General features: G+C 45.1%; 3 protein-coding genes across 8 annotated transcripts in view; 1 reads left to right on the plus strand and 2 right to left on the minus strand.

Moving 5' to 3' along the window:
- Positions 1–5,487: 5,487 nt before the first annotated feature.
- Positions 5,488–40,416, minus strand: fam49bb (family with sequence similarity 49 member Bb). 2 transcript variants are annotated; one of them, XM_072378437.1, is made up of 12 exons: positions 40,307–40,416; positions 29,777–29,868; positions 20,678–20,760; positions 19,796–19,917; positions 18,957–19,062; positions 14,894–15,033; positions 13,702–13,779; positions 10,665–10,781; positions 9,134–9,213; positions 8,934–9,060; positions 8,794–8,864; positions 5,488–6,232 (listed from the first exon to the last, which is right to left on the minus strand). In XM_072378437.1, exons 3-12 carry the CDS (start codon positions 20,748–20,750, stop codon positions 6,169–6,171), a joined length of 978 nt encoding a protein of 325 aa, XP_072234538.1. In that variant the 5' UTR covers positions 20,751–20,760; positions 29,777–29,868; positions 40,307–40,416; the 3' UTR covers positions 5,488–6,168. The 2 variants fall into 2 exon arrangements, with proteins under 2 accessions (XP_072234538.1, XP_072234539.1); XM_072378438.1 differs by lacking the exon at positions 29,777–29,868 and having other exon boundaries at positions 40,307–40,379.
- A 1,738-nt stretch (positions 40,417–42,154) lies between these two features.
- eef1a1l3 (eukaryotic translation elongation factor 1 alpha 1, like 3) lies at positions 42,155–45,242 on the plus strand. 2 transcript variants are annotated; one of them, XM_072378444.1, is made up of 7 exons: positions 42,155–42,650; positions 42,722–42,901; positions 42,970–43,266; positions 43,339–43,489; positions 44,337–44,593; positions 44,665–44,899; positions 44,969–45,242. In XM_072378444.1, exons 1-7 carry the CDS (start codon positions 42,507–42,509, stop codon positions 45,076–45,078), a joined length of 1,374 nt encoding a protein of 457 aa, XP_072234545.1. In that variant the 5' UTR covers positions 42,155–42,506; the 3' UTR covers positions 45,079–45,242. The 2 variants fall into 2 exon arrangements, with proteins under 2 accessions (XP_072234545.1, XP_072234544.1); XM_072378443.1 differs by having other exon boundaries at positions 42,970–43,489.
- A 4,393-nt stretch (positions 45,243–49,635) lies between these two features.
- asap1b (ArfGAP with SH3 domain, ankyrin repeat and PH domain 1b) overlaps positions 49,636–69,908 on the minus strand; it is a 71,427-nt gene continuing 51,154 nt past the window's right edge. Inside the window, exons 15-29 of one of the 4 annotated variants that reach the window (XM_072378439.1) lie at positions 66,503–66,636; positions 66,267–66,358; positions 65,998–66,184; positions 63,919–64,004; positions 63,346–63,461; positions 63,198–63,265; positions 62,669–62,776; positions 60,213–60,441; positions 57,411–57,479; positions 56,754–56,915; positions 53,833–53,911; positions 53,682–53,746; positions 52,832–53,382; positions 51,042–51,164; positions 49,636–50,932 (exon numbers count right to left, since the gene is read on the minus strand). In XM_072378439.1, coding sequence (XP_072234540.1) covers positions 50,858–50,932; positions 51,042–51,164; positions 52,832–53,382; positions 53,682–53,746; positions 53,833–53,911; positions 56,754–56,915; positions 57,411–57,479; positions 60,213–60,441; positions 62,669–62,776; positions 63,198–63,265; positions 63,346–63,461; positions 63,919–64,004; positions 65,998–66,184; positions 66,267–66,358; positions 66,503–66,636 — 2,144 coding nt within the window. In that variant the 3' untranslated portion in view covers positions 49,636–50,857. The remainder of the gene's footprint in view (positions 50,933–51,041; positions 51,165–52,831; positions 53,383–53,681; positions 53,747–53,832; positions 53,912–56,753; positions 56,916–57,410; positions 57,480–60,212; positions 60,442–62,668; positions 62,777–63,197; positions 63,266–63,345; positions 63,462–63,918; positions 64,005–65,997; positions 66,185–66,266; positions 66,359–66,502; positions 66,637–69,908) is intronic. The other 3 variants (XM_072378440.1, XM_072378441.1, XM_072378442.1) reach the window with 3 other exon arrangements.

Here is a 69,908-nt window from a genome sequence, read left to right on the forward strand (position 1 = left end):
ATTAGCATTTAATGTTTATTAATGGACCATTTTAAGTTAGAGCATTAGAGCATGTGGACTACTGAGTCATGGTGATTACAGGCATGTGTACAGTTGCACCGCTACAATAGAGAAAACCTAAAGAAGAAGCCTTAAAGGAGACAAATAAGTAAAGTCAGGGTCAGTCTGCTGATTCTGAAGGATTCTGGACAGCAGAAAATCATACATTTTATTTTTAAACACTCTAACCAGTCTCCGTAATGATGCTTCCACCCCAGATTCGTGCTGTTTTGTTTTCTCAGTGGCTGTTTCTTTTGGTAGCATTTCTCCTTTAAGCTGCTGAAGTTAGCTTATGTTGGAGTAATATCATGAGATTGATTTTGTTGGGCCTCTGACACCTGATGGGCTTTTTGTGAGAAATGAGGAGCAGTAGTTTGGCAAAGGGAAGGTGTGCAACAGACTAAATATGGAGCTGAATGAGTTGCATTGTAAAAGGCAGGGACCCCTTTGACCATCTGTGGCTAAATCATCATGCTTCTGCTCACAAGAACCACGAGAAGAGGCTGTAAAATCACTTTATGCTGCACTTTTCTTTCTGATGATGTCAAGACTAAAGGAAACAAGAAGAAATTAATGTTTCTATAAGAGCCACAAGACATAAAAGTATATTCTTTGGAAGACTGGTCTTCTCATATAGCACAGTTTCACAGATTTGAAGCGGTTCTCATGATCTATGATTAATCTATCAGCCAACAGAGTCTAGACAGACAGACATAACTGCCTCAGTAACAACCAGCAGGAGGAAAAACTAACTCAAATTAAAATCCAGACAGATCCACACGGGGACAGTGGAAGAATCCCAACTGGGTCAGTGCAGAAAGGTAAAAAAACAGGTGACAGGGAGAAAAGAAAGAAACACCTACTGAGATCTGAGGTGCAACATATTTCATTCCTGGCACTGACTCCGCCTCTTGGTGTCTGTATCTGAGCATCTTAAAATGATGAATTATAACTCAGCTCATCCACTGAGCATCACAACCCAGTCAAATTACAGGCAAAGTACCTTTAAAGAAGGATAAACAAGACCCAGTAAGTCACATTAAAAAAGATAATTAGCCAAAACATTCACGTTAAAGCTCTGTGAGGAAATAATATCTGCCTGGAAGAGTTCCCTCAGTATGTTTTAAACAGCTTTTATCAGAAAACCTTCAGCTTTATCCCTCCTTTTCTGCTTTGATTCCTCTTTCTTGCCTGGGACCAGATGTACAAACTGCTCACGTTTCACAGCAGCATCACATGTCCAATTCAATTCAATTCAGTTTTATTTATAAAGCGCCAAATTACAACAAATATCATCTCAAGGCACTTAAATATTCAAGCCAATTGGAATTCAATTCATTGTAATCATAATCCAATTAAATCCAATTAATTAATTTCAAAATAATCCAATTCATTCATATGGAGCCAATTCAAAAATAATATCCGAGCTAAGGAAACCAACAGATTGGACCGAAACTTGTCTTCAGTCCAATCTCCCGTCCTGAGCCTGAGGGACTGTGGAAAGGAACGACTCCCTTTAACAGGAAGAAACCTCTGGCAGAACCAGAACCAGGAAGAAACCTCTGGTAGAACCAGGAAGAAACCTCTGGCAGAACCAGGAAGAAACCGCTGGCAGAACCAGACCCAGGAAGAAACCTCTGGCAGAACCAGAACCAGGAAGAAACCTCTGGCAGAAACAGAACCAGGAAGAAACCTCTGGCAGAACCAGACCCAGGAAGAAACCTCTGGCAGAACCAGAACCAGGAAGAAACCTCTGGCAGAAACAGAACCAGGAAGAAACCTCTGGCAGAACCAGACCCAGGAAGAAACCTCTGGCAGAACCAGAACCAGGAAGAAACCTCTGGCAGAACCAGGAAGAAACCTCTGGCAGAACCAGAACCAGGAAGAAACCTCTGGCAGAACCAGGACCAGGAAGAAACCTCTGGCAGAACCAGAACCAGGAAGAAACCGCTGGCAGAACCAGACTCAGGAAGAAACCTCTGGCAGAACCAGAACCAGGAAGAAACCGCTGGCAGAACCAGACTCAGGAAGAAACCTCTGGCAGAACCAGAACCAGGAAGGGTCCATCCGCCTCGACCAGCTGGGGTTTGAGAAGACAGAAAAGAGGGAAAAGAGGGGGAAAAACACCATAACACCATTCAAAGGATACCTGCTGGAACAGGGAAACACAAGTTAATAACCACAATAATGTCACAGGGACATAATATCATTTGATCATATCAAAGCTGAGCAAATATGCACGCATGCAGTAACGTAAACGAAAACTGGGAATATCTTCACAGCTTCATGTCCAAAAAGCTGGGATAGTTTCCTTACAGTTAGAGGTCAAACCTGCAGTGATGCGCTGTGATCGTGTCTGTTCATGGCAGCCGTCAGTCAGGTTATAAAAAATGAGTGGTGAACCTCTCCCTGTCTTCTGAAAGAACCAATCGTGTTATTGGACTGTTGCCAGTTAGCCTAAAACGCTGTGAGATGTTCCACTGGGTGATTATTTCTCTTTATCTTTTAGCATTACACATTTTTAAGGCTGCTCTTGCCTTTCAACACGAGCACATTTGCCAGTTTTAACCTTTAAGACGCCATCTTTGTTCTGTTTTCAGTGAATAAAGTTTAAAAAACACAAACTTACAGTCACATGTGCAAAAAATGACGAGGGGCAAATTAAGATCACCACAAAGAAACAAACAGTTACAATAAAGAGGTAAAGAACAGTAAATGATCAGCAGAAGGAGCTCTAAAAGGAGGGAGACCAAAGAACAGATTCATTCATTTCTTCCACAAAGATCCAATTACAAAAATGCTGATGAGTTCAAGTCGGCGGGGGCAACAGAGAGTGGAGCAGCTGGTGTAAAGTGCAACAAGAAGGCTGTGAAAATCCTGCAGAACGCATCAGGGAAAGTGAAAAGAAGGAGACGAATCCAGTCTAGAAAGGATCTTTCAGTGATTAGCTCCTCTCTGATGGAGATAGTTTCCTCTGGAGCTGTGAGTTAAAGCTCCATCTTCGATCATTAACTGTTTTCTGCCTTAGAATAACCACAGAGCCTCTGACTCTGCACTTATCAGGGTTAACACCCTTATTTTAACTTGATCGGTTTGGTTTTCAGGGTTCGGTCACGCCTCAACATTTCCCTGGTACTATTGTTTAAAAGCAGGAGACGTCTAAAGACCTCTTAGAGGAAAGGTTGGTGCTGGATTAACTACAGCAGCCACCCCACCTCCGTCCTCCTTCCACAGAGAGGATTCATTCATGCCGGGAGCAGAGCTGCCGCCCCCTCCTGCGGCGGCTGCTGATGATGCAGAGCTTTCTGCAGCGAGGGTCACGCTGGGACACGAGTCGGTGCAGAATGAGGTCGCCGATGCAAGTCAAGTCCCAGAGAGGGACGGGCGGCTCTACTGCGAGCGCCGCAACAACCTCCCAGCTGCATTAATTCATTTAAACACTCACTTCTTTTCTCCTTCAACAACTAAGAACCCCACCCAAGATCAATCCACTCCACTTCCTCCATTTCCTCCCTGACTCCCCCTGGTCTCCATCCTCTCCCATGTCTGCATGTGCAGTGATGCTGCAGAGGACACACCCTTCCACGCTCTGCTGTCTCTCTTTGACCCTGATGCTGCAGTGGCAACGCAGGAGTGGCCTCCTTCTCTTTCTGAAGGACGACCGAAGCGAGGAGGAGGACAAGAGAAAAAGTTCTAGAAGCTAAAGGGATAATGGATCCTGAAAGGCTCCTTTTTTAAAATCATGCAGTTGTGAATCTTAATGAGCTGTTAGCTGTAGTTAGACTCTGAATGGACACAAAGGCAAGAAGAGGCTGGCTCTTTGTACAACATGGGGCTCAGATGCACAAATTAACAAAAGCACAGATTAAATATTCATTTTGAGTGCCTCATCAACAACCCTCTGCAGTCAACGACTGTCTGAAGTCTTCATCCCATGAACACAGGATGGATTTCTTTGCCAGGACATTACTGCAGTCGCCTTTAGCCATTTGTTTCTGGGTGTCCGGCTTCGCTTCAGTAGGTGAAAAGCAGCTTTATCGGGTTGTGATCAGTTAGTTACGAAGCCCTGAAGGTTCGATCGTAGCTCGTTTTAAATCAAACTGTGACCGAACACCATTAAATCAACCGTTTCACGGTCAGAAATGTGTAATGGTTCATGGTTAGTGACATCAGAGGGTTTTCGGGAAGAATCCGGTTGTCTTATGCGAGCACCCAGCTCACCGCTGTGCTAATTAGCTGCCAAACGTTCGATCTGACCATCTAATTTGTGCTCTTTTTTGCATTGAGCGCTTCTTTGGCCACTCATGCTGCCCTCCAGACCTTTTATACCTGCCACCCCACACCCACCAACCCATGAAACCACTTTGGAGTTTCACAACTAAATTCGGTCCCTCAAAAATGGGTCTCTATATATGAAACAGCTCCATCAAATTAAAGCAAGAGTCTGCTTTTAAAGGACATTATCTATATAACTTGATGGATTTTGGGCAACACTTGTAAAAAATTGTTGATCTTGAGCAAAAAAATAAGGTTTTATCTTGAAGTTGTGTAAAAAAAAAGGAATCTTGTTTGCATTGTAACGTGTTTTTCAGTTAAATTCATTAGGGCTGCCATAATTAACGCGTTAATCGCGTGCGATTAATTACAAATTAGTGCATTATTTTGATCGCGATTAATCGCAGAATTGGCTTGGCTCAATAAATAGGAGAAAAGTCACTAAGAATTCAGAGTTCTGAATCTGATGTGTCTATTGACTGCAGTTTTTCATTAATTTAACTGTTATTAGGCCCTGTTCTGTTTGTTTACTACTATCTCTTCAGTTTTAAGACCAAATTGTTGTGGCATTTTATGTGCTGCGTATTTTAAATATACACGTCAAGTGGGTCTACAATGTACTTTTTTATTTGAAAGATAAAATATAAGACACTTTTCTTTGTGTTTATTTGATTCTAAGTCTATATTTTTAATATAGAGATTAATCTTGAGTTAACTATGGAATAAAAAGCGATTAATCGCGATTAAAAAGTAATCGTTTGACAGCCCTGTAAAGAATATAAAGTCATAACAAAACAGTATTTGTGAAGTCAAGACTGTAAAATGCAGTTTATCTACAAGTTAAATATTTGCAAAGATGGACTTTAGATCCTCTGATCTTTACAAAGCTGAACAAATATGATCTTTAGAGATCTGTGATCAGTTTCTCATCATTTCCAGCCTTTGGCTGGATGCTTTACATCCAACAGACTCACTGCGAGGAGCCCTGATCCTCATGGAGGTCTCCGTAAAAACAAAAACATCATTCCAGCTAAGCCTAAGTAACTGCCAGAGTCGACTTTATCAGGGGAACGGATCTGAAATGTAGGTCAAACGCGAGCGTCTTGAGACTTTTCACACGTGTAAAAACTCCAGAGGTGAGGATCCGACTTACGTGATCAAACATGACAAGTGCATGTAGAAAACAAGAGTTCTCCTTTTAATGTCTCCAGCCACAACATTACTGTACATTTACAGCACAGACTCCAGATTTTAATTTGATTCTGCACACATCACAGTTTAAAGCTTTCCAAAAGAAAAGTAAAACACAACCATGACAAAAAGATCCACAAATTAAAACCTATAAAAAAATATAAAAACAGTACTCTTAAATCTCATGTAGACAAGTACCATTTTCCAATGACATCTGATAACAGCGCAGACAAATTAAATCAGCTTTTTTCTTTTAAATAGAAGGAAAATACATTTTCATCATGCAGAGGATGTAATTAAATAACCAATCAAACAAAAATAATATATACTTCTCTAAATATCTCTCTTAAATTTTCAAGTCAAAGCACTCCCGTCCCTTAAAAAGGGAAAAACAAGTCCGCAAAGCTTTCATTAGCTGCCATCGTCGCATGGCCTCCTACTGAAAACATCACATCTGGGCAACATCTGTTTGGCACAGAGAAAGACGCAATGGCAGTAGCATTGTTGCGCTAGAAAAGTGGGCGGAGCTGAGCTCTAGTTTCATTGAAAAAAAGAAGGAAAAGAACAACGAAAACTAAAGAAAAACAAACATTCTGTGCAGCGACATCAGTCAGGACGGCGAGCGGAGCGGTCCCCCCCCCCCGCAGTGGTAGCAGCTCAGTCCTACTGCAGCATGCTCTTGATGGTCTTGTTGGTTGAGTCGTCATTCAGATGCTTGGTTGTGTACCTGCAGGCAAGAAAGGAAACGATAAACTCCAGAAACCTCTGCAGCACGACAGTCTAAAGCTAAAAAAAAGCTCCTGAAACTGATCTATTATTTAAGTTCCATTAGTGGAGCTTCAGCGTTTTTCTTTTTTTTAAATCATAGAACAATGATTTGGCCTCAGACTGTTAGTTAAATCAAACCAACTGATGGAAAATCCTCAGGAACCTTTCCACCTTGAGTGGGAGCATCACCACACGAATTAACGCGTTAATCGCAGTGCGATTAATTATTGCGCTATTTTGATCGCGATTAATCGCGGGATTGGCTTGGCTCAATAAATAGGAGAAAAGTCACTAAGAGTTCAGAGTTCTGAATCTGATGTGTCTATTGACTGCAGTTTTTCATTAATTTAACTGTCATTAGGCCCTGTTCTGTTAGTATTTTAAATACACACTAAGTTCCATTAGTGGAGCTTCAGCGTTTTTCTTTTTTTAAATCATAGAACAATGATTTGGCCTCAGACTGTTAGTTAAATCAAACCAACTGATGGAAAATCCTCAGGAACCTTTCCACCTTGAGTGGGAGCATCACCACACGGACCGGCAGCTGCAGAAAACAGGACCTCTCGGCCCTCAGGAAAGCCAGAACCACCCGACCCGAGCTGCAGGACATTTACAAACGATGCAGGTCGAGAGCTGAGGAGCTCCTCGGGCACCCACTCCTGTCCCTGCTGCCTTCAGGCCGTCGGCTAAAGCACCGAGAGGATGAGGAAAAGCTGCTTCCCCCAGACCTTTTATACCTGCTACCCTAACCCACCAACCCATGAAACCACTTTGGAGTTTCACAACTAAATTCGGTCCCTCAAAAATGGGTCTCTATATATGAAACAGCTCCATCAAATTAAAGCAAGAGTCTGCTTTTAAAGGACATTATCTATATAACTTGAAGGATTTTGGGCCACGCTTGTAAAAGTAGTTGATCTTGAGCAAAAAAATAAGGTTTTATCTTGAAGTTGAGTTAAAAAAAAAAGGAATCTTGTTTGCATTGTAACGTGTTTTTCAGTTAAATTCATTAGGGCTGCCATAATTAACGCGTTAATCGCAGTGCGATTAATTATTGCGCTATTTTGATCGCGATTAATCGCGGAATTGGCTTGGCTCAATAAATAGGAGAAAAGTCACTAAGAGTTCAGAGTTCTGAATCTGATGTGTCTATTGACTGCAGTTTTTCATTCATTTAACTGTCATTAGGCCCTGTTCTGTTTGTTGACGACTATCTCTTCAGTTTTAAGACCAAATTGTTGTGGCATTTTATGTGCTGCGTATTTTAAATATACACGTCAAGTGGGTCTACAATGTACTTTTTAATTTGAAAGAAATATAAGACACTTTTCTTTGTGTTTATTTGATTCTAAGTCTATATTTTTAATATAGAGATTAATCGTGAGTTAACTATGGAATAAAAAGCGATTAATCTGTTTTTATTCCATAGTTAACTCATAGTTAACTCCCCCAGACCATAAGTCTGCTCAACAGAGCAGCAACTGAGCCTTAAACTATGTCACTTTCTGTCTTTAAATCATTCATATTTCATTTTAATTCTCACTTTTATCGGCAGCCGGACGAGGAAACATTTCACCGCACAGCTGTTTGATTGTGTGTGTGACAAATAAAACTAATAATCTGCTGCTCGGTCGTCAGGGGCAACCTGCAGCATCTAATCATCATTTCGATGTATTTCCTGGACTGGTGCAGAAACTGTGTCTGATGGAGGCTCATCTGACTCGTGTCAGAGTCTTGCAACTTTCAGAGTGTAAAAACAGCTTTTCCAGGTTCTGCTTTTCAAACTGGGTGCAGGAATTTGGGTGAACTGGTCCTTTAAAACGGCCCAGAAGTAGATTTACTAAGAAGTCATCACCCAATATCCCAAATCAGTGTTGAAAAGAAAGTGCTGCCCACCAAACTGTTAGATCAGTTCATCAGTAATTAGATTACTTTGTAAACAGTATCATTTTATTCTGAACGGGACTAAGAAACAGAGCATTTCTTCCCAGGGTTTATTATCAATAAAATAATCTTTAGGTGAATAAAAAATAACATTTCGGCCTCGATGGATCTGCTTATTAACATCTAAAATGTGACAAACGGTCTGAATTAAACACATTTCTTGGTGTTTTCTGTTTTAAGTACACGGTTCCTTTTCACCACCGTGTGGATCCACTATATTCAGCGATCCTCTGTCAGCTTAGAGTTAGATTACAGACCTAAAGTCTGCCGGCTTCTGAGTGAAAATGACACAATGCGGCCAGGAAGTGGCGGCCAGGAAGTGGCGGCCTGCCTCTGGCACAGAGACAGATGTGAGATCTGCTCCGAAACAGACCCGTCAGCTGCGAGACTGCGAGGGACGAGGTGTCGAACGTAATCTGCCTCCACTGGAGAGGCTTGGACATCCAAGCAGAACCAGGCTGGCCGGCTGGAAGGTGAGTCAACAGGACGCCGTCCAATGAGCAGCGAGAGCAGGGAAGCCCTCTTTGGCAGACAATGTGGCAAAAAAAAGAGGCTTTTCTTTGACCGTGAGCTGACCTGAGAGCGTTGAGAAGGCCGTCCACGCTGTTCGGAGGCTGATCTTTGAGGACTTTAATGCAGCCTTTCATCTGTGACCAGAAACAAACGGTTAGCTAAAGAAGAGGCTGCTGGGTTCGATTAATGACGGCGGCACTCACGTCGATTTTCGATGACTTGGCAAATGCTCCTACGGGATGAACGTAGTCGTACAAGATGATCACCCCGACCATCACCCTGAGGCAGAAGGACACCGTCTCCTCGCTGGTGAAGCGGCTGCGATACTCCCTGAGAAGACAAGACGGAGGGATTAGACACGGCAAAGTGTGGCGAGGCGCAGCAGCTGCAGGGAGTCACTTACGGTGTTTCCAGCATGACTTTACACACAGTCGCCATGGTGCTTAAACAGTCTGTCGTGTTGGCGATGGGCAGGTTCTTGTTCTGCAACCGTAGGACAGGAGTGAGGTGATGCGTTCAGGTAAAACGGGACAGAATTACGTCACTTTACAAAGTAAACCCCACAAAGCTTTTAAGGAAGCCGATCGTGAATCGGAGTGTTCCTGAGCCTCCTTGTGCAGCTTCTTTTGTTTAGTTTTCAGCATGTTTCCTCCTGATATCATCATCCACGCCTCCCTCCACATGTAACGTGCTCTGGTGGCAGCAACACGAGTCCGGAGCATCATCGGTCCACACCCGAGCTCGTCTGCTCAGGAGGTGTTGATGAAATTCATCACCCTTTTTTTTCCCCCTCACATATAATTCTGCTCGTTGGGATCATAAAGGAATATGTGGTGAGCACAAAGAAATGGTTTTCTTCGGATGACTTAGCAAAGAGGGAAGTATTTGTGCAGGTGTGGCTGTGCATGAGAACTGCAGAGCCACTCAAAGGCTCCTCGAGTCTTTCTGAGTGTTTGGCAGCCAAACAGGAGCTTCAATTGGCCTTTCTAACAGTCTTTAAAGGGGAACTCCGGTGTTTTTAAACCTTATTTCTGGCATGAAATACGTTCATCTACTCACTGAGAACAGTTTGGTGAAAGTCGGCGTCCTTCAGAAGATATTTAGATAACTGGAGCTCCATATAACGGAGTGAACGGGGCTTAGAGGATGCAGCCTCTAAATAAGGCATTATCTGTCTTTATTTCACCAATACTTTAAGAAGAATGAATGAATGAACGTGTGCTATAGCTCTGTTAGCTCATAGCTGCTGTTATGTGGCTACTTGCAGCTATAGGAGAGCTAACGGAGGGATTTCTACACAGGCACTCTACTGGGACCACTTCATCCACACGCCCCCTGCAGCACAGTTTATTCACTCCGGTAAGAACGTCCATCTTACTCAAAGTCGTCGTTCACATTGTCAAAATCTGATAAATATCCTGCCATGTTGCACAAAACTATCAGCAGCAAACTCTGTGTGAAGTTAGCCGACTGTCACAGAGCACGGAGTGAATAAACTGTGCTGCAGGGGGGCGTGTGGATGAAGTGGTCCCAGTAGAGTGCCTGTGTAGAAATCCCTCCGTTAGCTCTCCTATAGCTGCAAGTAGCCACATAACAGCAGCTATGAGCTAACAGAGCTATAGCACACGTTCATTCATTCATTCTTCTTAAAGTATTGGTGAAATAAAGACAGATAATGCCTTATTTAGAGGCTGCATCCTCTAAGCCCCGTTCACTCCGTTATATGGATCTCCAGTTATCTAAATATCTTCCGAAGGACGCCGACTTTCACCAAACCAAACGAACATCATGAGCTGAAGACACAGCAGCAGAGAGGCTGAGAAGCTTTGAGGAGTCAGTATTCCAGTTACTTACTCATCTGCACTTCACCGTTTACCTTAAAAAGATTCTTATTTGTGCCACTTTAGTCATAAAAAGCCCTCCATGCAGCTCACCTCTGACACAAACTTCGTTGTGCCGTCACTTAGCGCCTTCAGCATGGGAGTGGCGTCGGCGTAGAACAGCGATATCCGATTGGCCAGCTCGTTGTTGACCTCGTTCTCGCCTTCTGCCTGGAAATAAGTGAAAAATAGGTTTTCTGTGAGATTTCCTGTCGCCTTACAGCTCACTTTGACATTAACCTCAAGAGCTTCAGCTGACCCGGACACGCTTTACCAGAACCGCAGCCACAGGAAGTTACACTTTATTTTCGCTCCCAAACTGCAGGTTTCCTTGTGGTTCCCAGAGTTTCTAAAAGCAGAATGGGAGGCAGAGCCTTCAGTTATCAGGCCCCTAAAAGCAGAATGGGAGGCAGAGCCTTCAGTTATCAGGCCCCTAAAAGCAGAATGGGAGGCAGAGCCTTCAGTTATCAGGCCCCTAAAAGCAGAATGGGAGGCAGAGCCTTCAGTTATCAGGCCCCTAAAAGCAGAATGGGAGGCAGAGCCTTCAGTTATCAGGCCCCTAAAAGCAGAATGGGAGGCAGAGCCTTCAGTTATCAGGCCCCTAAAAGCAGAATGGGAGGCAGAGCCTTCAGTTATCAGGCCCCTAAAAGCAGAATGGGAGGCAGAGCCTTCAGTTATCAGGCCCCTAAAAGCAGAATGGGAGGCAGAGCCTTCAGTTATCAGGCCCCTCTCTGTGGAACCAGCTGCCAGTTTGGCTTCAGGAAGCAGACACCCTCTCTACCTTTAAGATCAGGCTGAAACTTTCCTTTCTGATAAAGCTTACAGTTAGGGATGGCTCAGGTGACCCTGAAACATCCCATAGTTCAGCTGCTATAGGCTTAGACTGCTGGGGGACCTCATCTGTCACACCTTTCCTCACTTTGCTCTCTTTTTCCCCCCCGTTTAATTTCTCCAATGATTTTATGTCCATGTGACATTATTGTGGTTATTAACTTGTGTTTCCCTGTTCCAGCAGGTATCCTTTGAATGGTGTTATGGTGTTTTTCCCCCCTCTTTTCCCTCTTTTCTGTCTTCTCAAACCCCAGCTGGTCGAGGCGGATGGACACCCTTCCTGGTTCTGGTTCTGCCAGAGGTTTCTTCCTGGTTCTGCCAGAGGTTTCTTCCAGGTTCTGGTTCTGCCAGAGGTTTCTTCCTGTAAAAGGGAGTCGTTCCTTTCCACAGTCCCTCAGGCTCAGGACGGGAGATTGGACTGAAGACAAGTTTCGGTCCAATCTGTTGGTTTCCTTAGCTCGGATATTATTTTTGAATTGGCTCCATATGAATTAATTGGATTATGATTACAATGAATTGAATTCCAATTGGCTTGAATTGGACTTTATTACTTAAGTACCTTGAGATGATAATTGTTGTAATCTGGCGCTTTATAAATAAAATTTAATTGAATTTATCAGCTGACCCTGGACAGAAAACCTGAAAGATGCTCCTGAATCCTAATGTGAAGACTGGCAGGAGGCAGAAAACAGGAGATCGTCCCAGGATACAAGTCGACTGTTTGATTTGTTTCATCAAATAAAAGCAGGAGAGGAAAGTACTGATATGAACCGAGTCACTGAGCCCCCCCCCCCCGCCTCCCAGCTGACGAACGCATCCCGCTGTTTTCCACTTTCAGACACTAAAAACACCTGCCGCACAACAAAGAACAAGGCGTCTTTTGAACAGCCTGTTCTAAATTTGTCTGCTTATTTAAAACAAGAAACACATCCGGTCGTCATGACAATCCTGACAGAATCCGGATAAAACCTTCAAACCGATTCAGGTCCCAACACGTGATGACAGCCGAGCTCTGAAGCTGTGAGAGCAGAACAGCTGCGTTTCATCTCAGATGTCTGAACGCTTCAGCGTCTGGAGCGGTTAGCATCGCTCCGCAGTGACGGGTCCTGCGCGTTATTCCTGCTGGAATATTCTGCCTGTCAGTCGGGTCCCGGCAGCAGCGTCAGTACAAGGGATCCAAGTCCGTCAATCAGCTGGATAAAGATGCAGCAAGAGTGCAGCAAGGGCCACCGCTGCCAATCAGGAGAAACGCCGTATGACACCGAAACATCTGCTTTTTATCATGTTAAAGAGGAGTTTTAGGACACTTTCTCACCTTTGGTTCGTTTATTCTGATCCGAACTAAGAAGGAAAGCTGCAGCCTCCAGAGACAGAAACTAAAAGCATTAGAGCAGGACTGACTGATGATGAAATGAGGAGCAAAACGACAGCAAAGTCAGACGAGCATCGACAGAATGAGGCACCTGATCTCAGTGAAAGTCCATCAGTGGCGGCTCAGCTCCATTAAAAAAGTTAAACATGACAGAAACATGCACAACGTTAACTCTCATGCAACATGTTAGTTAAGGTGGATCACATGCAGGAAGTATTCTGTTGGAGCTTTAAAAACATCCAAACTGGCGTTTTAACCTTTTTAACCCATTCAGACCGGGTTCTTTATCCCCCTTTTAGATCTGGACCGATGCTTTTCTACAGAAGGAAGCTGGTCCACACTTAAATTAACCTCATTTAGCTTCTCCAAAGCGCTTTATGGTGCATTCGCAGTCACAGACGTTCATATTTGGGCTCTTTTTGGGTGAGTCACAAGACCAAGATCAAATCCAAGATCTTACACCAGGAAAATGAGGAGCTATAATGATTTATTATCATTAGAATTCTACATTAAAACACGTTTGAGTCTTTAATATTCAATAAAAGATTGTCATTTCATTTCTACAGTTTAAACAGAGGCTGACAAATAAAGGCTTTTTCCGGATTAAAGAAGCTGATCTGAGGTTTTAGAACCAGAACCTCAGGTCTGAATAAGCTAAGTTGATATAAAACTTGATTATTTGCATAAATACGCTTTCTTTGGACTCCAGGTTCTCATCACCGGAATAACCGGAGCCCAAAGTGAGCCCAGACTTCTCAAAGGTTTGGGATATATCGAGTTTTAGGCTGGAAAGTGCGTCTCTATGTGTCTGTGTGTGGCTCATGGTGCAAACCCAGAACAAAATAAGTCCCGCCTCCTCATTAGCAAAGCGAGGACGGTTCCACTCACCGGGATGTTGTTGATCCGCATTCGGCTCAGGGTTCTCCTGTAGTAGCTGAAGTCATTCTGAATGGCAGGATTTGTCATCTGCAAATCAAAAAAAGAGGAGAAACCCGTGAAACGACGAGGCAGGCTGGTCTGTAAGTGGCACAGCCAGCAGCAGGACATGCAGCTCAGGATCAAACGCTCCATCGTCATGACAGAACGTTTGAGCCGACAAAGCAGAAATGTAGCCTTGGGTGGAAAATGACATGAAAAGAAACTGCGGTTTTATTCAAATCCCTTCACATTCATTTGCTCCCTTACGTGCACATCCTCGCTCCTCCTGTCAGGAAATATTTGGATACTTTCCGGTTTCGAGTTGACAATTCAAGGGTCTCATTAAAGAGGACCAACGGGGCCGTGCCCTCTGACATTTGGTGCTCCCACAGCTACGTAACAGACAGCTTCCTGTCTTCCTTCAAAGTATAAATCATCTGGTTTTGACTTAACTTAGCGAAGAAGAACCTGACCAATCGCATAGCTTCCTTCCAAACGGCACCACCAGTAAGGGCTCATTATGTGGCTAATTATCCTCATTCCTGTATGCGCCTGTCACAGTCAAAGCTGTACTGGCAGCATGCTAATCCTGCTACAATGGACTGGTACTCAGTCTGTGTCCACTGTGTCCACCAGGAGAGACAGGCTGCTCTGCCAGGGAGGGGCTGCACGCCGCTCAGACTCTCTAACTAGGTCAGAAGCCCGTGCACGGGTGTGAAAGATTGATGAATAGGCCTGGCATGCCACCTTACACCCCCTACCTTCGTGTTTTATCTTGCCAGAATGAATAGCGGGTACTAATTGGGGCGTCACAACAAATCGCCTCAGGGAGTCAGGGAGCAGGGTTTTTTCAAGCGTTTGTTTCTAAGACTGAAGGAGGAACCAGTTCATCCACATTCTGAGTGCTAAAAGCTGCAGGACTCAACAGTTTGCAGACCCCTTTCCCTGCTGTAATCCTCATCAGCCATTCCACTAACATCCAGAGGACTACACACAGCTGATCAGGACTCTAATTAAATGCTAATCGTGCGCTCACTGGTGGCAGTTTGAAACCCAATCAGTTCAGGAGTCACCCAACACTAAAAGCTTCGTTTTATCACAGCAGAAAAGAGCGGAGCTACAAGGTGAGCGTGGGCACATGCTAGCGAACAGACGGCCCCACCTTTAGCTCGTCGAAGCGCAGCGTGAAGTGCAGGATCTCGGCGAACTGCTTGGCCAGCGCCTGCTCCCGCTCCAGGTGTTGAGTCGGGTCGTTGTACGTCTCGCTGGTCAGAGCCCCCAGGAGGCTGTGCAACGCCGCCTCTGTTAGGAAAAGGCAGATTTGAAGAGGAGCACTGTCAGAATATACACATCTTCAGGGTTTTTACAACAAAAGAAGCTTGTAAAAGACACTCGGGCTGATGGGAGTCTTTCCTGGTCGTCAGTCAGCGCTTTTTGTCATTCAAGCAACTCCAGCAGCACGATATGCAACTCATGCAAAGGTCAGACTCAGGCAGAACTGCTGCTTATAGCATGGCAGAGTGATGAATATTCAGGTACAAACTGCAGAGTGCTGCAGAAAAACTACTAATACAATTCCATGCCTGCAGTGACCAATTATTTTCACTTATTAAGATTTTTTTTGGTCAAAGAAAATGCAAAGGATGCATCCTCAAGCTGTTCCACCTTTACTTAACTAACAGCTGACCAGAGAGCCCCGATTTCACCGCCACGGCCACATCAGCCAGGGAAACTGTTTGGATGCCACCTTCTTAAGTCTAATCTACTCAGATATAAGGCTGCAGATCTGCTCCAACTCCTCCTGATCTTAGCTTCAACATCATGCACAAACTTAGCAAACCCTGGTCTGGAACAACGATTTCTTTTTCATGTAGAGCAGCTTCGGTGTGGGACAGCGTGCACAAGGCTTCAGAGAACTGGATCTCCTCACTGTGAAAGTCAAAGATCGGGTTCTTCTTGATCCTCCAGAGAAAAGCAGCAGATCCTCACGGGTTCGGGAGCTAAAACCCAGACATGTCTGACACGCTTTGGTCTGGTTTACTGTTCGAGAAATCAGCTTAAAGTGAGCAAAAAACAGTGTTTACCTGCTTTAAAAGACAAGCCACCTAAAGGAGCTAATTAGGCTTTTTTAAAATCACTAATATGTGTTTCTTTTAACCCAGTGAGGGTCATTTCTGAGCTTTTTTACACCCAAGAATAAAAAGATAATGAAAATGAAAGAGTTTAAACAGCTGAAATGATTGCAGCTTACCACAGAGCAGACCTCCTAAAGGCTTTAACTGTAACAGCGGCTCCAATGCGTAATCACGTGCATGTCAACTCAAAATGGTTTCAATGCCACAGAATCTGCCTCAAAGGGCATTGAAATCTGCACGGCACTTAAGATCAGTGGAGGAAAAGGAGGGGGGTGAAACTAACGACTCCCTCTTCTCATGGACTCCGCGTGAGGTCAAGAACGACTGTCGAAGCGGATCACAGCCACAGCGAGACATGTGAACAGTGCAGTGTGTCGGCCAGCTGAAGCATCCTGATTAGCTCAGAGACAGATAATGGGGCAGCGGTGGTGCCCAAAGTGCCCAGGGCCCAATGCCAGTCTCAGGAGGGCTGGGAGAGGGGTGGAGGGGCCTCAGAGGCTTTCCTGTTCAGATGCAGATGAGACATGGGACTAATTATCTTATTGGCATGAAAATTAAATGTGAGGGGGGGTGGCATCATTTCATTCCAGCAGGATTACGCTCATTGTTTTGACAGAAAGTAAACACAAAGCCTGTGACATAGCATACCCATGGACTGATAATTAAGCTGAGAAATGACAAACACGTTCAGCAGAATGTAGCCGAGAACACGAGCGCCAAGTACTACTAAACAAACACGTCTTCCTCAAACACCTTTCTTCAAAAAAAGGAACTAGAAAACCTTTAAAGCCCGGAGGGATTCTTATTTATAGACGCAGACGGGGCTTTGAGTTCAGACCGTTCGCAGCAGGAGAGAAGCTTCAGCGGCGAACAAACCGAGCTTCGTGGTAGCAAATTACATTCAAATAGATTTATTCCAAGTGGCTTTTGCAGTTCTTTCTGATTGCAGACGACGATGCACATGTCAACAGAACCCAGAAACTTCAGATGATGGTAAGAGGACTTCGTAGGAGGCGGACAGAGAGCTGGCAGAGCAGTGCGGTAAATTGAGCACGTCTGCCATTCGCTAATGACTCCCATCTGCTTGGGCCAGCATTTGCAGCAAAGCAGCTGATTAAAAATGGCCTTCGCCGTGCACTTTTTCCCCCTCCTGTCTGCATCCCAGTCAAAACAGAGGTTAAGACGGAGCTGCTTTTAGGCGGTCAGAAATTAGCCACTCTAGTATGTCGGGAAGTCGGGGAGGGGGGGGTGCGGGGAGATGTCTGATCTCATCAGGTCACGGCAGAGCAGACGAGCAGAATTTGGGCATGTTGGCGCTTTACATGGGCGGGTCAGAGGATGGCGGGACTTCAGAGGGGTTTTACGGGTTCGACCTCTGACCGACTCCAGCTGAAAAGTTTTTCCTTGAACAAAAGAAGCAGGTCTGAAATCAAATCAAGAGTCTGGCTAATTAAGCAACTATTTACACAAATGGTCACTTTAAGTCATTTTTCCATGTCAAAATGTCAAAAATAGGCCTTTTCCATCTTTTTCCTTGCAAACTTTAGACTTTAGGGTAAAGACGTCACGTAAAAACATCCCTAAAGTGCTGTTTTATGGGCATTCATGGACAAATCCAACGTTTTTCACTTGTATCTGGGTGGAAAATCCCACAAACGGGACTCATACCGAGCCTGTATTTTCTGTAACAGCCAAACAGTTTCACAAGCTGGGTTTCAGTTCACTTGCAAAGCAAATCTAAAGCAATATGTTTAAAAAAGGAAGTGCAAATTGTCACCGGGGGAGGGGGGGGGGGCTGGGTAGGTTATTCACATGCTCTAATGTGAGGTATTGTGCAAATTAAACGTGGCAAAGGTAAAATGCAACTTTCAGGGAAGGTTGAGATGCTAAGTCATGCTAAGTCATGCTAATTCTAATCAGACCTGTTGATTCGTTAGAGATGGCCGAGGAAACGAGGGAACAGCAAGCATTCCTTCATTTCCACGTGCCGGGGTCGAATATTCAGCAGATTTCTACTGAAACGTGTGAAACTGATGACCAAAACTACTCATTTGTGCTAAACAAAAGAAGCGAGAGCTACAACCAGCCTGTAAACTCATCTCATTCAGCTTTTCAATAAGTGTCTTTGCGCTTGAGAAAGGTTTAATGGCGTAAAATCAGTCCATTATTCGCTCTGCAAGGCGCCGTGTAGCAACAGGAGCGCTTACATCACAAACTGATGGAGCTTCGAAGTGCAGCTTCGTGAAAGTCTTCGCTGGACACCGGCTGAGAGGAACCTGAGCAGTCAGGTGACTCTCTTATATATGACTTTCTTTCCCGTCTGTACCTCGTAAAAAGATTTATTTTGCTGGAGAAACATGTCACTTGATGTCAAATGCAGGCCCAAACATTGCATAAGCCGCTCTCCTCGGTAGCCCTGCTCTGCACAAGCCCCGCCCCCCCGTGGCAGTCAGGACGGCGGCTGCCGAGGCCAACATGGCCCCCGAAGCCAAAAGTCAAGGCAGTGAATTAGAGCAGCAGCCGAAGCTGAGCGATGACCTACTTTGTTACATAACAGCCACCGTCAGGCTGCCGCCGCCCACTGCTCCCATTGACTGCCTCCTCCGCCGCCACGGAGACCACGAGGGTTCAACCCCCCCCCCCCCCCCCCCCCCCCCCCCCCCCCCCCCCCAGCTTCAGGGTCATAAGAAGATCAGGGAGCGGTAAGCCTGCGTCCCCCACCGCCCATCGTCTCCAGGCCAGCCGAGCAAGCTTCAGCACCATCCCACACGGGGGCCAGCGTGTTCAAAGCCTGCTTATTAGATGCCAGGCTGCATGACACGCGTGTGCATTGCATGTCTTCTCCAGCTCAGAGATGCATAATTAAGGTCATGTGTGGAGGTGAAGCCACTTTAAAAGACCTTTTATATTCAGGGGACCAACTTTGGAGCTCTGATAGTGTTTAAAATGGCACATGGCATCAGGGAGGCCTGAGCTAAGGCACATTTCTGAGCTGCAGCGTCACTTTGAGTCTGAGGAAAATCTCACGGGACACCTGAGCTCGTTCCACTCCAAACAGTGACCCCCCCAGTCTGAGATGTCGTTTTATACCTAATCTCTGGGAGAACTCGTAGAACTTCTTCAGCTTCCCCACCAAAGGAACCACAGCCGCCCAGGCCTGCTCCTGCAGCGCCTCATCGTTCGGGTTCTGGATCGCCTGCGAATGACAAAAACACAGCAACCATCAGTCTAGATATCAGTTTTTTAGAAGATTAAAGAGTCTAAGACAACTCCAACCCCGTGTAGTGATGCATGGGGACAGATTTCACACATTAAAAGTGTATTTGCAGGTTTTTCTGCACAATGAGCTCTGCCTGAACAGGACTTTTATGGCTCCTGTTCAATCATTAAAAACCAAGAGCTTCACTCCAAGTGAACTGGAACCCAGACATGACTTTCCTCTCCGGATAAGAGTAACTCCACCAGGTTCTCCATCTATTCCGTGGCACCACAATGCAAAACATCGAACCTCAGCCCATATTCCAGGAGGTATTTCTGACATGTAAAGGCTCGGCTTTAATGATGAGCAGAGCACAAACACAGGGAGAAGCCAGAGCCATGCTAGAATAATTCATCTGAGCCACAGTTTACGCTTCTGCTCATGTCTTACAGCAATTTAATTGTTTAATTTGTAGATCAGAGCTTTAAAAACAGGCAAGATGCCGGAGCTGATTTGATAACCACTTTGTTTTATCCAAAAACGGCCGTTTTATTTGAAGGATGGACTGGAGAAGAGGCTGTTAAAAAACGTTGTGTAACACAGCAGATCCAGTTACATGCAAGCTCCAACACGCCTCAGGTGCTTGTAAACTCGGCATCATTAGTGTTCTGCATTTCTGCTGCAGGATGAGGCAGCTGCCCTGCAGCCGCCGTGTCAGGATCAGTTGTACCTCTCTGATCTCCTGCCCTGCTCCCTTGTAGGCCTGCAGCTCGTCCAGGATGGCCTTTGCATCCTTCAGCACCACGTCCACTTGGTCCCACACCTCTCGCTCTGCTTCTGTGGGCTGTGCATCTGCAGGGGAACAACAGGGAGGCTGTGAAGCTGGGACTGGACCGGTGTCTCCATCCATATTCACACGGATTTTTACATACAGCTGTGGGAAATCCAACAAATGGTTTTATACGATGGAAAGTGTAAATTAAAGCTTCTGATTTCCCAACCTGAAAGACGAGGAATAGGGCAAAATAAGCCAAACAATCCTTTTTTTTTTAAATGGCAGAATATTTATTTAGGCTTGAGAGAATTTCTTTAATCATTAATGTGTTTTTATCTGTATATGAAGTCATTTTTAGTACTTTTAATTTGGAATAAGCACTTTCTCAGAGGCTTCCCTAACAAAGCTGCATTAAGCCATCTGCTGCATGTAGGAATGTGATGTTCTTTTAATATAAAAAAAATCCCCTAAAACAGTCTGAGACACACAAGAAACTGTTTTCTCTCAAGGTATCACAGAGTCTCTGGGTTTGCCAAGGCTGAGAATAGTGTGGTGCAGGTTCAAGCTGTGTTGAGGGGCCTGAGGCTATGCAACAGCTGAACTTGGGTGCTTTCTATCCGAGGAGGGGAGGCTCCGGTGCAACTCTGCTCCCATTGTTATTCTGCACACATTCTGCTGTGGAAAAGGCAGGTTGATGGAAATCTGGAGCACCACATTTGATTTTTTTTTTTGCTGCCGAGAGAAACTAGCGTGGAGATGAATTGTGAAGCTGACACGGAGAGATATTCATGTGATCAATACCACGGGAGGGAGCAATTACGTGCAGAAGGAACTTACTTTCAAAATCGAGGAAAAAATTGGGCTCCTGTTCTAGATCTGTGCATGTCAAAACTTTCAGTAGGTTCCCCATGTTACGATACCTGTTGAGAACAAGAGAGAGAAATCAATGAGTGAGGAAGAATGTGGCAGCTGTCGATACTCTGCTGCATCCAAGGCACCTCACTCCCGCTCTGCCTCACTGCTCTGATGCACGTATGAACTCAGCGGCGCCCCACATGTTCCCCTTGGACCCTTTACTTTGTGTTTCCTGCCCTCAGCCTCTTACCAGCCAGATGTCGAACCAAACTGCCCCAAAAATAAAAACACTAGTTTGAGTTTTCTGCTTTGGTGACCTTCTTCCCAGCACTCGAAACGGGTAGTTATATGCAAAGTCTCCATCCTCCACAGGGATCTGTCTTCTAAAGTGTGCTCAAACATGAAGGAAGGAGTCCTTTGCTCCACTATAACACGTTCAAATGAGCTTTCAGAGAGAAAACCGCCATTTAGACTCAGACCTGCTTTAAAATGCACTTGTTCTTCTCTGCAGAGTTCAGGTGTCGTGTCCTGGTCATGATACCAGAAACATGCATCAATATTCAACATATCTTAGTAGTGCAAGAACTCAGAGCCGTGATGCAGCCACAGAACTTCGTGTTTTCTGTATGTAAGGCAGCAGCAACCCAATACAGACGGCTTCAGTGTGCCGAAAGTCATCATTTTAAATCATATCCTGGCTTTTTTAACCAAAATAAACTGATATTTCTCAGAAATAGAAGCATGTAAGTGTCACTGATGGTTTTTCACTTTGAATGACGTCACAATTAAACCATTTAAAGAGGTCTTACATGTTCCTCGTGTTACATTGGAGGCTCCAAGCAGCAGGTTCACGTGTTCCAGTGTAATTTAGAGACGATTTCTCTCATAACTGGATAGTGTAATGGTATGATTTCCATCTTTCATGTGGGAGACCTGGGTTCAAATCCCCTGCATTAAAGGTACTTCCTCCAGTCGGGGTCCTCAGGCAAGACCCCCCTACCCTATCTGCCTATTTGTAAGTCGCTTTTAATAAAAGCGTCTGCTAAATGCATAAAGATACTGTTGCTTTAAGTTTGCACCTCTAAAAACTCCTTTAAACGGTTTCCTACAGTAGGATTCAGCTCTTTTAATAAAAGCGTCTGCTAAATGCATAAAGATACTGTTGCTTTAAGTTTGCACCTCTAAAAACTCCTTTAAACGGTTTCCTACAGTAGGATTCAGCTCTTTTAATAAAAGCGTCTGCTAAATGCATAAAGATACTGTTGCTTTAAGTTTGCACCTCTAAAAACTCCTTTAATCGGTTTCCTACAGTAGGATTCAGCTCTTTTATGCTTCGTTTTGCCCTGAATGTGGGCGGATCAGCGGTTTATCACAGTGTGTGCATCGTTCAGAAGGGTTTGAGCATCAAAACCACAGACTCGGCTCAGCAAAACTCCATCTGTAAATCCACATTCATGGCTAACAAACACGGCCGTGCATTCGTGCACAGCGAGATGTGACTGATGCAAACAGTTGTTCCCGCCCACAGGTGATGGTTCTGACCTACGATGGATCAGCTGAGCTGGCATCGGTGCTTACATTTGGCTTGATGTCTCCTGCATGTTTGATGGGGGGCTGCAGGGCGGGTTGGTGTTTACCGGCTGAGCAGAAGATAAGACGAAGGGATGGAGCAGGATCTGTGTCACCAAGTCCTTGTTTATTGGCTTGGAAACGAGTCTAAAGTTTTCTCGGCTGCATCAAATGTAACGATGGGGACACCAGAAAACTAAGGAATGTCTTACTGCTGTGGAAATTACTTAAAAGTGGCAGTAATCCACCAGATCTCCAGCTCCCCACATGCTAGCGGAGCAACAAGACTCAGAACAGAACATCTGGATGTTTTTCTGATAAATTAGAGTTGGCAAAAGAGCCAAAATTAAGCAAACTGCTACACTGTGACACTGGCAATTCATAGAAGAGCCTTTCTGTGATCAAACAGAAAAGGAAACTTTCTTTTTAATGCTTTCATCTCCATGTGTTATATTCAGGAGCAGATTTATCTTTATAATATCACAGTATCACCCCCCCGTACTGAGCTTTCTGCTCCATTAAGAGCCTTCAGCCATCAATATCCTTTTCATAATTCATGAACCACTGAATAGGTTTGCAGGGAGAAGATCTAATCCTGACCCAAAGAATTTGATTATGAACCATGAGGAGAAGCAGCTTACTGCTGTCAGACTCAAAGCTTTAACAAAAGGCCACGTCGCTGCCCTAAAAACTTTGTTTTAGCTATGAATTAACTCGCAGATTAATTATGACAGAAGCTAAACTTTCCCAGCTTTAGCGGTAAGCTACGCTGCATTCGTAGCCCGGCTGGATGCCGCAAACATGCTGCAACTTTAACGTATATCTCAGCTGCAAGCTGCTCTCTGCTCTGAATCCTGCGACTCCTCGAGAGCGCAGAGCAGCTCGTTAAATCTGCTGCAGTTGGTACTAAGAAGCGGCTTCAAGGCTCATCCGGCGGAGACAGATTTAACCTCCGGTGGCAGAGTGGAGATGGACGGGATGCACAGGGCGGGAGGACGCTCACCTGAGATGGGTGACGGCGGGGAAGCTGAACTGACTGAGAGGGGGCCGGTGGTGACACGGTGAATCATGGCACCGCAGGTGATGCTGGGAGGTGCTGCGACAGAGTAAAGCACAGTCAGCAGCAGAGGCTTTAAAATGCAGGAGCTGCAGCGTGTGCAGAGAACAGGGAAATGTGGAGCCCTTTCTTTACTTTCTCAGAGAAATGTTTGTGATGATTGGACCATTTTAAGATGTGAGGGTTGAAAAAGACATTTTTCTGAATCATTTGTCACTTTAAGCTCTAAATAACTGTTAGCTGGAGGACCGTCTGACGTGTGCTAGAAAGCCAGAGACCACCTGCAAATACCCACCTGCCCTGTCCAGCCTCGTCTTCGTACAACTCACTAATGTGACCTGAACGTCTGACTGTGCCCACGCCGGCGCCGCGCCGGCTGTCAGGAAGCAGCACCTGATGCAGCCTCAGAGGGGATGTCACTGGCCCTGCCCTGCTGGATGATGTGGGCCCTGCCCGTCACCGCCAGGCCTTCTCTGGTCCTCTGCTGCCACCTCTCAGCCGCTCTTTGACTGGAGCTGGCAGGCAGAGAAGCCTGAGCTCGCAGCGCTCAGCCTCTCAGGCCCCGGCGCTGCTCCCTTATGCCGTTTGAAACGAGGTCATTTTAAGGACGGGGATTTGAGAGCTTCAAAGTCCAGCAGAGGAGCTCAAAATGGAGCAAAAAATGAGCCGATTGAGTCGGGACATTTTGCAGCTCCCTGAAAACTGTTAATAACTTACATAAACAACACGGACTTTGCAGCTTAACCAAACTTCAAGGAGAACTGTGCGCTAACTGAGCCAAACTCAGTGTAACTGGTTGCTTAGTGACGGTGGAGTAGATGGAGGGCAGTGCTGGCCGGGGACATATCAGAGAGAGACCCTCAGAAGCTGCCCAGCAGTCCTGGCATGTCCCGGGCGCCAAAGCGAGCCCAACGACACCCTTGTTGTTGTTTTGAACCCCCCCACTGAGCCATTGCGTGCTCGTAGTGAGGGAGGGAGGGCTGCTTCCAGGCCAGGGGCAGAATCTGGCAAGCCGGAGCCCGCGCAGCCCTCCCATTGGCCGAGCCGATCTACCAACAGCTCGCTGTATCCATGGAGTCCAAAAAAATTTGGAGCCATTGAAAAACATTGCAGCAGCCAATCAGGAGCAGGCACCGGGTGAAGAGCGAGTACAGTAGTAGTAGGAATACATTAATAAAGATGAGGTAATGTGCCAAAAACAGCGGATTAAAGGGGGGCAAAGTCAACTGCAGACGGTGGAGGAATATTTAATTCCAGCAGCGAGCACTTAGTGATCTGAAGTCATTTGATTTTTCTGTGCAGCTCAGCAAATTTACACATTTTATGATCACTTTCAAAATGAAATGATAAAATTATATACCATTAAATAAGCAAGTAATCTTCTTCTGAGCAGATGCATGTTGTCACCATCAGGAAATACTGATAAAGTGTTAAAAGAGTGGGTTTAAAGTAGAGTGCGGGTGGTGCAGAGCTTCAGATCTACGTGGTGAGGACACCCAAACAGCACCACGCCCATGCAGCAGCCTGACCTCTGCGTGGCACTGGCTTTTAACGTCTCCAAGCGCCGTCCTTCCCCTCCAGCGAGCGCACGGCTGAAACCGAGCACTGCGGCAACAGACACGGCTCGGGGGCTGGCGGCTCGCTAATGTGAGGCAGGGATAGTGCTGACATTCCACTACTGGGCTGCAGCATGAGGATCCACGTGCCCCGCCGCCTTACTATGGAGGAGGAACAACGCCCTCCCTTCCCCAGCAGAGCGTCACGTGGCCCCGCCGTGGACAGGCTGAGAGCCTGAGGTGTGGAGGGGGTGGGGGGATGGGCCAAGGCGCTCGTCTGTGTGTGATTTAATGTCTGAAGTCATGTGGGGCTGAGAGGGGAATCGTGTAGCTCGCTTTTGCCTGAATTAAATATTTAGATTGAGTGGCGCAGGTATGGATGTGTGGCGAATATTACGGCGCGTCTGGCGTTGGGGTGGGGGGGGGGATTTGGGGCGTCACACTGCGGCAGAGGCGGGTAGAGCTCGCCAGCTTTAAATTTGACCTAGATTCCCCGGGTGACACGCCACATCGCATTAGCCCACTCGGCCAGACCTGGACCCGCCGGAGCTCACCGACACTGTCCTGATTCGACAGGCAGAAAATGGGGGAGCATCTCCTCCCCCACCCCCCCCTGTCAGTGCTACCCAGCTGACCAAAAAGGGCTCAGAGGGCACATGGTGGGGAGCCATGGAAGAGGGGGAGGCAGCCGCCTGTTTGTTTGTTTATGGGAGTGAAGTGAACTCGATTTCCTCGTGGCCACGCCTCCCTGCTCTCACACCCTGGTAAACATCAACTAATACCCCCCTCACCCAGATTCAGGCAAATCAAAACAAACCTAGAGGAGGACTGACTCATTACAACTGACGGCAATATCTCATCTTACTCCTGCAACGACACAAGCAGCTAAATATATACCCCCCCCCCACCCAAATGAAAACAATCCCCTGCGCCACATCACAGGAGCCTGATGAACCCAATCACCGCCGAAGCTGACGGTTTGTCCATGGAGGCACATCAGAGAGGAGGATGAAAGCGGGAGCTAAGCTCCTCTTTTTGGACGGCACCTGATGAAAGTTGGAAACCATGGCAACAGGCGCATACACAAGTCTCCTGAAACGCTGGTTTCATTGAAACTGAGCCGTATGAAGGGGCTCTTAGCGCCTCTTACCAGTCACACCAATCCCAACACTTTATCCCATCAAAACACACACGGCCTGGATGGTTTTAATCCCAAATCGATGGGTTTAACGGATAAAAAGCCTACAAGAAGACTTCTTAGAACGCGACATGGGCCTGGATGATCATATCGAGTCGTAGAATAGGTGAAAACACGAAGTGATGGATGCAAAGGACGAGCTGTAACAGGCACTATGTGGGATTTGTGTGAACTTTCCTGCAAATTTACCAGTTTTGTTCAAACGTCCGCTGCTAAGCAAACCCCCCCCCGCCCTGCCCTTGAAAGTCCTCCAACTCCTTCCCGGGTAGAGTTAGTAAATCATCAAGAAGGGCACATTGACTCACTGTCGCTGGTCTAAGCAGAACCCCCCCTGGGGCAGTTGCCTCTTGAATCCATTCCCACAGATCTCCCATTCTTCTGCAGAAGCAGCCCTCAGCCATCATTACTGGACTGACCTTCTGACTGAATGTGACTCGCCAACATCGGGGCGTCTGCAGACCTCGCCTGTGCATATCAGAACATGTGAGTGTGACGGGGAATGAGGGTTCTTGGGCTGTTCGGACAAAGTAAGCCGGATTTAGACTGAAGAAACGTGGAGGAACAGCACCTTGGATTTTTGACTTTCCTGCACAGCGGTAGCCTGACGGGATTTTTGGGTGGGGCACAGATGAGGTTTTGGAGAGATGATGAGTGTCAGATTGAGGAGTGCCTGCAGTTTCCTTCTGTAGGAGATGAGTGCCACCTGGAGGATGAACACGGCTGTGCACTCAAGGCAAAGCTGGAGAGGAAGACCACTCCCAAACCTTATAGCAGCACATTGGACCGTTTCTGGTCAAATTACAGGTAAAGTACAACAAACCAACTCTGAACTGCTTAAAGAATACACATTTCTAACAGAAGCAGCATGGGATTTTAAAAAGGAAGGGGAAGCATCCATGCTGCACGTGCAGCCAGTTCAGGACAGGTGCTCGCATGCTAACACGAATGATTAAAAACCGAATTTTACTTCCATGTTTCAAGCTTAAAGTTTTTCCAACATATACAGGAATGGCTGGAGGTCTGAGACAGGAAGTTACACAGTGTCCAACCACCAGCAGCGTAAATAATAGATAACCGAAGAGAAGCTGGGAGCTTTTAGCTGACATAACAAGCCACTCAACGTATTACATCCACTCAGATGTATCATCTCAAATTACAGATGCTGCGAGAGGGAGGCGAGAGCATCTTCCTGCTGAGTCAGGACTGGAGTCGAGAGTTGAGATTATTCTACAAGTCTTTCAATTCTTTTAAAATAAGAAAATATTTTCACTTATAATGTTTGACTCAAAACCGACAAAAACTGGATTTTTTTTCTGCACAATCGACCAACTCCTCAGATGTCGCAGTACAAAGCTTCGCCAGCAGGGGGCGGTAGTGGCCCAGTTATGAGAGCCAAGAAAAGCTTCACCTCAGGACACCGTACCACACCTCCCCGAGCTTAGCAAAGCTAATCCACCCCGTATCTATTCACACAGAGCTCCGGCTGCTGCATTAGCCGAGCTCCACTCTCCATCTATAATGCAGCACATATACTGTTCCCATGCACCGCCGCGGGCCCGTGCTCCGTGGGCCAAATAAAACAGCTTGTCATTCATTCAGGCCTTTTCAGGCGCTATGGCGGCACGGTATTAGCCTATAAACACATGCACACGCATCAGAGGTCTCTCATGGGGATACTGCTCCATACATGCACCACCTGAGGCTTAGCTGTCAAAACGCCGCAGCATTCCAGCACCAGAGCTCAGCCAATCCAGTGCGAGCTGTGTGTCATGGTAACAGTCTCCAAGGAGACACGGAGGAAACTACAACAAGGCCTGGCACACATGCGAGTAGGGAGAAACGGTGGGATGCTGAATAGGATGAGGAGAGGAAAGACAACCTGAGGGGAACTGCTGAAATATCAGGGTCTGAAATGGGGAGAGTGGACTTTATTCAAGTAGAAATCCTGCAAAAAGACGTGAAACAGCTTTAATCTTTCCTTTTAAAAGGTAACTGCACAACGTGCCTGAAGCCGGTGTTGGCGCTGACCTCCTGCCCTCCGGTTACATAAACACACCGGCCATGGGGGGGAACAGGAAGCTGGAAGCACCAACATTACTCAACTCCCTTTTATGGCCCACAATGCACTTCATTTCCTGAGCCAGCATTACGCATACACCCACAGCGCAGCACATTAGAATAATAATAATAGGCCAGGGTGCAACAAAAGGCAGTCTTATGTAAGGACACAGCTGTATCTGGGCTCTCCAGCCACTGATTGACTTCTAAAACGGGGGTTTGGTCATGTTTAAACCCCAGAAAGGTAAGAGGATGGCGGCTGGAACTTTCTACTTCCACATTAACACATTCAGGCAATAACAAAGTCAGCCTACTATCACCTTAAGAATATATCAAGGCTAAAAGATCTGATGTCTCAGCAGGACCTGGAAGAACTGGTCCCTGCATTCATCTTTAGTCGGTTTTATTATAGTAAAAGCATCTTTAAAAAGTCAGTCAGACACCTGCAGCTCATCCAGAACTCAGCTGCTGGAGTCCTCACTGAGACCAAAGAAGTGGAGCACATCAGTCCAGCTGTGAGGTCTTTCCACCGGCTGCCGGTCCATCAGAGGATAGACTTTAAAGTTCTGATGCTGGTCTATAAAGCTCTGAATGGTCCAAAATACATCAGTGACCTCCTGACCCACTGTGAACCTCCCAGACCCCTCAGGTCATCTGGATCCGGTTTTTTATCAGTTCCCAGAGTCAGAACCAGACCTGGAGAAGCTGCATTCAGCTTCTATGCTCCACATGTCTGGAACAAACTCCCAGAAAGCCTCAGATCAGCTGAAACTCTCAGTATTTAAGTCCAGGTTGAAGAAACATCTATTTTCAGCTGCTTTTGAATAAGCTTGAGTTTCAAAACGGAATCAGATTTTAACTCCTGATTTTATCTATTGTTCTTATTTCTTTCTTTTGTTTAAACTTTAAATCCTGCTTTTTATTTCTTCTGTTTTAATGTCTCTGTAAAGCACTTTGAATCACCTTACAATACAAATAAACTCGCCTTCCACCAGACAAGGAGTCAGAGACTCAGCTGAACAGCAAGTAGAGAAACAGTCCAGACTCAGAACCATGTAAATCAAACATAACTCCCTCCTAAAAATGTATTTTTTCACGTCACATTCTCCAAATTCTGAACATGAAATGAGAAAGTCAAGAATGCAACACGTGAAGCAAATATTGGAATGAAAACAAAATGTTTGAGACTCAATTTTCCGGAAAAGCCTTGAATAAACAGCCATCAGTGTGCACCATGACCGGTTCAATAACTGGGGAAAGCAGACGCAAACATGACAAAGTATCAGCCAGTTAAAATTAGGAGCAACTTTGAATAGATATAAATAGACGTGTAACCAAATAAAAGCAGATATCACGTGGTAAAAGCAGGGGAAAACACTGCCGTGTTAAAAATAGCTTCTCAGTCAAACTTTGCATTGATGGAATTACTGAAGACATGCAGTTTGTGAACTACTTTAAATGGAGCCATGTTTGCACGTGCTGCATAAACTGAATTTATCCTCCCTTATAATACAAGGAAACTGCAGGAAGTGGGGATGCTTTTCACAACCAAGAGTTACAGAAACAAACAACTTGTTCATATTTAAGTCAAAACTGTGGCTTAATTAACCAATAAGGTGTGAGATAAAACAGCGAGGGCTTACCAGAGGTGCAGCTGTGTGACTGGCAGTCAGGAGCAGGGAAGCCCGGCCTGGCAGGTGGCCCCGGGTCACAGTCCTCCAGCAGAGGTCAGCCTCTGAAGCACAGGTCAAAGGTGAGAAAACATCAGTTAACTCGTCAAAGTCAAGGCTCTGAGAGGAATAGGATGTGCAGGACTGGGAAAAAACGACAAATAAATGCTTTAAATGTTGTTTTAAGGTAAAACAAGGTGAATATTTAAGGTTTAGCTCCACGAGCACGCTTCGTGCACACTGGCTGCAGCAGACTGCAGAGTCATAAAAGGGAAAAACATTAGCAGAGAAGCTAAAAATACCACAATAAGTGTGAAACAACCCGTCTTCCTTCATCTGCCTCAGACATGTGCGCCAACAGCAGGATTTTAAATGATACTGAACAAAAAGCACAGCACTTCCTATTGTGCAATACTTCCTATGACTCACTCTGGTTTTTCTCCTTACTTCCTCCTTTAAAGCTCAGTTCAGTCCCCCAGCTGGTTGTGTAGCTGGATGTTTGGGGGGCTCTCGGTTTTAAGATTCAACGCACTTCTCTGCGAACCACAGCCTCGTTTCACAACTTGTGCAGCCCTGATTGAGAGTTTAAGCTCAGTGGACTGTTACGGCCGAGGCTCCCTTCTCCAGCCTGCATACAAATGCACGGCACCAGCAGCGGTGTTGCTCATGCATGAATGTGATCAGACTTCAAAACCTGAAACTTCAAAACCACATCGGCGGTGAGAGCTGGGCTGGGAGTCGGCTGGAGATGAGATAGAATGAGACGCCGCGAAAGGGGCTGGAAACTAACGAAAAGCTAGAGGGTGGCGCTGAAATAAAGAAAGAAACATCCTTCTGAAGCTGAAAGAATGAAAAGGGACAGCCTGGCTCCTAATCCAACAGACCTGACATCTGCAGCAGGGCATCATGGGAGGCAGCTATGCATCCTGCCTACAGCTGGGGAGCGCAACATATGGCCAGTTCCTGACTAAGCACACGAGGTTACATGGGATAAGCCCACAATATGTGGAGCTGCATTGTTAGCATTTCAAGCTAGCTTCTCTGGGATTTTGCTTTAGTTTAGAACGGAGCTCCAGGTGCTCAAACGGCTCAAACTTCACGATGAAGAAGGTTGTGTGGCGAGAGGCAGCTGTTCTGCACCAGATGCAGCCAGTTATTCAGAGGAAAGCCAGTTAAAAGAGGGCAAACTTCTTCAAAAACTCGCTGTTACACATGAACTTTGCACAGAGAAAAAAGCAGAGTAATATCACATATTTACATGCATTCGGTGCGTTAATATGTGGACTGAGTATAAAAGATTCATGTGGTCACTCACACTGAAATGTGGAGCCAATACTTAAGTGCCTTAAAGTGCAGCAGGAATGATGGCCTCCATTAAGAGAAGAAAAACTTCTGGCAACAAACACCAACTAACAAGTTACTAATTCTCAGTAATTCCTCAATTAAACACCAACACAAATATTTCCCTCCAATCAGGTTCCAGGTATCTTCTGGCTCCAAAAAGACCAAATGGCAAATGTTAAGGCTTCAAACTGGCAGCTTGCAACGCAGTGGTTGACATTATGTTGCATAATTAAAGCAGCCAGTGAGGTTTGTCCAGTGATGCAACAGATCCACTGGCTCAAACTGGAATTACCCTGTTTTTATTTGAGTTTGTAGTCATGGAGGAGCAGCAGGAACTGACATATATCGTGGAGTTTAAGACTGAATTATCCCACCAAGTCAAAGACAAAGGAGTCTGAATAGCTCATATGGAGGTAGATGAGCCGTGAGGCTGCAGTCTGCACAGCTGAGCTTTGAGCTAACATCACCAAGCTAATCATGGCAGGCTGACCATCTTCAGCTTTAAACACCAAATCCAGGGAGAAATTCATGTTGATCCGTCCGACATTTCCCTGCAGAGGCTGAGAAAATGCTGCATATATGCAAAATGTCCCCACAATCCGCTCAACAGCTAAAATATTACAGTGTGAAACTAAATGCTGTAGCTTTGGTTCTTTCCCAGCCAATGTTCCCAGGCTCTCGAGCTCGTCTGAAACCCCTCACCGGTACCTACTGTCGGCATCACTTCTTAAAAGCATCGTTTGTGGCTCATACCGTTAAGCTAAGGCTGCTGTCATTCACCTCAGAGCTGCAGGCAGAGAGCCACATGATGAGCTCAATCAAGTGTGTGATTCAGCTGTGGTCATTCCTCCGAGCTACAATTAAATCCGGTCCATCACAAAAACAGCCCGGCACAGTTAAGCAGAGTCAGTGCTGGCTGTGGGGGTGCAGAGGTTTGGTATTTCAGTCACCTTGGAGTCCAACTATGAGTCACGTGAGGAGTCGTTTCTCCTCACAAAGGCTTGAAAGGAGTCATTAAAGACCAGCTCAGAGGGCCAGATGAGTACATGCAACAACAACCAAGTCTGTACTTTTCTATTAACATGTCTCACTTCCTGCCGTTTCTTTCATTTCTCTGCCTCAGGTTGTTACTTCCTAAAAAGTGCGCCACGATGACCCAATTAAAGCTCGACTGTAGTCTAAGAACAATACAAACAAATGTATGCAACGACTCAAACAAATGTTGCTAATTGAAGCTATGAGGGTGCTATTCATCCATTTTCAGCCACTTATCGGTCCAGGAGAGAAACCCAGACATCCCTCTCCAGCTCCTCCGGGGGGATCCTGAGGCGTTCCCAGGCCAGATGGGAAATAAAATCCCTCCAACAAGTCCTGGGTCTGCCCGGGACCGGAAAACCCCCCGGAGGCATCCTAACCAGATGCCCAAACTACCTCAGCTGACTCCTTTCGATGTGGAGGAGCAGTGGCTCCACCCCAAGCTCCTCCCCCTATCTGAGCCCAGCCCCCTCCGAAGGAAACCCATATCAGCCGCTTGTATCCAGGATCTCGTTCTTTCGGTCACGATCCAGATCTCGTGGCCACAGGTGAGGGTTGGAAGAAAGATGGAGCAGTAAATCAAGCTCCTTCTTCACCACGACGGACCGGAGCAGCGCCCTGACGAAGCCCCGCCCATCTGTCCAAAGGCAAACCTACAGTCAGAACCTTCCACGCTGCGACTTGCAGCCATAGGGAGGCGACCATCTTGTTCACAAGGAAGAACTCCAACACAGAGGCGCTCAGCCCGGGGCTTATGAAGATCTTCAGAGTCCAGCCCTTCTCCAGGAGTTTGGTTCCAGAGCCAACGCTGTGCGTGGAGATGAGCCCAACATCTGGTTGGTACCGCTCCACCTCACACTCCAGCTCAGGCTCTTTCCCCGCCAGCGAGAGTCCGTCTGCATCACCCAGGTCCCGCCTTCGCCTACCGCCCCACATCAGATTACGTCCCTGCGAGTGGTGAAGGTGGCTTCCTGGTTCTTCTTCAGGCTAAGCCCGACCCGACCGGCGGGGAACCCCTCCAACCCGTTAAGGCGGTTCTGCAACTGAATAAAAGCTCTCAGATCCTTGAACTGCAGCAGGCTGCATATCATGAACATTTGGTTTTCATTTACTCCACCACATGATGGGTTAAATCCGGTTGCCATGGAAACTAAGACGCATACATTCTCACATTTGATCCGTTTCAGTTTATTTTTTCCTCCATCTTGGCGCAAAGTCTGAAAATGACGGAGCAGTTTAGTTTAAGGAGCTTTAACCACGAAAGTGAAGTGACCCCTTTCCACGGCAGCTGCAGACAATCAGAACTCCATCTATTTGGGTCTTTTCCAGCCTCTACCTCAGGGATGTCCACATCCCGTCCTCGAGGGCCGCTGTCCTGCAGGTTTTAGACATTTTTCCCTGCTTCAACACACCTAAAAGAACACGTCCCCCCTCTGTTCATTGAGCTCCTCTGGCTGCCCTTAGCATCAGATCCAAGTCCCTGATGTTAGCTACAAAGTGCTTAATGGAACGGCTCCATCTACTTGAAGGCTCTTGCAAAGGCTTCTGTCCCAACTGGGTCCCTCCGTTGGTCCCAGGATTGTCGTCTAGCAGCTCCTACACCACGCCTAAGACAATCCAAACTCTGTTCATGTGTCGTTCCACGATGGTGGAATGAGCTACCGAGCGCTACCAGAACAGGGGCGTCCCTGTCTATCTTCAAGAAGCTCCTGAAAACCCAGCTCTTCAGAGAGCATCTCCTATCCCAGCACTTACCTTGTCCTTCCCTACCCCCTCTATCTCTGCACTTTATCTTTCTGCTCTTCCTTCTATGCCTGCACCCTATCTCTACTCTGTCCCCTCTGACAGAGTCGGACTCCTGGGTTCCTTCTATGTAGCTTATTGTTAGCTTTTTATAAAGCTGTTATATCTTCATTTGTAAGTCACTTTGGATAAAAGCTAAATACAGAAACATAAACACCTAATTCAGATTGAATGGATCTCTTCAAAAGATTGTTAAGTTCTGCACAAGACTGCTGATGATGCACTGATCTGACTGGATAGTTTAGTGGTATGATTGCCACCTTTCTGGGAGATCTGGGTTCATATCCCCTGCATGAAAGGTACTATCTCCAGTAGGGGTCCTTAGGCAAGACCCCCTTACCCCATCTGCCTATTTGTAAGTCGCTTTGGATAAAAGCGTCTGATAAATGCATAAACATCTGAGTCAGGTGTGTTGAAGCAGCGGAACGTCTAAAACCTGCAGGATGTGGACATCATGTAGCATGTAGCAGCTACTCTCCCAGCGAGGAACCTGCTGTGATGTAACTGAGGCTTGACCCCACAAAAGAAGTGGCATTAATTTAAAAAAAAAGGTCTATTTGTGACGCAGGAATGGAATTGGTTGGTTTCAACACCACTGAATAAAACCTCCAACTTGGGTTGCCGTGACAACCCCTACTTCCCTTTTCCTTCGCCCGTTGAGAGGCGGTTTGAGGAGGGACGTCGACTGCGTCACCGAAGCCCACAGAGCGCAGCACGGCCGCTGTGGACAATCATTTCCCTGAGAAAACTCCCCCAGATCGGTCCCAACGGACTGAAATGGCACCAAAGATAAACCTGTCGAGGGCTGCCTTCATCTGCAAAAACAGGACTCGCACCACCCAGGCAGCTGCAGGCAGTCATGCAGCCAGAGCCTGAAATGCAGCTCTGCAAATACGTCATCACGGTATTCAGATGAGGCTCAAACACAGAAGGCTGAAACATGACATCCACCGTAGAGTTACTGATGCTTTGGAGGTTCAAAAGATTAGAACAAAATGAATAAATGGAGGCAAAGAAAACCATTTAAATTCATTTAAAACGGGCAATAAGAATAAAACATGTTTCATAATCCAGAGCTGATATGGTTTCATTAACTTATTATTAGTTAACTGGAAAACTAGATCAGAGAACATGTGGCAGTTTTAGCTAAAGACTAAGATTCAGGCTGAAAAATAAAGATATTGAATGAAGAAGCTCGAAAATAAAGAGTTTGGCCAAAATAATGCAACATAATTACCCGAATTAATGAAAAAAGGTGCACATTTCAGGTGTCAGTACAGTGGAAAGTTCAACATGTGAGAGCTGATTAAATGCAGCACAAGCAGAAGCGAAACTAACAGAGTTTTAGCACCATGTGAGGATGGAGGTTTGGTGCGGGGGCAGCACTGCAACGGTCCAACGCTAAATAAGCGAGTTCATACCACGCTGATACGCCATCTGCAGCAACACGCCTGCTCCGTGGCCGCCGACATGTGGGTGGCCACACGAGGATGTCATGCTAGGTTCAGAGCGCCAAAATAGATGTTTTTTTTAATGATTTCATGTCATTTTGTCATTTATTGTAACGCAGTAAAGCAATTAAATCCAGCTGCATCGAGAGGAAAATCAACACCTCGTCTTCTGTCGGTTTTCAGCACATATGTGAAAGGTGTGTTTTTCTGTGTTATTTATAGCTTTATGCTGGCAGACTGAATGCAAAGTGCCTTCTGCTTTGTTTCCACATTCACTGAGGAGATGTTGCTGCATCCTGTTGAAGGCCTTCAGATGGCCACACAAACCCGCTCCGGCTTCTCATTACGAGCACGCTCAGGCTTTCAGATGAGCCAACACCACAGGACGGAAGTGAGAAGGTAGAGAGGAATGCTCGAGTCTACCGGCAGAGCTGCAGATCAGAGGCTGGCACAAACACACACTGACTAATGCACGGCTGAGTGTGTTGCTCATTATGGCCGAAGGCTGAGAACATGAGCCACAGTCAGGGCCTCTCCAGCCCGTCACCTTCGGCTCATTTAAAAGCAAAACACTCAGCAACTATTAAAGGAGGGATGCAAAGATTGAACTGCTGCATATACCTTTCACACTTTATCTAACGAGGAAACGCAGCCCGCTAAGATTGGACCGCAGCTGCCATAAAACCGAGAAACAAAGAGCTTATAGAAACAAACGCCAGGCAGAGTGTGGAGATAAGTGGGCTGAGCAGAGGTAATAAAATCAGCCCAAGTCAGAGCTCTGTCAAGGAATGAAGGCTTGAATATGCAATCAATTCAACTTCCCCTCAAAATGACATCAAAATAAACTCTTTATACCCAAAATTTAAAAAAATAAGCAAAGAAATTTAAAAAAAACCACAGAAGCAGAATCTCAGTCTGACAAAAAGCAGCAAAAACCAAAATCTTACTCTGATGTCATCACTCTACACATGGATGCTTTTCTGGATGTTCACACTGCACACCAGATGCTCACGTGCACTCACATGCACTGACATGCACGAATGGTGGGAGAACAGAGAGACTCGGATTGCAACACTCACAGAGGGAGTGACTCCCTCATTAATCTCAGTGAGACGCCATCCTCACACAGCTACTGATTAACACAGAAAATGGTTTATTTAACCTTTAAAACGGCTCAAATGTGGTGGTTACCTGGTTCCAATGTTTCACGCCGACTCTTTAGTTTGACGACACAAGAAAACGGTTAATTCAATTCAATAAAATGTTATTTATAAAGCGCCAGATTACAACAATTATCATCTCAAGGCACTTAAGTAATAAAGTCCAATTCAAGCCAATTGGAATGCAATTAATTGTAATCATAATCCAATTAATTCATATGGAGCCAATTAAAAAATAATATCCGAGCTAAGGAAACCAACAGATTGCACCGAAACTTAATTAATTAATAATAAAAGCTGTTTGAATCCAAACTCGGTGAGTCCTGCCGTTGGCTACTTATTAGAATTATGAGTAAAAAAGGTAGAAAAGCTCAATATTTGCACGCGTCAACAGGGTTTAAAAACTTTATTTTAAAGCTTTAAAACTGCAGCCATGTGAACAAACATAGAAGCTGAAAGACGGACACACAGAGGAAGGCACACAGTTCCTCCCACTTAAGCATGTCATCAGTTCTCCTCCGATGGGCTGATGGACAAGAGCAGGCATGCAAGAGCAACCAGGGGAGGACTCAAGACAGGAAGAAGAAACACAGACAAGTCCGTAAACTGTGGAATGACAAGTTTCCGTGAGCCTAAAACGACATGACTTCACTAGATGGTGAACAGATAACGAAGCTGCACGCCAAAGACCTTTAAAAGCATCACGTCGGCAACATGAAACACGTCTGAAAGTGAGAGAGGAAAGCGTCCATCTCTGCTGGATTAGGCCACGCCACGAGAAAGGTGCTGAACAGGATCCCAGAGACGATGCTAATCCAAACAGCTCTTTTCTGCAGGAATACTCACATTAGTGTATGAAATACAAGGAGACGGACACTGAGAGGCCTGTAAAAGAGCCTGTTCTCTGTGTCCAGCTGTCCCAAAACGCTCCTCGGAGTGGAATACGGCGCCTGAAACTCAAAGGATGGCTTCCAAGAGAGCAGCTACTGTGAAGGAAATAAATGCATGCTGGAAATGCCCCAAATCCACATTAAAACCCCCCAACGGTGCAAGAGCTGAACGTGCAACAGGGATTCTGTGTGGACCCACTTGCTGCTGTAATGGGGTTTAAAATGCAGTTTGTACAGCGAATATCTGCAGTCACCCCACCTGAGGCACAGCGCTCAGAAACACCGGGTCTGGTTGCAAAGAGGCGTCCGGACCCCTCTGTGTCGATGGGACTTTCCTGCGAGGCCAGCAGAATGTGTGCCAGAACCATCGGTACCGGCAGCCTCCTTCCAAACTAAGATTGTGCAGCTTTCAGGGCCACAAATAAGACATTCTGCAGCGTTGTCCGTGGCATGAAAACATCAGAGCAGCAGCCCTCAGGGAAGAGCACCAGAAACATGATTAATAATTCACATTAACCAACATCTCACTCCAGCTGTAGCATAAACAGCTGTCCGCACATGAGCTGGAGGAAGTAGGAGGGAAACCTCTGCTTTGTTCCGTCTCTTCATGACAAAAAGGCGTTTCAGTGACTTTCAGAGTGCGACGGCGTTCCAGCACGGCTGCCGGTTTAGCTTCTAGGAAAAGGTCGAGCCCAACTGCACCTGCAGGTCTGTACCTGCAGCTAACTGGGACTCATGAGGTGCTGCCAGGTGAAGTGCGCCCCCCCCCAGGGTTGCTTCACTCACTGAAATAAAGCATTACGCCACTGATGCAACAACATTTCTCGTCACTTCTGCCGCTTTTGTCAGTTCTGCCGCCGGTTTTCCACGACGCTCACTTCCCGAAAACAGGGAAGAAAGCGGGTTTTCTTCCCTCCGCCTTTTATCTGACCCGTTTCTGTTGGTATGACACAGGGAGCAACAAGTTTCACCACGTCTGAGATCTTCAAATCGGCACCAGTCAGGTGCTGTCATGTCTTCCAGAAAGCTTTGAAAGTCTGAAGCAAAGAGATTTCAAAACACCAAGAGCTCGAATAACCTGGAAGAATGTGTCACTGAACATGCCGGCTTGCTTCAAATATCTGAGATTACAGACAGAAAAAGATGTGCACGGCCCCAGAAACCCTTCTCCAGCCTCCAGCCCTGGAGCTGGAGCTGCCTTTTTATTCATTAGCAACACGAGGAGCTGAAGTCTACAGCAAAACATCCAGAAACTACTGGATGAGTCTCATTTCTGGCTGGTTTGAGAGTGAAATATCAACCGATTTAAACACCAAACGAGCTGTAAAGTTGCTCAGTATAACAGGAAGTAAGCTCAAGATGACGCACCGTGTGGCAACCTTGTACTTTTAGAGTTATCGTTATGATCCAGAATGAGTTTCCTTCTGCAGCCTTTCGCAGTAAAACAGGTGGAAGTCAGCTGGAAGGTTAAATCCGGCACGGAAAAATAGATTAACGCAGGCTTCAGTGCATATTCTCCATAACAAACAAAAGATAACGGAGCTGGAATATATTCACCGAGTCTCAGCTGAAGTGTGCAGCTTCAGGGACGTGAGGCTCTGTGGATCCAGGCTTAGGATCGCTGTGTCTATGCAAATCTTTGAGATGATGGGATGTCGTAACTCAGCTGCAAAGTCAGCAACAAAGCACAAAAGCCCCGGTTCTGGGGACGAATGCTGAGGAAGCTTTGACATCATGTGCTGGCTGGCAGCCGGTCGCTCTTCATCCTCATCAGAAAACAGATTCTTCACATCTTTGGTTCCACTTTTCCTCCCCTGCCCCCAACTAAAATGGTCTTATGTTATCCAAGTAGACACTCCAAGCCCTTTGAGACACCTTTAATGTAGATGCTGCAATTTCACAATCTGCCTGGAAGTTTCACTTCCACTTTCCGGCACCATTACAGACACGAGGCGGGAAGTAAGTCAGATGCACTTCAGTGTTATGGTCCTGTGGCTGCAAGAGATGCAAAGACTGGCACACTCCAGAGAAATCCACCTTTAAGTCAAATTTAAAGATATTCAAGACCCGCAGGTTGGGTCGGAGCTGGGTTAATGATTTCACATTCATTTCATGTATTTTATAATGTCTTTTCCAGCCTCCGTGCAGAACGTTAGACTAGACATCAGAATATACGGAAACTAGTGCTTTAACCTCTAATAAAATAACAGATTACACGTTTATATGCTGGTTGCATGCGGTTCTGCGCTGTATATTTAGTCCAAATACGCGCACACGTTGAAAACTGGCCAAATCTCATCATCTGCAGTGATCAGAGTGACGATCATCAAAGACAAACCAGCTCCAAACAAGCCCCAGCTGTCAGTGTGTGCGTTTCCTTTAATGATGCATCATTTGCTGCCTGTTAAGCGAGCGGACCCAGATCGAGCCCTACGCTGAGTTTAAAACTGTGGACACAATGCAAACACAGCTGATAGCCTGGCTGGAACAGCACGTTGTGGGCAAAGCATGTCAGATTCAAAGCCTCTGGACAAATAAGAGAAGAATCCGGCTGGCGGTGCCGCCGCGGCTCTGAAAAGGGGAAGTTAACGGTGCAAGTTCAGCATGAGACGCTATTCATCGCCGCTATTTCAACCATACAGTTAGTTTTAGGACCCGTGGGTGTAGCTTCACCTGAATGCGTTTAATTCAGCCTCTGAGCGGCTAATTGTGTCGCTCAAAACAAGCTTCGGTGAATGGCAACCGGTGGATAGTAAAGCCGGCTAGTTGAGAAACAGGAAAAAGGCGAGAAAAAGCAGTATTTTCTTCTCTTTTTTTTACCTTGATGCTCGTTGAGAACCACGGCAGTCGATGTCTGGATACCACGCTGGAAGCAGCGGTATGGACTCAGAGGAGAAGAAAAGCGATTTGCTGATTTGCTGTTTCCGGGTTAGTTATCCAGCGTCATTGTGGTCCGGGGGTGGGCTCGGTTTGCTCAACGGCTGGGCGCGGAGCGCGGGGCGGACGGTTACACACCCTCCCTTCCGGTCTGAGAAACGGACCCGCCCGGCCAGAGAGCACCTGCTCCTTTGTTCTAACGGTCACTTCCAGCGGATTACTACTGAACTAAGGCTGTCAATAAATCCCACCGCTGCTTCGGTCGGGGCTTCTAAACATTAACACTAGTTCCAGTACTTTGCCCTCTAACCAGATAACGGAGGTTTAGTCACTCCACCGAAGTGCCCTTGGGCAAGAGTGGGGAAAATAAAGCCTACAGAGGGCGCTGTTGTGCCACTGGACCCCCAAATACTTCACTTATTTAGCTGTACAAAGTTGTTTAAAAGCAAAATATCTATTCTTACAATTCTTACAAGTTTTAAGCGGCAAATAACAGATTTTTACTGATGTTCATAATATAAAATGTGATCAAAAAGCCACACAACAGCAGAAAAGCTGCAAATGTTCATTTATTTGACTTTTTACCTTAGTTTTGTTAAAAAAAACCTTGTGATATGTGAGCATAGCTGTGGCCACGCCACATATTGGGCATTATACAGACCTTTTACAGCTTTAAAGGCTCGTGTTACAGTGCTGTAACTCACCTCCAGGCTCTTTCTAATGTAACTGTGAGCACAAGCTGGTTACTTTCTGGATAGAGGTGATACTGGTTGAGGGTAAAAAGTGCTTTGACTACCATTACAGTCAGTTCTGTGGAAGAAAAGAGGTGAAATAACCAAGTTAAATCCTTTAATTGAGCACTGAAGTGGGAAAAAAAAGGCTTGAAGATGAGTTATCATCCTGAAAAATGACCTCAGCATGATGTAATGCACATTATCCATCAGTTCATTGACTTTAACCCAACCTCATATCATCTGATTGTGAAATATACCTGTTGTTTTTTTCTAAGTAGTCATCTTTTTATGTTTCATTGGACCAAACTAAAGTTCCTGCATCGTCTCCTTGGTGATTCATCTCTGAATCTCGCTCTCTTCCAACCATCCACAGTCCACGACTGCTTCCATCGGCCCACCATGACCGTGTTTTCTTCCGTTTAGGTGTCAGTGATGGTTTACGTTCTGGATTTGAATCAATTCCCTTGTTTTTAATTTATTTTGTTGTGTATTTTCTATTTTCAGGCTTTGAGTTTTCCATCTCTTTGACACTTTGACATTAAATTGATCGACCTGTTTGTTTCCCTTTTACAACCCTCCTAATTTATTTGCTCTTGCTCCAGATGTCAGACACATTTTACGAGGATCAACCAGCATCTTGTGCTGCACTGAGCTGAATTACCTTCCTGAAGCAGTCTTGTTGTCCTGTCCTTTGTTTCCTCTGACAGCTCTCTCGTTGGGCCCATGTTTCCTGTCAATCAGCAGGTGCAACAGCTCAGAAAACTCTGTTTTTAACGCTTTTTAACCGCAGACTCATCAGTATATTTAGACTTGTGCAAGTATTTGCTTAGTCATGTAAATTTAGCAGTTAAATAAAACTGTTTTCTGTCAAATCTGGGATTAAAACAGCTAAATGAACATCCTTGATTCCACATTTTTGTTATTTTTCTGCTGCATAGTCGTAACAACAGAGATTTTAATAAGAAAAAACAATCAGCAGCTTCTGGAATATAAAGCAAAATTATTTTTTGTCCTTCCTGTTTCATTCCGCAGTGCTGGATGATCATGGAGAGCCAACATACCGGGACTGGTTCAAAGGTTTCCGTCTATTTTCAGATAATTATCTCATTTATTTAACAGCTGCTTGTTGATCAAAGTTCAAGATGGAGCTTTTCTTGCCACTCAGTGTTGTTCACAACCTAAAAGACGCAACAAGGCGTTTATTAAACCACTTCAGGGTACAGTTTTCACCACAGACGGACACTAATTAAGCCTGATTACGCAGCGCAGCTGTCTCCAGTTGTGCGTCGCGGCCCATAAAGACGCGCTGAGGCGGCCGAGCTGGTCCATTTGAAAGAACATTTCAGAAAAGCAAACGTTTGTTTCTAAACGGGACAAAAAACCTCTATAGTTGACCAATTTGTGCAGCTATGGTGAAAGAGAAGACTCACATCAACGTGGTGGTGATTGGCCACGTGGACAGCGGGAAGTCCACCACCACCGGACACCTCGTGTACAAATGTGGCGGCATTGAGCAGCGGAAACTGGAGAAGTTTGAGAAGGCTGCGGCTCAAGTAAGAGGCTAAAACACGCTGTTAAACCTGTGTTAAAGGGCGGCTTGACTTGGTCTTTCTTTGCGTTGCAGGTGGGGAAGAGCTCCTTTAAGTTCGCCTGGGTGTTGGACAAACTGAAGGCTGAGCGGGAGCGGGGCATCACCATCGACATCTCACTGCTCAAATTCAACACCCAGAAATACACGATGACCATAATTGATGCTCCGGGCCACCGCGATTTCATCAAAAACATGATTACTGGGACGTCTCAGGTAAATATGACGGCCTTTTCCCTCATTTCCGTGACGGGGCGGTATTCTGAGAAGCTGCGCTGTTTCAGGCGGATGTGGCCCTGCTGGTGGTCTCTGCGGCCAAAGGAGAGTACGAGGCCGGCGTCTCCAGAAGCGGACAGACCAGGGAACACGGCCTATTGGCTTATACTCTGGGAGTCAAGCAAGTCATGGTCTGCGTGAACAAGATGGATTTGACTGAGCCGCCTTACAGCCAGAAGCGCTATGATGAGGTGGTGCGAGGCGTGAGCGGCTTCCTCAAGAAAATCGGCTACGACACCGCTGCGGTGGCGTTTGTTCCGATTTCCGGCTGGACCGGGGAGAACATGATCACCGCCACCCAGAAGGTAAGGGCGTTTCAGGCTCCAGCTGCGGGCAGATGTTGCCATGCAGCGTGTTACAGGTGGGAATGTGTGCAGATGCCATGGTACCTGGGCTGGAAAGTCAGGAGAAGGGAAGGGATTTCAAGTGGGAAGACTCTGCTGGAGGTGCTGGACTCCATTCACCCACCTGTACGGACAACCAACAAGCCGCTGCGACTACCTCTGCAGGATGTGTACAAAATCGGAGGTAAGGTGTCCCGTGGTCGGCTTTAGTTGGGTGTAATTACTTAAACTGCTCATGTCAGGCCATTAAGGAGGCCCGGGAGGGGGAGGGGTGCGTAGGTAGCGGGGAGGAGGCCCGGCCCCGGGGAGGGTGTGTAGGTAGCGGGGAGGAGGCCCGGCCCCGGGGAGGGGTGCGTAGGTAGCGGGGAGGAGGCCCCGGGGAGGGGTGCGTAGGTAGCGGGGAGGAGGCCCGGCCCCGGGGAGGGGTGCGTAGGTAGCGGGGAGGAGGCCCGGCCCCGGGGAGGGGTGCGTAGGTAGCGGGAGGAGGCCCCGGGGAGGGGTGCGTAGGTAGCGGGAGGAGGCCCCGGGGAGGGGTGCGTAGGTAGCGGGAGGAGGCCCCGGGGAGGGGTGCGTAGGTAGCGGGGAGGAGGCCCGGCCCCGGGGAGGGGTGCGTAGGTAGCGGGGAGGAGGCCCGGCCCCGGGGAGGGGTGCGTAGGTAGCGGGGAGGCCCGGGGAGGGGTGCGTAGGTAGCGGGGAGGCCCGGGGAGGGGTGCGTAGGTAGCGGGGAGGCCCGGGGAGGGGTGCGTAGGTAGCGGGGAGGCCCGGGGAGGGGTGCGTAGGTAGCGTGGAGGAGGCCCGGCCCCGGGGAGGGGTGCGTAGGTAGCGGGGAGGAGGCCCGGCCCCGGGGAGGGGTGCGTAGGTAGCGGGGAGGAGGCCCGGCCCCGGGGAGGGGTGCGTAGGTAGCGGGGAGGAGGCCCGGCCCCGGGGAGGGGTGCGCAGGTAGCGGGAGGCCCAGGGAGGGGGGTGGTTTAGCAGAACTAGAACCTGTTTTTAAACGGGTGTCCAGGAACTGTAAGTGTTCTTCTCTTCAGGGGTTGGGACGGTGCCAGTCGGCAAAATTGAAACCGGCATCCTCAAACCTGGCATGACCCTGATGTTCTCGCCGGCCAAGCTTACTGCGGAGGTCAAGTCCATTGAGATGCACCACCAGGGCCTGCAGACCGCCCTGCCGGGGCACAACGTTGGCTTCAACATCAAGAACGTGTCTGTGAAGAACCTGCGGCGTGGGGACGTGGCCGGGAACGCCCAGCAGGACCCGCCATCGGATATCCGCAGCTTTGAAGCTCAGGTTTGTTCAGTCCAGTCAAACTGGACCTCTTCCCTCGCTCTTTGAACTGATTTGACCTCTGACATCTTCAGGTGATCATCCTGAACCATCCAGGAAGGGTGAAAGCGGGCTACTCCCCCGTCCTCAACTGCCACACCGCCCACGTCACCTGCCGCTTTGCTGAGCTGAAGGAGAAGCTTGACCGCCACACGGGCAAGAAACTGGAGGACCACCCGCAGATGCTGATGTCTGGAGATGCTGCCACAGTCAAACTGGTCCCCATTAAGCCCATGTGTGTGGAGAGCTTCTTCACATATCCTCCTTTAGGTAGAGTACGAGCTTCAGAGTGACACTGATCCAGGATAATGCTCCCGTCTAACCGTCTCTCCTCCACAGGTCGCTTTGCAGCGAGGGACCTGAAGCAGACGGTGGCTGTGGGGATCATCAAATCTGTGGAGAAGGAGCAGGGCTCAAAAGCTCCACGCAAAGCTCAAGTGTGCAAATAAGTTCTGTTCCCAGTATTCTGGTAATGCTGCACGTAAACCCTTTTATTTGGTAAAGTGGAACCTTTGTGTTGTGGCACAAAGTGCTTGTGTTTTCTTTAAGGTGTATGATATTCCTGTGTTAATATCATGCTGCAGTGTTTTCTGGTTTAACTGAGCTTATCCAAATAAAATGCTGTGAAGAGTATAGTTTGTAGTTCGTTTTAATGGAAACTTTCACCTGAAATGATTTATCACCAGTTAAGTGCAAACTTTTGACTCCTTTTAAGCAAAAATTATAGCTGGCCTACATGTTTCAAAGTGAGTTTAAGGGGTTTCATGCCTGGAGTGGATTTAAATATGGATGCCTTGCCTTTGGACCCTGCTTCTTGTACAGTCTTTGGGTACTTTGACTTCCCACAGTGACTTTAACTTGGCTGTAGGGGTAAATCTGGCTAAACTAAACTGTCCATCAGCTGCTTCAGGCTCCAGCTTGTTGATGACAGACTTCCTGACAGTGTTGCCACTTCTAAAACTTCTCAGGTTTCAGTATTATGTGATGTGGAGCCATATTTCACTAAAGATGAGACAATTTAGCCCTTAACTTAAATGGCCTTTTAACAGAATTGCAGGAAAACCTGTAAATTATGAACTGGGTAAGATTCCAGAGTAAAATCTCTGAAGGATGTCTTAAATTTATCCTGATACTGAGGCATGAACCATATTTCTTCTATTTATAATTTAATTTAATCACTTTTCATTGATAAGATCTCAAAGTGCTACAAGTTAGGACAAAATTAAAAATCAGCAATCTTTACAGCCTTTCTGAATAAAAAGGTTTTAGGCCTGTTTTAAAAGAGTCTTGGCTCTGAATGGCCCTCAGCTGGGTGGGGAGGCCGAGCAGAAGGCTCTGCCCCCCCCCATGATGGAGAGCCTGGGACCTGGAGGTGTTTGGATCTGTAGGGGGATGAGTTCTCAGAGGTATGTGGGTCCATGGATGCATTTATGGGTGAGAAGCAGGAGTTTGTAGGTGGGACGGGGAGCTGGTGCAGTGATTAAATATGGGGGGGGGGAGATCAGGACCCTGGCAGCGCTGTTTTGAATATATTGCAGCTTATATATTGGAGCTTCTAGAGTCCTGATGAAGAGCCCGTTACAGTGGTCCAGCCTTGAGGAAACGAAGGCATGGAGCAGTTCTGCTGCTGCTGGGGGGGATGGAGTGGAACGGAGTCTTGAAATGATGCAGAGATGGTTGAATGAGGTGTTTTAGATGGTCGTTGAAGGTCAGGAGGGAGTCCAGCCGAACTCGGGTTTGTTGCTGAGGAGGAGAGGAATTATCTGTCCGTTGACAGTAATCTGGGAGAGAAGTGAACCAGTGAGAAGTGCTTCTGTTTTATTGCTGTTCAGCTGAAGGATTTATCCCCAGAGGGCGACTCAAATTACACGTAGGACCTGGATTAGTTGAAATTAACTCATTTATAAGCTTGACTTTAATGTCAAACTTGTGTTTTGAGACTAGAAGAATTTTCCAGTGAAAAGATCTGTTCTGGAGATGCAGTTCTGTGTATTTTTTTTATCTTTCTGGTATAAATGTGTTAACGAAGCCATAAGATGAGCATTTGTTTCATCACCTGCAGTCAAAAATGACCTGATGAACCAGGGTTAAGGCTAAAAAAAAATGTTGATACCAAACTACATACATCTGGATTATTTTTAGTTTATATTCATAACAAAAAAAAGATTTTTGGCCATTAAATTGTGCTTTAATTAAAGTATAAATGTGTTAACGAAGCCATAAGATGAGCATTTGTTTCATCACCTGCAGTCAAAAATGACCTGATGAACCAGGATTAAGGCTAAAAAATGTTGGTAGTTTATTTTTAGTTTATATTCATAACAAAATAAGATTTTTGGCCATTAAATTGTGCTTTAATTAAAGTATAAATGTGTTAATGAAGCCATAAGATAAGCATTTGTTTCATCACCTGCAGTCAAAAATGACCTGATGAACCAGGATTAAGGCTAAAAAAAATGTTGGTACCAAACTACATACATCTGGATTATTTTTAGTTTATATTCGTAACAAAAAAAAGATTTTTGGCCATTAAATTGTGCTTTAATTAAAGCATAAATGTGTTAACGAAGCCATAAGATAAGCATTTGTTTCATCACCTGCAGTCAAAAATGACCTGATGAACCAGGATTAAGGCTAAAAAAAATGTTGGTAGTTTATTTTTAGTTTATATTCATAACAAAAAAAGATTTTTGGCCATTAAATTGTGCTTTAATTAAAGTATAAATGTGTTAACGAAGCCATAAGATGAGCATTTGTTTCATCACCTGCAGTCAAAAATGACCTGATGAACCAGGATTAAGGCTAAAAAATGTTTGTAGTTTATTTTTAGTTTATATTCATAACAAAAAAAAGATTTTTGGCCATTAAATTGTGCTTTAATTAAAGTATAAATGTGTTAACGAAGCCATAAGATAAGCATTTGTTTCATCACCTGCAGTCAAAAATGACCTGATGAACCAGGATTAAGGCTAAAAAATGTTTGTAGTTTATTTTTAGTTTATATTATTGACAAAAAGATTTTTGGCCATTAAATTGTGCTTTAATTAAAGCATAAATGTGTTAACGAAGCCATAAGATGAGCATTTGTTTCATCACCTGCAGTCAAAAATGACCTGATAAACCAGGATTAAGGCTAAAATAAATGTTGGTACCAAACTACATACATCTGGATTATTTTTAGTTTATATTCATAACAAAAAAAAGATTTTTGGCCATTAAATTGTGCTTTAATTAAAGTATAAATGTGTTAATGAAGCCATAAGATAAGCATTTGTTTCATCACCTGCATTAAAAATGACCTGATGAACCAGGATTAAGGCTAAAAAATGTTTGTAGTTTATTTTTAGTTTATATTCATAACAAAAAAAGATTTTTGGCCATTAAATTGTGCTTTAATTAAAGTATAAATGTGTTAATGAAGCTATAAAGATAAGCATTTGTTTCATCACCTGCAGTCAAAAATGACCTGATGAACCAGGATTAAGGCTAAAAAATGTTGGTAGTTTATTTTTAGTTTATATTCATAACAAAAAAAGATTTTTGTCCATTAAATTGTGCTTTAATTAAAGTATAAATGTGTTAATGAAGCCATAAGATAAGCATTTGTTTCATCACCTGCAGTCAAAAATGACCTGATGAACCAGGATTAAGGCTAAAAAATGTTGGTACCAAACTACATACACATCTGGATTATTTTTAGTTTATATTCATAACAAAAAAAGATTTTTGGCCATTAAATTGTGCTTTAATTGAAGTATAAATGTGTTAATGAAGCCATAAGATAAGCATTTGTTTCATCACCTGCATTAAAAATGACCTGATGAACCAGGATTAAGGCTAAAAAATGTTTGTAGTTTATTTTTAGTTTATATTCATAACAAAAAAAGATTTTTGGCCATTAAATTGTGCTTTAATTAAAGTATAAATGTGTTAATGAAGCCATAAGATAAGCATTTGTTTCATCACCTGCAGTCAAAAATGACCTGATGAACCAGGATTAAGGCTAAAAAATGTTTGTAGTTTATTTTTAGTTTATATTCATAACAAAAAAAAGATTTTTGGCCATTAAATTGTGCTTTAATTAAAGTATAAATGTGTTAATGAAGCCATAAGATGAGCATTTGTTTCATCACCTGCATTAAAAATGACCTGATGAACCAGGATTAAGGCTAAAAAATGTTTGTAGTTTATTTTTAGTTTATATTCATGACAAAAAAAGATTTTTGGCCATTAAATTGTGCTTTAATTAAAGTATAAATGTGTTAATGAAGCCATAAGATGAGCATTTGTTTCATCACCTGCATTAAAAATGACCTGATGAACCAGGATTAAGGCTAAAAAATGTTTGTAGTTTATTTTTAGTTTATATTCATAACAAAAAAAAGATTTTTGGCCATTAAATTGTGCTTTAATTAAAGTATAAATGTGTTAATGAAGCCATAAGATGAGCATTTGTTTCATCACCTGCATTAAAAATGACCTGATGAACCAGGATTAAGGCTAAAAAATGTTTGTAGTTTATTTTTAGTTTATATTCATGACAAAAAAAGATTTTTGGCCATTAAATTGTGCTTTAATTAAAGTATAAATGTGTTAACGAAGCCATAAGATGAGCATTTGTTTCATCACCTGCATTAAAAATGACCTGATGAACCAGGATTAAGGCTAAAAAATGTTTGTAGTTTATTTTTAGTTTATATTCATAACAAAAAAAAGATTTTTGGCCATTAAATTGTGCTTTAATTAAAGTATAAATGTGTTAATGAAGCCATAAGATAAGCATTTGTTTCATCACCTGCATTAAAAATGACCTGATAAACCAGGATTAAGGCTAAAAAAGATGTTGGTGGTTTATTTTTAGTTTATATTCATAACAAAAAAAGATTTTTGGCCATTAAATTGTGCTTTAATTAAAGCATAAATGTCTGCATTTGAGTACTTGGTTGTACTTTCTGCAAGTTTCCTTCTAATGAACCTCGTCCATAACAAAACGAGCCGAGTCGGGCTTTAAATACAGCACTTTTAATGATACAATGGGTTGATGGGTTTGTTCCTTAATATGGGAAGAACTGCAAGTCAGTGACGATCAGGTGAAAATACAGAGGCTCTCCAACCTTTTCCAGACCCTTCATCCCTGGTTCACAGGCAAACCTGGAAATGGACCGGATCCAGTAACACGGAATGATATCACATGATTCAAAACTAATTTAAAAAAGAAAGATTCAAGCTCATGAGGTTCTACAAGACACTGAATTGTGAACACAGGTTGTCGTGAAACTTCTAGCCTGTCAGGAAATCAAGTTATTGCTAAGATGTCCTCTTAAGTTTCTCGTACGTATGGTTGATAGTGGCTTAAACAGCAGGAATACGTCTCTGCTGAAGATCAAGAGTGGCTCTTCAAACCCTGAGGTGAGCGTGTTCGAACCCAGCACTCCACCCGCTTCCAGTCATTGTTACACCAGGTAAAGGTCAAAGGGCTGTGGAGACGGCGCCCAGTTCGCACACAGAGCACACGCACAGTGTAACAAGGAGTAAATTCGTGACCTACAGTGAACCACAGGCTTTGATTTTCCACCACACAGTAGCAGCAGGTTTCTACACGGTAAAACAACCATAACACGGGTACAGACAAAGCAAGCAAGAACAGGGAGTACATCTGATGGGGCTTCTTTGGGTCTCAGTGGGAGACTCCTGCCTCTTCGCTCAACTATGGTGGATGCAAGACACAAATAATGACCTATTTCACATTCCACCTCCTCCTTTTTTCCAGAAATATAAGCCGATAATTACTCGAGGGCCAGTAAAAGATAAAACCCAAACTCTACCACCCTGATGCTTAATCTGCCAGGCGGAGAGCAACGGTACATGTTTTGTACAATAAAACATGTATGTACACTCACACACAAATATATATATTTACATACATATATACACAGGAACAGCATAAACATAGACTTTTAGGTAAGTGCTAGGGTTTGGAGAGTGGCTTCGTCTCAGCCATGCTATAGGGTTAAGATAATACTGGTAGAGGAAGAATACACACATTCTTTGTACAGCATGGATGTGGCATCCATGTCTGGATGAGCCTTCTTGGTTTCTTCTTCATTGTTTTCCTTCTTTTTTTTTTCTTTAGGACACTTGTCGCTTGACAAGGGGGCGTTACTGTATGATAGGTATTTACAGGACCTCCCGGGTCAGGGAGAGGCGTAGTGCAAGTCTGTCTGGCTGTCAGTCACTTAGGATGTGCACAAAAGACATCGGGAACACCCCTTTTCTCTCCGGGTCTCCTTCAATGTGCCCGATCTGGGTTGGAAAAGGGAAACAGAGCGTATAAGAGGAGTATTGTGTGGGATTCTGCCCGTTTGGGGTGTCTAAGCCAACTCTGAGAGGTTAAAACTCGCGCTGGACTCACCCACCACTCCTGGTCCTCCTCTCCTGTTACTATGATCACTTCTCCTTCAGCAAACGTCAGTTCATCGTCGTTGTCGGCCTGGCAGTCGTAGATCGTCTTCACCCGACGGGCTTTATTCTTCCCCTGGACAAGGAAGCAAAGCCATGAAGTCATAATAATAATAATATTAAATAATAATAATAATAAATAATAATAATAATAATAATAATAAATAAAAATAATAATAATAATAATAATAATAATAATAATAATAATAATAATAATAATAATAATAATAATAATAATAATAATAATAATAATAATAATAATAATAATAATAATAATAATAATAATAATGGGCCTAGATGGTATAGTGGTATGATTGCCACCTTTCATGTGGGTGACCTGGGTTCAAGTCCCCTGCATGAAAGGTATTACCTCCAGTAGGGGTCCTTAGGTAAGGCCTAATATCTGCCTACCTGTAAGTCGCTTTGGATAAAAGCGTCTGCTAAATACATAAATATAATATATAAAAAACATCACTTCAATTTGTTTCTGAACCCGTTACAATATGTTGACTCGCTGGAGTTGGATTCAGGCAAAGTTTGCTCGATACTTGGACTCATATTCAGACACATTGATGCAGTGAAACTGCAGCAAATATTAAAGTTTCAGCCACATTTCCAGAGGTGGGGCAGATTTATCACTTTAGAAATACATAAATTGTTTAGCTGAGGGATTCAAAAAGGCTACTGAGACCATCTGTTTACCCACAGTTTCACTCATGGGAAGAATGTTGGTCTTCTTACCGTAGAAGCAAACCTGTTTGAGTAAACGGGGAAAGTTTAAAGAATCGAGGCCATGATCCAGCGATCTGGGGTAAAATATTAATAATAACTGTTTGTTAAAGGGGAACTCTGGTGTTTTTAAACCTGGACCTTATTTCTGGCATGAAATACGTTCATCTGCTCACAGAGAACAGTTTGGTGAAAGTCGGCGTCCTTCAGAAGATATTTAGATAACTGGAGATCCATATAACGGAGTGAACGGGGCTTAGAGGATGCAGCCTCTAAATAAGGCATTATCTGTCTTTATTTCACCAATACTTTAAGAAGAATGAATGAATGAACGTGTGCTATAGCTCTGTTAGCTCATAGCTGCTGTGTTGTTGTTATTGAGCAGTTTGAGCACAGTTTATTCACTCCGGTAAGAACGTCCATCTTGCTCAAAGTCGTCGTCAAAATCTGATAAATATCCTGCCATGTTGCACAAAACTATCAGCAGCAAACTCTGTGTGAAGTTAGCCGACTGTCACAGAGCACGGAGTGAATAAACTGTGCTGCAGGGGGGCGTGTGGATGAAGTGGTCCCAGTAGAGTGCCTGTGTAGAAATCCCTCCGTTAGCTCTCCTATAGCTGCAAGTAGCCACATAACAGCAGCTATGAGCTAACAGAGCTATAGCACACGTTCATTCATTCATTCTTCTTAAAGTATTGGTGAAATAAAGACAGATAAAGCCTTATTTAGAGGCTGCATCCTCTAAGCCCCGTTCACTCCGTTATATGGATCTCCAGTTATCTAAATATCTTCAGAAGGACGCCGACTTTCACCAAACTGTTCTCAGTGAGCAGATGAACGTATTTCATGCCAGAAATAAGGTCCAGGTTTAGTTCCCCTTTAAAGGCTGGATTCAACATAAATTGAACGTATCGATGCTGGTGGGAGACGTAATTAAGCTGAAAAAAGGCGTGTCCACTCACTCTGTTTGAATGTGCATAAAAGGTGAAAATGAAAGTACATGCGTGTCCGTACCGTGTTGATCTTCCTCGGCAGGGGCACGGGTGTCTCTGCACTTGCCGGCGTCCCATTGGTGTCCTCGGCAGCTTGTTGAGATGGAGTCGCTATAGTTGCCTGCTGGTTAGGTGATGGCGAGTCTCGAGGCTGCGGCGGCGGCGGCGGCTGCTGCTGCTGCTGAGGTGGCGGCGGAGGCTGCGTTTGCGGCCTTTGCGTCGACTCTCCGGGAGGCGGTCTGGGAGCAGACTCGGCTGTCCCGGGTTTGGGGGGGATGTCTGAGAGATGAGGCTTGGGAGGGAGGTCTTTGAGCTGCGGTTTGGGCGGCAGGTCTCCCAGCTGAGGTTTCGGAGGGAGGTCGGACAGCTGCGGCTTTGGGGGAAGTTCTCCAGGTTTGGGGGGAAGTTCGGACACCTGCGGTTTGGGGGGCAGATCGCCCAGCTGAGGCCTGTCCGCCAGAGGACCCTTCTGCGTGGCTTCAGTTGCTGGCGGGGACTTCTGGAAGACCTCTGGAGGAAGGCTGGGCTTATCCATAGACGGATGGTGAATGGTGTCGATCTTCCTTAATGCCACTGGATGGGAAGCCATGCAGAAACATGTAAATGTTCTATTCACACCTCACAGCTCATATGTCAAAGTCCGGTCCTGGAGGGCCGCTGTCCTGCAGGTTTTAGACCTGATTCAGATTAAATGGATCCCTTCAAAAGATTGTTAAGTTCTGCACAAACCAGCTAATGAGGCATTGATCTGATTCAGGTGCCTTGGAGCAGGGAAACAGCTAAAATCTGCCGGACAGCGGCCCTCGAGGACCGGAGTTTGACATCCCTGCCTTACAGCTACACAAAAATATCACAAAACCAAGAAAACACACCTTTCTGAGGTAGTTTGGGAAGGACCCTTGGACCAAGTGTAGACTTTGTGTTGCTTGAAGTAGTGCTGGGAAAAGATTTTTCACACAAAGTCAAATAAAAACCAAGTAAACAAGGCCTTTCAGCCGGCTCATGAAGTCCTGTCTGTGGTACCTTTGCTGTTGAGGAATGCCTTCAAACTTGTTGGAAACGGGGGACATCTTGCTGACCGGAGGAGGGGTGGAGTCGCTTCCTGAAATATTAACATTGATGACGACAAACAGATTACTTGACACCACATCAGAGCCCCGACCGAGGAGATAATTTGATATAAATGTGGAAATAAATCAACATGCTGTGATGGTTAAATAAAACAATGAGGGAGGCGTCATCTGGCTGAGCTCTCCATGGACTCATTTAATTAGTGTTTGGCTGTTAAAAGAATGTGCAAACAGAACAGAGGACAACTGCAGTAACAGTAAAATACCCCTAATATGCACACAATGCACGCCGGGATTAAAATCAAACACTTCTAGATGTTTTGGATTGTTTTAGAACTAACCCAAAGTAGCTCATTTATGCCGATTGATGAACTTGGTTCAATATGCGCACGTTTGCAGAATTAATTGTCTCTTAAAAACAGAGATGCATCCTTTATAATGCCAACGTTTTGATCAGTAAAGTTAATTTACAGTATTGTGCAAAAGTGTTGAGCCAACCCTCATTTCTTCATGTTTAGCCTCAAAGGAGCCTGACCTTCCTGTAACCTTTAAAGTGTCCTGATCAATAGTTCTGCAGCTTTCTGTAACCTTTAAAGTGTCCTGATCAATAGTTCTGCAGCTTTCTGTAACCTTTAAAGTGTCCTGATCAACAGTTCTGCAGCTTTCTGAAACCTTTAAAGTGTCCTGATCAACAGTTCTGCAGCTTTCTGTAACCTTTAAAGTGTCCTGATCAATAGTTCTGCAGCTTTCTGAAACCTTTAAAGTGTCCTGATCAACAGTTCTGCAGCTTTCAGAAACCTTTAAAGTGTCCTGATCAACAGTTCTGCAGCTTTCTGAAACCTTTAAAGTGTCCTGATCAATAGTTCTGCAGCTTTCTGAAACCTTTAAAGTGTCCTGATCAACAGTTCTGCAGCTTTCTGAAACCTTTAAAGTGTCCTGATCAACAGTTCTGCAGCTTTCTGAAACCTTTAAAGTGTCCTGATCAATAGTTCTGCAGCTTTCTGTAACCTTTAAAGTGTCCTGATCAATAGTTCTGCAGCTTTCTGTAACCTTTAAAGTGTCCTGATCAACAGTTCTGCAGCTTTCTGTAACCTTTAAAGTGTCCTGATCAACAGTTCTGCAGCTTTCTGAAACCTTTAAAGTGTCCTGATCAACAGTTCTGCAGCTTTCTGTAACCTTTAAAGTGTCCTGATCAACAGTTCTGCAGCTTTCTGAAACCTTTAAAGTGTCCTGATCAACAGTTCTGCAGCTTTCTGAAACCTTTAAAGTGTCCTGATCAACAGTTCTGCAGCTTTCTGTAACCTTTAAAGTGTCCTGATCAACAGTTCTGCAGCTTTCTGTGACCTTTAAAGTGTCCTGATCAATAGTTCTGCAGCTTTCTGAAACCTTTAAAGTGTCCTGATCAACAGTTCTGCAGCTTTCTGTAACCTTTAAAGTGTCCTGATCAACAGTTCTGCAGCTTTCTGTAACCTTTAAAGTGTCCTGATCAACAGTTCTGTAGCTTTCTGTAACCTTTAAAGTGTCCTGATCAATAGTTCTGCAGCTTTCTGAAACCTTTAAAGTGTCCTGATCAACAGTTCTGCAGCTTTCTGAAACCTTTAAAGTGTCCTGATCAACAGTTCTGCAGCTTTCTGTAACCTTTAAAGTGTCCTGATCAATAGTTCTGCAGCTTTCTGAAGGTCTCTCACAGTTTTTCTACTTTTTCTCTCATTTTCAGTCCTTGTTCCTGAACATTTTCAGAGGTTTTGTCTTTGTTCAGCCACTGAACTCTGACCTATGAACCATTCAGGCAGAAAAAAGGCTCCTAACTCAAGGGATGAACCAGTGTTGTGTCTTAGCAAAGAAGCCATTTTAAACTGGATCTTTAGGCACTTTGTCACAAAGACACATAATTTGTTCCCATTTCTTTAGCTGCATCTATGAAAAACAGCAAAGAAAACACAGTTTGACAGACAGAAAATAGGATTTCTGCAGCAACAAGGTGATTCCCAAAGAGCTATTAGCTGAAAACTTGGCATATCTCAGCATGGTGTGCAGTGTGTCCTTAAAACATTTGAGGAAACTGGACAAGTGGAGGACAAAAGAAGAAGTGTCAGGCCTAAAAAACTATCTACAGCAGATGAACAGGATCTGAAAGTGATGTCCTTAAGAAAGAGGAAAAAATCCAGCTGTGACCTGACAGGACCTGAGAGATGCATCTGGACCTTCAGCTGATCCATCTACTGTTGGCCCAAGCCTCATCAGAAATGGTCTCCATGGAAGGGTGGCTGTCAAGAAGCCGTTCTTAAGGAAGGGAAACAGGGAGAAAAGGCTGAGCTGTGCCAAATGACACAAGAAGTGGACTGAAAATCAGTGGCAGCAGGTCTTATGGAGGGATGAATCCTCCCCAGAGCCCGGACCTCAACATTATTGAAGCAGTGTGGGATCATCTGACAGAGAACGGAACAAAAGGCAGCCCACATCCAAAGAAGAGCTTTGGGATGTCCTTCAAGAAGCCTGGAGAACTATTCCTGAAGACTCCTTAAAGAAATGACAGAAAGCTTGTCTCAGAGGGTTCAGGCTGTGTTGGAGAGTAAAGGAGCTCAGACCAGATATTCACTTTAAAGCTGCTGAGAACTGATAAAAAACTCTGGTTCTGCCTCAGATTCTGTATGAACAGTTAATAGCTGCACCTATTTCCTGTTTTCCAGCAGTAACTAAAGATATGAGGGGTGTCTCAAGGCTTTTGCATGCTCACTTACCAGGAAATATCGGGACATCGAACCAATGCATTTGTGAAAGTATAAAAAACTTAATTAACAAATCAAGTTTTAGGGGTTTTAATATTTTGGACAATCCTGATTCGCCTGAGGGAAACGTGTGCTTGCTTCTCACCCCCGGTTACGCCCCCTTTACTGTGTGGACTGTGAGAGAGCGGGCTGGGTGGGTCAGACAGGGTGCGTTTGTGTCCAGGAGGGGGGGGCGGAGGTCTCTTCTTGGACAGGGTGGAGCTGCCTCCTGGTGTGAGTGTGGAGGGAGGGCCGGATGGGGGAGGAGCTAGAGGAGCGATACATAAGACACATGAGGTGATGAGGTCCATCCAAAAGAGTGAATAAATAAACCATTCTGTTGCAAGTCAGAGCAGGAAGAGGAGAGGACAATGAGGTGGAAAGAGTTCAATATTAGAATAAGTCAGTCTTACACTAGGATTTTAGGGTGTGGGCACGTTCGCGTGAGGTTACTTTATCAATATATGTCTGCCTCGTGTGCTTATTGGTCATTAAAGAAGGAAAAGTAGGGGTGAAAGCAGCTAATAGAGAGCTCAGCCAGAGAGAAATCAGCTGTGGTTGAAATTTTACAGCTCAAGGATGGTGGGACGTCATAGCAGAAAGACAAAGAAAAACCATGTAGGCAAGCAGTAATTCACAGGAGAAACAGCTTGCCTACGTGGTGCCATTATTAAGATAAAAGAGCGCCACCACCCTGCACATCTGAGCTGTAAAGGAGAAACAACTGAGGGATAAGGGGGAGAACAGAAAACAAGATATTCACTGATGTATGGTCGAGTGCCAGCCAGTGTGGCGTAGTGCGAATGAGAGCCAAGGAATGCCAAGTGTGGAGCTGAAAGAATAGAGAAACAAAAAAAGAGAAAGAAAACAGAGCGAGATGAGGAGTGTGGGAGAGAATCTACAAGCACGGCAGTCTCATAAAGAGCTGCTCCCACACACTGGAAAATAACAAGATGAAATCTTATCAGTGACGAGCAAAGCAAAGAGAGGAGAAACGGCGAGAAGCGAGCTCCTCGGCACCCGCTGAGAGGGAGCCCCGCTGCGGAGCATCTGAGGAGACAGCGTGTCATTTAAAATGCATGGATGCCGTTCATCCTCTTATTCTGGAACCACCACATTTAAAAAAATCTCCTTGTTTCCAGCACTGCTGTAACTACCTGATGCATGCAACAACAAATGCATAGCATTCATGAATCCTGGTTTCACATCTGAAATGTTAGAGTTCTCCTCACAGAGGCAGCATCCAAACCTTCCTGCACGCCCTGACATGCTACAGATGCTAGCTCCCTGCAGCTAGCACCCAAACCTTTCTGCCTGCTCTAACATGCTACAGATGCTAGCTCCCTGCAGCTAGCACCCAAACCTTTCTGCCCGCTCTAACATGCTAAAGATGCTAGCCTTCCTGCCCACTCTAACATGCTACAGATGCTAGCCTTTCTGCCCGCTCTAACATGCTAAAGATGCTAGCTCCCTGCAGCTAGCACCCAAACCTTTCTGCCTGCTCTAACATGCTACAGATGCTAGCTCCCTGCAGCTAGCACCCAAACCTTTCTGCCCGCTCTAACATGCTAAAGATGCTAGCCTTCCTGCCCACTCTAACATGCTACAGATGCTAGCTCCCTGCAGCTAGCACCCAAACCTTTCTGCCCGCTCTAACATGCTACAGATGCTAGCTCCCTGCAGCTAGCACCCAAACCTTTCTGCCCGCTCTAACATGCTACAGATGCTAGCTCCCTGCAGCTAGCACCCAAACCTTCCTGCACGCCCTGACATGCTACAGATGCTAGCCTTTCTGCCCGCTCTAACATGCTACAGATGCTAGCTCCCTGCAGCTGCAACATAACACGATTAGCTAACAACACGATGCTGTTTCCTGCCTGACAAAGAGAACCGTTCAAGGCTGGAAGGTCCACCTGAAGCAGCCAGATTAGATTTTGGGCTAACATTAGCAGCACAGTCCGTCTCTTCATTTGATTTGGGAAAATTTACACAAAAGCAGCCCTGAGCCAAATTTAGTGAAGACGAAGCTGCATAAAGGCGTTTGTGAACCCTTTGAAATTATCAGGATTTCTGACACAATCTAAAAACAAGGGGAAGTAATACCTCCCAGGTGCTCACAACATGAATTTAGCTCCTTTTCAACCGTCCTGAGCTTCGGGTCGTGGACTTCTTCTTGTTCCCTCACAGAGTGTCGGAGCCCTGAGGTAGAAGAGCAGCTCCAGACCATGACGCTCCCTCCACCATGCTTCATGGTCAGGTTTCACTGTTAGACTACTTGTTGTGGAATGATGAACAATCAGGTCTTGAGCTTTTGTGGCCTTTTCCATCTTTGTCTGCCTCTAAAACGCTTGCAAATCAATCTTTTTTAAGAAAGAGGAGCACCTCTTTGACTTCTGAACTGCAACATTTGACTCAGCGTACTGTTCGGAGAGGTTGTGAGCACAGAGGTCTGCATATGTGAGAGCTTAATGTAAAACTGTGCTAGTTCAGTCAGATTCTGCTCATTCTCAGCTGAACATACAAATGCATTTCATCAGTATTCAGAACAGAAATCCTGATAATTCCAAAGAGTTCACACACTTTTACTAACAACTGAACCAACATGGTCTTCTTTTCTCATGGAAAATATCAAGGTTCAGTCTGAAAAAACACAAAAACTAAAGCATGGATGTAAACTCTGATTTAATTTAGCTTGTTGTACCGGCATGGTGAACAAAACCAACCTTTCCTACAGCTTCTGCATGAACCATCCGCTGCAGACGACCCTGAATCGTTCACCTTTTTAATATGAGCAGGCTCGTCATAACCTGCTGATAACAGATCAAATCTGGGCCAAAAATTCAACCCACATCGTCTTACAGACATATATTAACATAAAGTATAAGCTTCACTTCTTTCTTCACCAAAGACTGGACCAAAGGTCACCTGTTACATGCTCTCATGCACTGGAAACAAGTGATTTTTTTACAGCACTCGCTGAAAGAAAAATAGGACTTTAATGCTGAAATAATGGACTAAATGACTTGTTGAGATGGATGCTGCAGCGTTCAATCGTCTGCTGTGTGTTAGGAGGCTAAAAGTTGTGGCGGATCAGCAGAGGGAGGAGTGTTGTTCTTAATTGAAATGCTGCAGAGTCAGCACGCCCAGGCTAATAATGAAGTGTGTATCCAGCTTCCCTTTCCCAGCCTGGCTTCCAGTGCCACCCTCTCCTGTTTTTCTTAAGGTTTACTTTGTCAGCAGCCTTCCTGACACCTGCCTCCCCTCTGACCTGTGTGCTGACACACTGCATACCTCTACAGGGTGTGGAAATGTGTGTGTGGCGCTGACTGACCCCAGTAAAGTGATTACAAAGCATTCCTCCCACACCTAATTCCGACTTGGACATAATCAAACATTAACGGACATAATGAACAGCCAATCGTTTCTCACACAGCAGAGCAGACACACATCCTTTACACCATCTTGAAATATAGGCTCATATTTGCAAAAAGCTAGATTAGCAGAGCACGATCTCCTGATTGGTTATCAGCTGGTAAACTCAGCTCTTGGAGCAGGCATGTCTGACCTTTGCCCTGGTTTCTGGGTGGCAGCGGCGGCCCGTCGGCCACCGGGGAGGAGCTGAGGTCAGTGGAGGCGCTGTACATCTGGTTGGTGAAGGCGCTGTAGGAAAGTCGCTGCTGCTTGTCCCTCTGGCTGATGAAGCCCGGCAGGGACAGCTTGTCGTGGGGGGAGAGGCTGGAGGAGTGGCAGAAGCTCTGGGGCCTGGGGGAGCGGTCCTTCTTGATGGGACTGGGCTGGAAGGGACACAGGAGAGATGACACTGAGACCAGTTTATGCCTCCAAATGGCAGAAATCCACCTGCAAACAAGTAAACTTAACCTAAAGATCTCTGAAGTGCTTTTCCAGGCTGTGGAAGCGCTGATGTGATGAATCCCACGTCAGAAATAATGACTATTTCTTTCAATCCATTCCCAGGAAGTCTACTGAGATCTGGTCATTGAAATAAAGGCTTAAAAAGTCTGATATATCACCCGGCTAAACGTTGAAAAGTAGCGGCGTTCAGCTCGGATCCCGGGACCCAGGCATGTTCGAGGTGTTTATCATCTCTGCCCTTAAAAGCTCAGCTATCGGACAAGAACCGAGGAGTTCCCACATCGGGTTTGGTTTCCATCCTTTTGAAAAGCTGTTAACTGGGATGAATAAACTATAAGTAAAGTTTTGTAGAGTCACCAGAGGGTGGCGGCATAAGCTGCGTCGCTTGTGGCTATAACCGAGCAGAAAAGGAAGAACCTCAAACGGAGAGATTTCATTCCTGGGAACATCTGTGAGTCGCATCACTTTAATCTTTGGCAGTTCTTTGGATGACAGTTTGTGCTCTTTACTGTTTCCATTTATGTTTTCTTACTGCAAATCAAAGATGGAAGGAAAGCTGACAGCTCCGGTGTTGTTTTGGCAAAATCTAAATACAAACCCAACTATTTCTCTCCCTAACTACTTCTGCATCCCTGAGAAGAAAAAGAAAGATGTGCTCCTCTTAGCAGGAATGTTTCCACTGTATCTGCATCTACTTCTCGTTTCTGCCTCTTTGTATCTAAACTTCATGTTTGATCGGAGCTGTGAATGAATGATGTGGAAGCTGCAAACATCTTTCTCTGACGTGTCGTATGGATGTAGGCAGATGCAAATACATGGTTCCTACAGGTTTCTTCAAGTCAAATTCAAGTCTTTTTAAGACCATTTATATAAAAACTTAATATCTATTTCAAAGACCTACCGGCAAAGAATTATTTTTTTAATTTGTTAATTTATTTCTCAAACAAATGTTAAAATGTGGACAAAAAAAAAGTTTCAGCAGGCCACACAAAAGTTTGACTAACACAGTTCAGTTCTTTTTTTAACATTGGTTACATCAGCTAGCTATAAGGGGAGTAGAGACAGTCCTGAACAACTGAATCCAGACCAACGATGAAAATTAAACTTTCATTGTTGGTCTGGACCCAAAAGCTGAGCGCAGATCCACTCCAGTTGTGGTCATAGCTGGGGGGGCTGTAGCGTTAGCAGCTAGCTGGCTAACGTTAGCTGCTTCGGGCACATTAACAGCTAGCTGGCTAACGTTAGCTGCTTCAGGCACATTAACAGCTAGCTGGCTAACGTTAGCTGCTTCGGGCACATTAACAGCTAGCTGGCTAACGTTAGCTGCTTCAGGCACATTAACAGCTAGCTGGCGAACGTTAGCTGCTTCAGGCACATTAACAGCTAGCTGGCTAACGTTAGCTGCTTCAGGCACATTAACAGCTAGCTGGCGAACGTTAGCTGCTTCAGGCACATTAACAGCTAGCTGGCTAACATTAGCTGCTTCAGGCACATTAACAGCTAGCTGGCTAACATTAGCGTGATGGAAGGAGTTTAATTCTTCCCTTTGGTTGACTCGATGTACTTGGACGACTTGGCATGAGACTCTAAAGCCTTCAGCCCATGGTACCAAGCTGAATGTTTTTTTCATACAGTGCAAAAAGCCTGGAACACATTGTTGTCCACCAGTTTTAACCAGTGATAAAATACTTGCAGTTCTTGCCAAGCGTCGTTAAATTTCCCCATAAAACATGAAATGGGTAAACAAACGTTAAAAACAAACTTCTTGTGTTGTGCTTCTGCTTGGCTTGTTGCTCGTGTCTGTGTGGGGGCCCGTGCTGTCGCAAAGTGACGTGTTCAGACCTCAATCATTGGCTCCACCACTCTTTATTCAGGCTACGTTATTTAATCAAAATAATAGTGGTTGCCAAACTAAACTTTTGAGGAGAATGCGATACGGAGAAGTTACATATTGCACAAGTTTTAAGACCCATATATAAAAATTCAAGACATTTTCAGGTCTTTTTAAGGTATTATTTCCAAATTCAATGCTTTTGAGACTTTTTAAGACCCCACGGGATCCCTGAAATAAAGCAAAAGGTGCCACAAAAGGAAAGAAAAGCAGCTAAAAATACACCGAATCCCAGCAGTGAGCTGTGGTGTTCACACCTTATCATCCAGGTCGTCGTCGCTCTCGTCCATCTCCTCCAGTCTGAGGCTCCACTCGTACTCCACATGGATGTGAGGGTTGAACTTTCCTTCTGCAGCCTGCACCAGCTGACACACACAAACATTTCGGTTCAGATTAAATTAATGGCACAAGACGAACAAACTGGCCGTATGATTTTATCAAAGATAAAGATTCTGCAGGCTACAGAAACACAACGAGTCGGGGTTCTTTTCTGGATTTCAGTAGTCATCCAGCAGAAATATATATGTGCAAATCCGTTTAAATGCATTTATTTTAGCTCTTTTGTCTGCTTGTTCATTTTGGCGTTCATAACAAACACACGAACGATTACTTCCACTCTGCTGCCCCTGTCGCCCGAGGCCGGCGGCAGACCTCTGACTGCCATCTAGTGTTGTGGCCAATCGAGGACAATCCAAGCTTTACAGCCTTTTACGTGTTTTTCGGGGTTCTGTAATTATTTTAGAGCGTGGACTCTCTGCTGAGACATTCAGCAGCTCCTGCACTTACTGCCTCTTCACACTGACTGTTCCTCAGTCGCCTGGCAACATCCAAGGCCGTCTCTCCGTTCTGATTGGCTGAAGGGTGAGGAAGGATAATCAACAGTTAGAGGCGTACAGACGGCTTCGCAGAGGATGAACCCTGACGTGTGACTCACTGATGTTGGTGGCCGGCTTGCCCCTCAGGAGTAACTTGAGGCACTCGGGCTTTTCGTACACGCAGCAGTAATGCAGGGCGGTGTTCCCCCACTCCGTCTGCTTATCCAGGTTGCCACTACGGGAAAATAAAAATGCAGACTCTCATGATCAGGGCACTGAGGGGGGTTTCCACTGACCTGCAGCTCAGATTTGACATGAAAGATGAGGGTTTGTGAGCCAGAGAGGCGAATAATCCCTGTAAAAAACACAAAGGCTAAGCATGACATTGAATGAGCACGGCTAACGATGAATGAAAACGTCTTCTGTGTGCAGTTGGAGCAGGGGAGGGTAAACAAATGAAAAAAGAAGAATAAATTAAGGCAGAGAGCAAGTGCTTGACCCAGTTCTGTTTGCCTGTGGGAATCTAAGCTGTGCTTTGCTTCTACTGCAGACTGGAGCAGACGCAGATCCAACTGGATGTTTCCACAGAACTGCGCCGTGCAGCATGCAACCATGTGATGTCTTTTAATAGCTTCTGACTGCTCTCACACATGCAATAACATTCCCCAACAGAAAGGGCTCCTCAAACATACCTGTTCTGCACGAGGAAGTCCACCAGGTGCAGCGAGGTATGGTCAGCCGTCCGTACAGAGTAGTGCAGCGCAGTTTCCCCGGCTTCCTGCAGGGGGCCATCAAACACAGCAAAGTCACGGTGAGGCGCTGCGTAGCATCCATTCTGCATTCTGTTGAGTGTGTCTGTCTCTTTCAGCGTTTAAACAAACAGCAGTAAACAAAATGGCTCCTAAAAATTACATTTCTGCAACCATAATGCAGCGTTTTAGCTATTTTTGGGTGACCGAATGTCACAAAATTGGATTTAATCAGATACAAAATCAAGATTCTAAATGCAGAAGGAGCCATTAACATTCAGCGTATATATTCCACATGATCACATCTACAGGGGGGTTTATGAGCTGCAGCCATGCCTCCACACTGTGGCCTGGGGGGGGCACTTTGCAGCCCCACAGCTGCACTGACAGATCAGATATCGGTGAGTCAGACTTCACAGCAGCAGCAGCAGCTCCCTCTGCCAACAAACGCCATCGTCTCTCATCCTCTTACTCTGCGGCAGCATCACAGCCGCGTTTGCGTTATAAAACCCTGACCCCGTTTATGTCAGACTGAGCCTGATCGTGCGTGTTCCTCGCCATCGACCGCTCGTCATTTCACTTTCATTAATGCCGAAAGCGGCGCCTTTGAAGCAAAGAGCGAGCAAGCGGAGCCACTAAATAAAACCAGACGCACGAACCGAGCCGCCGCAGATGTTGCCATCATAAGTAAACATGGATTGAAAACAGATGATGGCCCCGCAGTGTGGTGGAGGGCTGCTGGCGATCACCACCTGCTGGCCAAGCTATCCGGATGACTCAGAGTTTTCCAGCTGTAACACCCATTTCTGAGCAGCGACTGGCAGAAATGTGTCAGCGGCGGTTTGTCCTGATGGAAGCTCTGCAGCAGTCTGGAAATGTAGCGGCTCCGTGTTTATGTGGTGGCTAAGAAGCAGGTTGACCTGCACAACCGATTCCAGGCATATTTTCACACTTTCTGCAACTGGCATTAAGACATTAAGGTTCCTCTGAGAGCCTCTGTGATGCTTCCTCAGGAAAGGACCTCAACATTTCCTCTCCAGTCACGGTTTACTGGCTGCATCCACGACTTATTTTTCTGTATTTTGACAGTTAACCAATCAAATGATGTCATCTCTGATCAGCAGGGCTTCTATGAATGAAGCTTTTGAAAAAAGAAATCGATGTTTCCGATGTTTTTTGGGCAGTTTTTGATAGTTTTTCAGTAAAAAAATCCAATAATTAACATGTATGTCATATTCTGACCATTATAAATCTTAATGATAGACAAAATGGCAGCTCTGCCCATCGTTTATGTGTTTCTGGCTGCATCCACGTTGCCGTTTGACTTATTTTTCTGTATTTTGACAGTTAACCAATCAAATGATGTCATCTCTGATCAGCAGGGCTTCTATGAATGAACCTTTTGAAACAAGAAATCAATCTTTCCAATGTTTTTTGGGCAGTTTTTGATAGTTTTTCAGTAAAAAAAAAATCCAATAATTAACATGTATGTTATATTCTGACCATTATAAATCTTAATGATAGACAAAATGGCAGCTCTGCCCATCGTTTATGTGTTTCTGGCTGCATCCATGTTGCCGTTTGACTTATTTTTCTGTATTTTGACAGTTAACCAATCAAATGATGTTATCTCTGATCAGCAGGGCTTCTATGAATGAACCTTTTGAAAAAAGAAATCGATGTTTTTTGGGCAGTTTTTGATAGTTTTTCAGTAAAAAAAATCCAATAATTAACATGTATGTTATATTCGGACCATTATAAATCTTAATGATAGATTAGAAACCAAAAGGTGACAAAATGGCAGCTCTGCCCATCGTTTATGTGTTTCTGGCTGCATCCACGTTGCCGTTTGACTTATTTTTCTGTATTTTGACAGCTCTGCCCATCGTTTATGTGTGATCCCGATGCTTATTTCACCAGTTTTTCATGAATATCACCATGAATGCACAGCTAAATGCCTTGCTGCTGTCGAACCAGGCCCTTCAGCCTGCATGCAGCCTTTGCCTCAGCGTTCAGACTCACCGGCCCGGCCTCTGGAAGCGGCTCCATCAGCTCCACACCCTCGGCGTAGACCTGGATTAGGGCCAGCAGGTCCCGGGACTGGACCGCCTCAAACAGCTCGATCATCTTAGCCGCCGCTGACGTGCACGTCTTCCTCGCGTATTTGTGGTCCACATACTTAGCGTTAATGAACTCCTTCCTCACCGTCCTGTGGGCAGAATGTTGCATTTTTAAAGTCCGTTCTTTTGGAAGAGAGGTGGCTGCTTGGATGTGAAACTCTGAGGACTCACATGTCGCTGGAGGGGGTCGGCTTTGGTGAAGGGGAAGAGAGGTTTCCCTCCATGATCTCATTGAAACTACTGTTCCCTACATTCTTAGCCAGCTGGGGCAGAAAGAAAGAGACAGAAGAAGCACTCACACACTACATCTGCTCTTTCATTGCTTCTAATGTTTCACAAGAGATGAAGAGGAGGGTGTGCCTCAGGGAAGCTATTTTTTCATCTGGCAGACCGTGTGTGTGACTCACCAAGAGTTCTGAGGTTCCTAACTTGTCGAGCTCCATGGACTGGATGCGAGAAATGTGGACCCCCATCTCTCGGTGGATGCCGGAGCACTCGATGCAGGTGAGGATCCCCAGGTTGGTGGACAGCCACTTCGGGTCTGCAGACAGTGAGAAAGTCCTTTGTGTTAGCTCAGGCTATGGCGTAACCACGCATTCTTTGGGGGGGGTCGTGTCCCCCCCCCAATATTGACAAAATACCAACCTGTCCCCCCCAATATACAGAAGAAAATATGTAAAATGCATGTTCTCCTTTTATGAACCCTGTCAAGGGATCGGTCTCTTGTTATTTCTTATTTATTTTCAGTGTATTTCCGTGTGTTACCGTGGTAACGGCTGCGCCGCGGTCGCCGTTGTTGATGCTAACACTCTAGCCAATGAGAGTGACCCAGCGGGCGCTGCTCAACAGAGCAGATTGTACCAGAACAGGAAGTCCAAAACAGAATCAACAAAATAAACTTCCGCCCCCTTTCAAAATAAAAAACTTAAAACAAAAATAACATTAGACTATTAGACTTTTCATTGTTAATGCACATTTTGAGACATTGACACAATAGAAATGAACCTGGACTTAAAAGTCCTCAGCACATTTGTTGTTAAAGGAAAAGTCTGTAATTTGTTACATCATTAGTTGTCCTTATTAAAATATTTCCATAAACATGCTTTGGGTATTGGGTCGTTTTCCATTGGAAGCTGTCCTATTTGCTACAGTACTACTGGAAGAGCATAATTGTAATTGGTAGGTGTGTTTAAGGTCAGTAAACAGGAAGCAACTAACCAAAACAAAGTGGGGGGGGCAGTCACTGTCTCTGAGAAATTACACTATTCCTTTAGATGTGAACTTACATGGTCAATGTAGTCCTCTAAACTATGTTCTAAATGTCCAATTTTTCATATATAAATAAAGAATTGTAGATAATGAACTTAACAATGTTGTTTTTCTTGGACCTCTTTTTTTCTTTTTTTCAGTAAAAAAATCCAATAATTAACATGTATGTCATATTCTGACCATTATAAATCTTAATGATAGACAAAATGGCAGCTCTGCCCATCGTTTATGTGTTTCTGGCTGCATCCATGTTGCCGTTTGACTTATTTTTCTGTATTTTGACAGTTAACCAATCAAATTATGTCATCTCTGATCAGCAGGGCTTCTATGAATGAACCTTTTGAAAAAAGAAATCAATGTTTCCAATGTTTTTTGGGCAGTTTTTGATAGTTTTTCAGTAAAAAAATCCAATAATTAACATGTATGTTATATTCTGACCATTATAAATCTTAATGATAGACAAAATGGCAGCTCTGCCCATCGTTTGTGTGTTTCTGGCTGCATCCACGTTGCTGTTTGACTTATTTTTCTGTATTTTGACAGTTAACCAATCAAATGATGTCATCTCTGATCAGCAGGGCTTCTATGAATGAACCTTTTGAAAAAATAAATCAAAAGGTCTAATCCATGGTTACGCCCTTGAGGTCAGGTAATGACTTCTGGATCAACTCACTGCAGGACCATCGATTGCATAACCTGCTGCAAAGCAGAGGGCACCAGATGCACCAGATCCAGGCTGGCCGTGACCTCAGAGATGCAGCAGGTGGAGGGAGGAGGAGGAGGCGATGGAGACGATGAGTCAAACATAAAAACTCATGCATATAACCGAACAACACAATCAGCAGGACAGAAAGTGCACGATAAGCAGGCCGAGGGAACGCAGGGTGACCTCTGTGGCTGCAGATCCTACAGAGGGGGGCAGTGGGAAACCAAAGTCTTGTGTGGATGCTGGGATTTCAGACGCTCCACATCTGGAACACGTGATGAATGAGGCTAGATGAGAGGAATTAGCTCCCCTCCCTGCAGACTGTGACTTACGTAACTAAGTGATGTAATGATGCTGCGTCTGAAATGCTTTTTTAAAGCGTGAAACCCTCCCTTCGGTCAGTTTCTGTGCTCTGAGCTGAGCTCACGTTAAATACCCTTAGGCTTCTGTCCCAACTGGGTCCCTCCGTTGGTCCCAGGATTGTCGTCTAGCAGCTCCTACACCACGCCTAAGACAATCCAAACTCTGTTCATGTGTCGTCCCACGATGGTGGAATGACCTACCGAGCGCTACCAGAACAGGGGCGTCCCTGTCTATCTTCAAGAAGCTCCTGAAAACCCAGCTCTTCAGAGAGCATCTCCTATCCCAGCACTTACCTTGTACTTCCCTCCCCCCTCTATCTCTGCACTTTATCTTTCTGCACTTCCTTCTATGCCTGCACCCTATCTCTACTCTGTCCCCTCTGACAGAGTCGGACTCCTGGGTTCCTTCTATGGAGCTTATTGTTAGCTTTTTATATAGCTTATTGTTAGCTTATTGTTAGCTTTTATAAAGCTGTTATATCTTCATTTGTAAGTAGCTTTGGATAAAAAAGCGTCTGATAAATACAGAAACAGAAACTCTATGCTTGACCGAATAGTTCATAACACATTGTTCTGCAGTTATTTCAGTTTTACTCTGACTTTAAGGTCAATATTGAGAATCCTGGCACCCAAAAGAAAATCCTCGGTGCAAGTAGGACCCGAAAATTAGCCAAAATTCTACAAGAAAAGGTCACAATTTGTCTAAAAATGGATTTGTCAACTAACATTTCATAATGATGTGGTTGATGATGCGCGTTTGTGACAACATCTGCACTTAAATGAACCAAATAACAGCTAAAACGTGAATAATAAAGTCTTTCTGCACTTCCTTCTATGCCTGCACCCTATCTCTACTCTGTCCCCTCTGACAGAGTCGGACTCCTGGGTTCCTTCTATGTAGCTTATTGTTAGCTTTTTATAAAGCTGTTATATCTTCATTTGTAAGTCGCTTTGGATAAAAGCGTCTGATAAATACAGAAACAGAAACTCTATGCTTGACCGAATAGTTCATAACACATTTTTCTGCAGTTATCTCAGTTTTACTCTGACTTTAAGGTCAATATTGAGAATCCTGGCCCCCAAAAGAAAATCCTCGGTGCAAGTAGGACCCGAAAATTAGCCAAAATTCTACAAGAAAAGGTCACATTTTGTCTAAAAATGGATTTGTCAACCAACATTTCACAATGATGTGGTTGATGATGCGCCTTTGTGACAACATCTGCACTTAAATGAACCAAATAACAGCTAAAACGTGAATAATAAAGTCTTTCTGCACTTCCTTCTATGCCTGCACCCTATCTCTACTCTGTCCCCTCTGACAGAGTCGGACTCCTGGGTTCCTTCTATGTAGCTTATTGTTAGCTTTTTATAGAGCTGTTATATCTTCATTTGTAAGTCGCTTTGGATAAAAGCGTCTGATAAATACAGAAACATGAACATAAACAGAAACCCGTGTGTTAGGTGTCAGACTCTTTA

The sequence above is a fragment of the Leuresthes tenuis genome, unplaced genomic scaffold (assembly GCF_036924035.1).
Source record: "Leuresthes tenuis unplaced genomic scaffold, fLeuTen1.0.hap1 SCAF_24, whole genome shotgun sequence".
NCBI lineage: Eukaryota > Metazoa > Chordata > Actinopteri > Atheriniformes > Atherinopsidae > Leuresthes > Leuresthes tenuis.

Coding starts and splice junctions, on each gene's coding strand:
- fam49bb (XM_072378437.1), bottom strand. CDS start 20,750: ATGGGGAACCTACTGAAAGTTTTGACATGCACAGATCTAGAACAGGAG. Junction 19,063..19,795: donor CAGGGCAGGAGATCAGAGAG/GTACAACTGATC, acceptor TGTCATTCGCAG/GCGATCCAGAACCCGAACGA. Junction 9,061..9,133: donor AAAGTCATGCTGGAAACACC/GTAAGTGACTCC, acceptor TTGTCTTCTCAG/GGAGTATCGCAGCCGCTTCA.
- eef1a1l3 (XM_072378443.1), top strand. CDS start 42,507: ATGGTGAAAGAGAAGACTCACATCAACGTGGTGGTGATTGGCCACGTG. Junction 44,594..44,664: donor TCCGCAGCTTTGAAGCTCAG/GTTTGTTCAGTC, acceptor TGACATCTTCAG/GTGATCATCCTGAACCATCC. Junction 44,900..44,968: donor CTTCACATATCCTCCTTTAG/GTAGAGTACGAG, acceptor TCTCCTCCACAG/GTCGCTTTGCAGCGAGGGAC.